This window comes from Pinus tabuliformis, chromosome 8 (genome assembly GCF_031772625.1).
Source record: "Pinus tabuliformis cultivar Carrire ecotype Pingquan chromosome 8, CPIR1, whole genome shotgun sequence".
Classification (NCBI taxonomy): domain Eukaryota; kingdom Viridiplantae; phylum Streptophyta; class Pinopsida; order Pinales; family Pinaceae; genus Pinus; species Pinus tabuliformis.
In genome coordinates, this window is record NC_142294.1 from 926,239,804 (window position 1) to 926,311,892 (window position 72,089).

The following is a 72,089-nucleotide window of genomic DNA, read 5'->3' on the forward strand; positions in this document are numbered from 1 at the left end:
GTTTGTTGGTTGGTCCAAGGAGCGATCAAAGATATTTTTAGTTTTATATTGTTTTTAATTCAAATTTGGTATAAAATGCTTTGAAAATTTCTTATTGTTTTTAATTTAAATTTGGTATAAAATGTTTTGGAAAATCATGGTTGGATGTAAATATGGTTTTATTAATATAGAATCATTATTCTAAAAGGTTTTTTTGGGAAAACACTTTATTTATGATATTATATCAAATTTTAAATACAATTTAGGGGATATATTTTAAATAAATTTAAATTAAATTTGATTGATTAATAAAAATATTCTAGTTAGTGGAAATAATTTGGAATAGAGAAAATTGATTAGTAAATAAAATTAGCATAGCTATATAAATTAAATTACCGGTAAATATTGATATGCATCAACTTATAATAAACATCAAAACACTTAACCATATATAAATTTGCTAAAATTTAAAACCTCATAAGAATTAACTAAATTATAACTTTATTATTATTATTGATAGAAATAATTAATATATAAGTTAAAATATAGTTGCATCTTATCCAAAAGGTAGAGAACTCTTATGGGATGAATATGAGTGAGCCTAATAGTTAATGTTGAAAATAGCAACAAGAAATCTTAAAAATAGAAAAGCCAAAAAAAGAATATTCCAATTTTAATTTGTCCTTGAATTAAAATTGAGAATTAAAATTCGAATTTAGTCTCATTAGCTGCTTGAAAAATAATTAATTAACTCATCTTGAGTTAATTAGTTGGAGAAATTTAAGCTAGAAGCCTTTGTGAAGTCTTTCAATAGTTATCCCTTAATTAAGGAGATAAGGATGAGTTGTATTTGAGTTGTAATTAGTTAACTCAGTTAACTGAGTTATGTCCAGTTAAGTTCCAAACAGTTTGAGGAACTAATTGTGAGTTCAGTCAATTAATGCATGCATGCATCCAACTAGTGTACTCCAGATAACTGAAGATTCTCTCATCAGTAACTCATGCATGTCTATTCTAAGAAAGACCCACTTGAGATTAAAGACAGGGACATTGTACTATCAGTTGCATGAGTTTTCCTATAAAGGAAACTCATCCATGCAAAAGGAACAAGGTTCTTTGAGGATTGCGCAGTTCTGACAGTGTGTTGGAGCAGTGTGTGAGATCAGTGTTACACTGGGTAACAACTAGATCACCCAGGGAAAACTGCGCAAGGAAATAGGAGGCTTGGAGGGCAGAGGAGAAGGTTTGTGAGAAGTCTTGATTCTCTGTGAGCATCCAGGAGGATTGTACTGAGAGTTGGCTAGCTATGAGAGCTAAGGCCTTGTGTAATTCTAATGTATTTCCACTTTGTATGATAATACAAATAGTGGGGTTTTTAGCTGAGGCTTTCCCCTGAGTATTCTTCTATGTTTCATGTGCATTGATTCTTCTTCTGGTTATACGTGTTCAACTTGATCTTGCTCAAATCTTTTAAGCTTCTGCAAAGTTGATAGTAGAAGTAGGTTATAGTATTTTGCTTTGGTATATTTCATTATCAAGTTAACCTGCAGCAGATTCTCTACAAGATGTGTAGAGAGCATAATTTCTACAGTTAAGAGCATGGGTTCCCTTCTAAGAGGTCACAAGTTCAAAGCCAGAGGGGGACAGAGTATGTATGTCTCCCTATACTTACAAACAAGGGGATCTCATACACCTATTTGGGGGTAGAGTATGTATGCCTTCATAGACTTACAAACAAGGGGGTCTTGTACACCTATTTGGTGTCTAACTTAGTTGTGACCTTAGAATTGGATAATAATAATAATTTAGTTATATTAAGTGCATCATTTAAACACCACAACCTTGGTGTAGGGGAAATCAAATTGTTAATAATCTATTATTACATGATAATATAGTTTTATGAAAAAAGGGTTGACAACAATTAAATAATTAAACTATCAATTTTTTTTATATGATTAATAAAATATATTAATGGAAAAAAGTGAGAAAACATTATTATTGGAAAAAAACATTTTTATTAGAAAGAATACAACCAACGAGGAATGATTATAAGTTAATCAATATTTATTGTTAAAAATAAGTATGATAATATATAGAAAGAAAATATTAATTATAAAAAAATCCATATATATATATATATATATATACACGTGGATAATTAATTTATGAGGATGACGATTAGATTGTTGTTAGAAAGAATACAACGATTGATAGAAAACAAACAATGAATGACTATAGGTTAATAAATATTTATTATTAAAAATAAGTATAATAATGAATGGAAAAAATATTAATTACGGAAAAATCATATATTTAATTTTTTTAGATAATTAATTTATGAGGACACTTGCATTTTTTTTAAACGATTTTTAATTCTAAAAAAATGATTTTAAACTACATAAAATTAGTCACTCGCCAATAAAAATTTAAAAATTCAAAATTCAAAAATTCAAAAATTATTTTTCAATTTCTAAAAATAATAAATTTAATATTCAATTTTATCAAAACTTTAATAAAGTTTGCAAATAGTTTTTAAAAATTTACAAATTAATTAAGAGCCAAAGCATTTTGATCAAACCGATTACAATATACTTTGCTTTTAATATTAATTAAGTAAATTATACCTTTATTATTATTATTAATAGTAAAATGATTAATATATAAGTTAAACGTATATACATTTAAAAAAACATGTAACAAGATTCTTAACTATATAGATTCACTCCACTTTATCATGAAGATTTTGAATTTGAACTTTGTTACAATATAATGGGTTATACCATATCTTATCAATACCACATGCTCAAAATCTATAACTCATTTCATACGACATTTTTTTAATTAATGAATTTAATTAAAAGGACAAAAGAGACATAACTACTTCGGAAATAGATCTCGGCATCTAATTTGTATATTCTACTGAGAATATTCTAGAATGTTAATATCTCTACCATTCGGAGTTGTCTAACGAGGCGGAGGAATTGCCCGGACGACCAAAAGTGGTCAGAATCCAGCTAAAAAGATTTCAAATTTTTTTGTAGAGGCAGTGTTTGAATCATGTTTTTGATGGTGGAAATGGATTCAACACCATAAAAAACGTCTAGGACACCTAAAATTTTGAAGTTTAACAATTATAACTTGAATTTACAAAAATCCTTGGCGGATTTTCTCTAAATATGACCAAAATTTCCATAACTTTCTGGGCAAATCCTCCACTTCGTTAGACTACACACTACCATTCACCTAATAATTATTGATAATTAAATTAAAATTTTGAAAACCTTGTTTCAAAATAAACATTCTTATAAATATAATTATTTCAATTTTTTTCTCATGTAGTAAATAAAACTTTTCTTTTTAAATTTATAAAATTTCTAATTATATATAAAATTTAATTAAAAATATATAAAATTTAATTAATTTATTTTATTTATAAACCTTTAATAAATAATTATACCAATAAATGTCTCTATTTAAGAATATGTCTTCGAGATAATTGTGTTAATAACGTAATCAAATTGTTTTTCTCAAATTAATGAAAATGATTTTTATTTCATTATCATTGCGAACACTTTTTTATTTTATTTTATTTTTATAAAAAAATTTGAAACATCACGTTCATGTAGGTATTTTGACAGAAATATGCCTTTATAATCTTATCCTACAAGTTTTTCATTTGGTTAGGACATTTTCACAATAGATTTTCATTAAGACATTTTTACATTGGTATTTCATTAAGCCATTTTCGTATGACATTTTCATTGGGTTATCTTAATTTAAAATTTTGATTTAGACAAATGTAAAATTTCTTTCTAATTTATTTCTTCTGGATTATTATATTTTTGTTGATGGTGTTGGATATACCAACATTCAAGAGATCTCTCTAATACAAGATCCCAATTAGACCTCACATCGTTTGGTGTAGGAGTCAAATCCGATATGATGGCTCAGTTACTGAATACTTAGAGATTTGCCTCAGCTAGAGAGTGTTGCAGTGGTACCTTCAAAAAGCAAGGTGAGTGTGCAACGTAACTATGTTTAGGTTCTCTCACTGCAAAAATGAAGGGAAAAGTGAGCCTCTAAGTGAGAGGTAATAGTACCACCCAGGAAGAGACACACATGAACCACGAAGACCTGTCCAACATCCAACGGAATAGTCCACAACGGATGCAACAATTGTTAAAACCAAAGAATAGGGAAAGATTCGTCTACCATCCAGTGGAATAGTCCACAACGATGAGACAACAGTGACAACCATTACAACACAATCCCAACAAGATAAGCACTAAAACAACCAAAATAGTTCAACTTTCTTAGTACATGTGAAACAAACATGAAATATAAATGTTCACAAAAAGTCTTACAAACATCCATAAGTCAAGCATGGAAAGGTGTTGGCCTGAGAAGGCTTCTGTATTAAGAAAAAGTTCAAATACACATATTTACATCATACATCACTAACCCTAGTAGTGGGACATTGGAGCCAGTCCTTGTTTCTCAAAGAACTGACTGAAACTCTCTATACTTTGCGAGAGGAGCCAAGGTGAAAAGTCCTTTGCTCATACAATGAGAGGCTATATATAACCAAGGGGTGATGCTTGACCCTTGTGATTCTTTGACTACCCTCATGACTGTTCAACTTCTTATGAAGTTTCAACTAGCATGACTCTTCATATTCATGTGTGTCCATTGGAATTCCACTTTACATTACAATATACATGGCTCATAATAGTCATGTGGCCTTTTCCAACTCATGACATGACTTGACATGACACTGCTGACATGGACTAGCTTGCTGAGGTGGCAATGTCAAGCCGTTGTTGCTGCTAAGTAATAGATGTGTTCTTGGATGTGATTTCTCTTCTCCTCTACATAGCTTGATGGTGCGGGGTCTTCAATTATCTTCAGTCTTGAGAGGTGGTTGCATGCATGTGTTCCCTTTGATTGTCCTTGATAAGCTTCCTTGTTTGTGTTAGGTGCAAGTGAGTCTTATAGCATGTTTTCTCCTTCTTCTCATTCCTCATCATCTCACCATTATCTAATAGTGTACCTATTCCTACAATTCACTCATGATGGGACGACGTCAAATGAAAAAATTTCCTAGTCTAAGATGATGCATTCTTATCCATGGACTGGGCCCAGGACACGTGACAGGATGGGAAAGAGGGCCCAATAACTACACATTACATAGTTCCAGGTGACAGGGAGGGAGGATGGTCACTGAGACTGTGCAGAGCATAGCTTAGACTTGGCTGAGGAACTCTTAAGCATAGTCCTCTCTACTGGGAAAAATTGTGCAAAAGCCACTGGGAGACAAGATTGTGCAGTTGAGACAGTCTGTGGTTGATGCAAGATGGGATCTTGGGAGGCAGGTCTGCATAATTTTCAGAGGCTAGATAGGACTGGGTAGCAGAGGGGCCTAGGAGGACAGGTCTGCACAGTTCTTGAGATCAATGAGTCCTGGTTTAGGGAGGACATTGGGGAGACACTTTTGTACATTTCTAGGAGGCAAGGTAGGCTTGGTCCTCTCCGTATTATGAGGTTCCAGTAGGTAGGGAAGAAGCTTGATGATTGATCTTGTGAAATGTACAATTTAGGTCAGGTTGGGAGAAGTTACTGTGCAATTCTGGCGATGAAGGCAGGCTGCTCAAATATGGAATTGTGCAGTGCAACTTCCCTGGGGATAATGATTATGCACTGCATAGTTCCAGGAAGCAAGGTTGCATCACTGAAGGCTGAGACTGCACAGTTCAGTTGGGGTTCGGTGAAAGTGAGTTGCCTAGTCGGAAGGATTTTCGGAGAAATGGGTAAGTGCGGGAGGAAAGTGAGCTTGTGAGGAACTTGAACTTGTGATCACACACTCAACATACTTCGATGACATGACAACATAGACCACTAGAACAACAAGACAAAGAATTACCCTTTGTGAGGTTGTCCTAGATGAAAAGCGACAAGTGCGACACTTAGGATGGACGTAGGATGACCATGAAGAAACTTTTGCAATTATGCTCAAAATGTTGTGTATACGTGCTACAAATGTTTATGTAGCTAGGAAAACTCGAATACAAATAGACCAACCTTTGAAATCACTAGAAAAGGACCGCAAGCATGGCAAAACAATTAAACATGCCAAAAGACAACAGTTGATCAAATAAGCAAAAGGGGTGAAAAGACTCTTAGAAAGCTCATGAAATGAGCTCAAGTGTTTTCAACCATAAAGGAAAATACCAAAGAAGGCTCTAAAATTTAAGCACAAGGTAGAATTTTGGAGAGTGTTGCAGCCACTACAACACTTGGTGACACACTGGTTGAATACCAACTTCTCTGTCTTGGTTCATTTTTTAAGCGTAGGGCATTAGTCCTTCAGGGAGTAATGATTCACCATGAAGATTACTTTGGCTTCTCGACTTACCCCATGGGTAGACATGGTTCCCCTTGTACCTTCCCAGTTGAACACAACATAAGATTCAACCATATCACAGTGTTTCGAATTGGGAAGGGTAGTTTAACTCGCGAGCTTAAGATTTTCAGAGTATAGTTTTTCATCTTTGGTGTTGCTTTGCTACCAGCAGTCTTGGATAGTACCTCGGTGAGGCACACAGCAACACAAGCATTTATTCATTGCCAGCGAGCCTCGACAAATAAAATAGTGGAGTTGCCTGCTTCACCTCTCTACACAAGAAGCCTTTCTCTTCTTTTGCCTTTATTTATTTATTTAAAGAGAATTGTGCATAGACACTTATGTATTTTAGGGTGCAAGAGGGATCTCGATTTATTGAGAGCAGGATAGGTTGTTCCTTCATAGAAGCATATGAAGACCTATGATTTAGGTTTTCTCATTTAGATTTTTCCCTTCTCCATTTCTACTAGTTGGATAAGATTGAAAACACCAAAGAAGAAATTGAGTATAGGCATCAGGTTGCCAAACTGGACATAGGTTCATGGTTGGGCCAAAATGCTCCTTACAGACATATTGTATTTTCCGACAAAACTTCATCGACCAAAAGTTACAACCAATACAAGGAAGGTAGACATAGGACTGGACAGGGGCTGCAATGTCACAAGACTCTTTTAACTTCAGCCACACACACACTTGGAATCCACGACTCAGTAAGGCACAACACTTATTTACATAAGAAAAAAACAAAAACCTAAAGAAAACATAACAAAAAACAACAAAAGACTATGTACATAGTGCGGGGTGAAACCCCAGGTCTTCATTGGAAGTAATATTTTAAGTCTTGGCCATGGATAGGGAGAGAGTCAATCTTCCTGTCAAGTGATTGAAGACGATACATGTGTTGGTCAAGCTTTTCATGGACTGCGTATGGACCAATCCATAGGGATTGAAACATAGTGTGCTTGCCTTTGTCGTCAAGGGCTTTGTCCCACTTCAAGACTAAGTCACCCACCACTAAAGCTAATCTTCCTTGCAAACTTTATGTCAAACCATCTCTTGATACCATTCTAATGGAGATTTTTTTTCTTTCTTTTTCTTTCAGCGTTTCTTCCTGTAACTTGTGCAAAGTGTCCATCCTACGCTAAACTAAGAGACAAGGCTTGCCCTGGGATTCTTGGGACAATTGGAGAGCAAGCAAGTATATGTTCGGTGGGAGGATGATTTCCTTTCTGTACACTAGGAAGTAAGGGGAAGTATTCAAAGAAGGCTTAGGTATGATGCGGTCAGCCCATAAAGAATTCTCCAAAGAGGAGTGCCAATTTCGCTATTAAGAGAATATGGTCTTTTTGATGATGTGAATGAGGTTCTTATTTGTGGATTTGGCAAGACCATTCCCCTGTGGATAATAGTTAGTAGAATGTTTCAAGACAATACCATTTTCCAATACAAAGCGGGAAAATTTTAAGAACCCCTCTAAATTTATATGTATAATAAATGAGTGAATTCCCATGATACATAGGAAAAATGGAAGGCCATTTTACCAATAATATAATATGTATATATATATTTTTTTGGCGAATCTCTCACCAGATTATATTATCTTGTAAAATCATGGCGATTCTTTCATTGAATTATAAAATCTTGATCTTGGCGAATCTTTCACTGAATAATAAAACTTTGTAAAGTCTTGGTGAATCTTTTACTATGTTATAAAACATTGTGAAGTCTTGGAGAATTTTTCAATAAAGTATAGAAACATATATTACAAGAGCCACATGGTGGAAATGTCGTTGTTGTTGTTGTTTTTTTTTTTTTTTTTGCACATTGCCACCACATGGCACTTGTTTATAAAATTTTGAATTTATAAAAATTTTATTGACCATAATTTTGTTTGTTTGTTTGTTTTTTTTTTGATATCTAGTTGAATCGACAACAACGGTGGTATAATACTCGCGTTACATGGGGTCAAATCCCACCGACTGCCACTATAACAGCTAGGAGGAATCGCCCAACCCGCAAGGAACGACCCCTCATGGTAAGACGAGACTTGAACCCGTGACCTGCACAGTGGCACGAACAGCTTAGCAGACCATTCGCTGACCACGAGACCAAACCCCTGCGAGCTTATTGACCATAATTTTGAAATAATAATTGTTATTATAATTTTTTTAAGTTTTAAAAATTCACACTATTTATTCAAAACTAAAAATAGGAGGAAAGCTTTGATTCTATTGATTACGAATGTGAAAAAAAAATAAAAATAAAAATTTCGTGTTTCATGTAATATAATTTAGCATACAACCACATAATAACGTTACATTTTCCTACTGTAATATTAGTAGAGACACCTTTACTCAAATTAGAAAATATTTCTCCTCAGAGGAGAAGACAAGTACTGTCCCTACTGCTGGCATGCCACTTTGTCTATGCACCTCTAAAATAAACAAGCTCGGTTTTATAGTTTATCCTATATTCAAATCAGAAAAAATTATCTTCAAAAAGAAGAAAAGTTCCATCCATCTTGTTATCAAGACATTTTGTATTTGAAACTCTAAGATAAACAAACTCTGTTTCGAGGTTTAATCCTTAGCAGAAAGAAATTGATCTAAATGCATAAAATATTAATAAAAGATGAAACAACATAAATAACTTTTCATGAAGTGAACTGGAACTGTTTCAAATTTCTTGGACATTCCTGGAGTTCTAAGTTAAAGCATCAATTATTTTTTCTTTATAGCTTTTGGTGTAATGAGTTCAACCTTAGTGTTAATATGCCTTGTACTTATAAAGTGAAAATTTTATTCATTAATGTAAATAGGGTAGTGTATGAATTAATATATTAACTATCACACAAGTTTAAGAAAATGTTTCCTATGATCATGGAAGCAACTCAAACTACTTAAAGGAGGACACTAGCCATCAAATGAAAAAAATGTGATCACCTGTAAACATGAATCCTAATCTCACTCCATATGCTACACTAAACATGAATCCTAATCTCGCTCCATATGCTACACTAAACATGAATCCTAATCTTGCTCCATATGCTACACTCACTATAAATAATGCGATGAGAGAAATTCTCCATGGAGAATGATGCAATTCAAGAAAGGAATGCAAATAGATCAATCAATCACCCATTTGGCCAATTTGGAATTTGAAAGGTTGACAACAGGAATTTGAACACCCCATGAAAACTCAACTCATTAGCATTCAAAGGGTCCCATGAGGAGTTCACAATGCATAGTCATTGCCATAAATTTCCCATCAATGGTCAAAATGGGGAGCTTTGTTATTGTTCTTTTGAAGTTGATATGAAAGTGAAGAAATATTACTAGACACTAAACCATATATCAAAAACAAATCCATGATATATTGTCCTTTGGAACATTGAAAATGAAACAAAACATACAAACTTCGTGGCTGAAATTTGTTGTCCTTTGGAACATTGAAGGTGAACCCTTGGTATGTGTAATTTTTGTACTTTGTCAGTACTCTCAAGATGCCAAAAATTGATAGATTGAGAATGTGGTTCACATACATGAGCACACACAATATCTATACATATTCTAACGAGTGAAACTCTAGAAGGATTTCCTCTGATTTCCTCAAACAACAACAACACATTTCCCATAGGTTCCAACCACGATCAAGGAACATGGTACCTAAAACCATGAAATATTTTGACGTTCAACTAATAAAAAATTCCTCCCACCAAATTTAACCATTATTAAGAGCTCATAAAATCCACCCTTAATGTGACAAATTTGGAAGAGCGCAGTTCATTATTTATAAAATACACCATCGATTAAAAAATTCTTGCAACAAATTACAGATCACTCACCAGCGCTGAGAAGATTGGCCACAATTTGTCGCAGATTTGTGAGGTTGGTAAGTTCCTTCATAAGAACATCCATCTGAGCAGACATCTTCCGCAATATATGAAGGCTAGTGCCTTCCAATGCTATGCCCATTTACCCAAGCTTGGCCTTTTCCCATGGTTCTTAAATCCAACCCTAATGGATCTTTACCATCTAGTGCATCAAACATGGCCTGTACAATAGTTAAATTTAGACTTTGTACAAATAAGCTTCGGTAAAATATTTATATTACTAAATTTTTTCCATCCAAGTATAACCAAAAATATGTTGCTGATACCAAATCTAGTTCCCACACTTGATGACCATTACCTTATACCATGTTAGAGGTTGTTTCTGAGGAACCACTACCCCTTTCATCCACTCAACAATGTTATTTCCATTGTTGTTGAGATTCATTGATTTACCTTTCAATCTAATCTGCATGCATAAAGTATAAAGAATAAAATAGCCTATATTAGACACGATGAAAGCAAAGATGAGATTATTCTTTGGAGAATTTATGATAGATATTTAGATTCAATACATTAGCTATCTATTATTTAACAATTCTAAGGTTTAGTAAGTCATCCCCAATGCCATTGAAATATTTTTTGTTTGTTTAGATATCAAGAATGTAGGGCCTGAATGCTGCAAAATCTCAATGAGAGAACAATAAAACACCTTTCCCTTGTTCATAGTTTTTAAAAGCAGTAACATTCAATCAAATATTGTTGTAACATTTGTCGTTTACCTACTATTTCCAAATTATTATGAACCTAAACATTACAACAAAATTTCACCTTTCACGACTGATCTTTGTTGTCTATATAATTCTCCTAAAATGTCATTTCAAAATGTGTAAACATAGAAAATAAACTGGGATTGGTAAGAGAAATAGATACATAAGTTTGGCAATGAAATATCATAGTACTAGAAACAAAAAACTGAGGAAGGGAATGATATGATGTTGTAAAAAATCATATCCTCATTAAAATAAAAATTTTCTCAAAATTTTAGGTAATTTTTCATTTTGTCTTGAACCATCATATTTTTATCCATGTATTTCTAAAATAACGATATGCTTGTATTTGAGTTCACAAAAATACCATCTAAAATATAAGAAAATAACAAAAAAAAGGAAATCTTAAAGTTAAAATGACCCTAACCTAATATTACCACCTTTGTGAGGAAAAATCTCATGTTCCATCATTGTGTTAGTGTCTGTTAGTCATGTCAGTCATCGGTGATCAAATGTGCTCTTACAAAGCTTTTTTTACTAGGGTCTTAGGTCAATTTTTTATGTTTCAAATAACTTTTCAATAAAAATTTGGTCATTGGTTAGGGAGGTTCAGTCTTTACTACTCTTTTCAGTCTCATGGTCTTCATCACTCATCATGGTCATTGTCTTCTTCAAGGTATCATATCTTCATTCAAGTGTTTTGGGTCATGAAATGGTTAAATTCCTCATTTTAGGCCATGGTCTAGGGTTTTCACTCCATGTGTCATCATAATAACATATGTAAAAAAAAAACAAGTCCATCATGTGAGTCAGTGGGTAAAGGGAGTTATAAGTTTAGGGAAAGAAAAATAAAGGTAAAGGTAAATGTTTTATTTTAAACAAGACAATGTTGTAGTACACTACCTTGTCTCATCATTTCTCAAAGGGACATATGATGTCATGTCACTACCAAAGAAAAAATCAACTTTCAAGCTACAAAGGACCATCCAAAGTATCAAAAGGGTTTCATTTCAGCATTCACAGGTTTAAGCATCTCCTTGGCAAGTAAGTAAACATCTGGCACCTCTTATGCATCCTTCAGTTTGAAGAACTCAGTGAAAATCCTTCTCCTAGGGTTTTGTTGTACTTTTGGTATCCAAATGATTTTTCTTCATTGCAATGAGAAAAATCCTAGTTTTTATGTTCCATAACCCCCAAAAATACCTTATATACCCCTCCGAACAATTTCCCATACCCATTCCCTTCATTTCCCCTCATTTTCCCTAAACCTTAGCTCAATGTTGCGTTTTTGCAAATTTTTAGGCTAGGACCGTGTTTTCGATTTTTTCACACCTTTCTTGCACTATTTTAAAGAAATTACACTCCCTAACATCTATCCCTATCGCCAAAAATTTTCCCAAGAATTTAGACACCCTTAAACCCCCTCATCTCCCTCCATTTGTAAAACAATTCCTTTTCTCTTTAAGGCCATTTGTTGCACATAGGGACATTTTTGCTTCAAAATATGTTTCTGACCAAATGGAGAATCATTTTACAAAAGTGAGAGAGTTTTTTGTCAATGATAGGCCAAGAAACAAAAAAATCCTTCCATTTATGCACAAGTGTTATGATTTGATATAAATTCCCAAACTACACTTGCTACGGGAGAGTTGCTGCACTTCTGGACAGCTTGACTTCAAGACAAAATTTCAGGGATTTGGAGCAGGTGTTGAAAGTTCTTAAGGACTCTATTGTGTATCAGACATCATAATATTTCCAAAAATACCACTTTCAGCCCAAAAATACTCAAGAAAGGTAGTCAAAATTTCTCTTCAAGCTGGCGCTGCACTTTTGTCAAAGACACCCTGCAGTTTTGGAGTGACCTTGGGAAACTCAATTCTTCTCCTTGCTAGAGTGTCCAAATTACATTTTGGAGGCATCCATATTGTAATAAAATTCAAAATATGTCAAAATATCTATAAATTTTGCAATTTGGATCAGTTTAAGGCCTCCAAAAATGGGTTGGAAGACAACACATTGTGCACAAGAGGCCTTTGCTACACACCTAGAGACACCTTGGGCGAATGGCCATATATTAGCAAAAAATGGGTCATTTTGAGTGAAACAATACTCTAAATACATCTAAACTCTCCCATATTTCAATAACAGGCTTCAGATATTAATTTGGAGTTCATAAAGGCACTCAAAAATGGCCTCCAACAGCTCACTGTGCACCTAGAAATTTCTGAGATTTTTGTAAAATTTTCACTATGTAAGTTTTTGTAATTCCTAGTTTGACTTTGGTAAAAGTCAAAAGGGTGAATTAAATGAATGTGAGGGGTAAAATTAAATTTAAATGGGTAAAATTAGGGGTGAATAGGTGACTTATCCTCCATTTAATACTTTGGGTAAATATCTTGTGATAGTTGGATAAAAGAGAAAATGGTTTAGTAACCTCCCTAGTGTGTTGCAGTGATCAAATAGGTGCATGTATTTGACTTTATTTGCTGGAAATTCAAGTTCCTAGGGAGGATTTCGACCTCAGAGCCTATATGAGGCCCTTTTTAATCATTTTCAAGGGTTGGATTCAATGGAAATGAGCCTTGAAATCTAGTGTAATTGAGAATTTGGTAGGAACTAATAGACATAGTTTGCAGCTATTGTAGTGGGATACCCGTGGTATGTGTTTTAGCAATGTTTTTCCTTATGTGATCATAAGTTTGAAGGTATTGTATCTTTAATTTCCATTTCCATGTTTCATGTGCTTGTTTCCTAAGATAATAAACATAATTCATTCATGTAATTCTCTGTTTTGGAGAAGCTTTCACATTATTGTTCATTTTTCTTCTGATATAAACGAATTCATGAGACTTATGCTCATTTTGAAACCATACCTATATCCCATATACACAATGAAAACCCTAAAGTGCTAAAGTGTGTGCCTACCTTTCCCCATTACATCTCTGTAGATCTGATTCTCAAAGCCTAGACCTAGCTCCCTAGACCTAAGCCACCATCCAGCAAACAATCAAAATCAAATCAAACACTGATCTAAACATATCTAGCCTAAAATCCTTTACATTCCAGTCATTTCTTGATTGTGATTTCATAGATAGAGCCCTCTATGGTTTCATAGGGCTAGCTACCAAACTGAAAGCTTGGTCTGTGGTTACCTCCATCGATCTCCTCATCAGCCGGGGACATTGTGGAGGATAACACCTAGAAACCACTTAGGGTTATTGGACCCAACACTACTACATTTTCTGTCTCAAAATGGGGCCCAATGTTATTTACCACAAATAAAGAAACTCTTTGAGTAACTTTAGAGGAAAAGTGTAACAGTAATAAGTATACACCATCCATTTGTTGGTTCCTCTATTAAACAACCAACATGCAAAACCTAACTATGAAACAATTCAACTTTAAGATACAACTTATAGACACAAGTATCTGTCAGTTGTTTGAAATCTACCCAACAAAAAAATAAAAGGCATGGAATATAAGAAAAAAATTAAAAGGTTTTGAAGCCAACATGTAGACTAACAGTTATACTCAAGAGAGAAATTTTGTTTGTTCCAACATTTAACTTGACACCAGATGAAAACCTCACTTTCGTGTCCTCCATCCTTCCATACTTACTCCCGAAAAGCATCCAAGAAAAAATTAAATCCAATTTTCAGAACCCTGGAAGAAGTATAACTCTAAGTTCTCTAGACACTTGATTTATTCTAGGAAAAAGCATCACTATCATAAACTACAATTTCTAGTTATTTGATGGTATGCAACTTGACACAACAACATGTTGAAAAGTGTATAATTATAGCTAAATTTTAATCCTAAATAAGAAAATACCTGCAAGATCACCATTTATGAAGACATGCAAGACATCGCCGGTTGACTGTATAATAAGGACTGGGAGATCACCATTCTTTATAAAGTGTTCATCTTCATCAACTTCCACACTGCTCAAGACAAGATTTAATTAGTTTCTAGGAATGCATGAAGACATGAGTGCATGCCTATGAATTAAAACTTTACATTTAAATCAAATCCTAATGAACTGACCATCATCAGATACCCTTCTTGGCAATTTTATATAGGAAACATGTTGAAAACAACAACATCGATACATTTGAAATGAGGATAAATAACATTTAGACAAGCTATAAAATAGTACAATTACATGGGAAGGCAACAACAAATTTATGAATCTAATGATTCATGTTAGTAGTAGTACTCCTCTCCTCCCAATTATGAGGTCTAAATATTTTTTAATTTTGAGTTTCACACAAATTCAATGCATGGGTCGATGCAAGTATGATAAATGAGCAGGGGATAATTCAATATAGGAAATGAGAAATATGCAAAATGTTAGATACATATACCAATCTTAACAAAGAAAGAAGAAACCCATTAATAATAAAAAGCAGCAATCTTAACATACAATTTGAAGGTTCAAATTAAAAAAGATACAAAATTGAAATCCAAGCATGCTCTTTCACAAGGAAAATCCACTAAAATTTTCAACTATGACCACACTAATTGGCATTAGTCATGGGAAAAATTCAATAAGAAAACATGATAAGGAAACCATGGTGTCTCACCTTGTTACGTACCACAATCAATTCGTATTATCTCTTGTAACTCTTATTTTCTCTAGCAAACCCACTAGAGTGATGCAATTCTCTTCAAAAGAGGTAATATTTTCATCAATAGATTCCCAAGAAAACCCTCCAATAGGTTCCATTTTCATTTGTGATGTTTGTACATCAACCTATTACAATGAGAGAATCATCACTTAAGTAGATTCTATAGTAACAAGTGCATGTAGATTTGGTAAAAGAGAGGCCAAACACACCTCATTATTGAAGGTAGAAAAGCAGTGCATTGAACTAGAAATCTTAATGCTAGACACCAATAGAAAATGATGAATTAGAAAAAAAACAATTTCTAGAGAATTTATTCCCCACGATACCCAGTCTATTAATACTTTAATATAATATCGAGCATGTGACATGCTACAATATACATACATGCAAGCTAGGCATCAGTGAAACCATAACAATAACAAAATGCATATTTTCAGTTTTATTATCAACCGCCATCTGAGATATCAGATACATGTTCTTTTGTCTACTGTCATTTGGAATAGTGGGTAACTTGATTAATTGTTCGATGCATATAAGAAATGACTGTAAACTAAATTTAGATTCTATACTTACATTTTACTAGTTTATGATCAAATTAGAATAAATAACTTGCAACAAAAGTGATCAACATCTAGATAAGTTTTTGCATCAACTTTAACAAGTTGCATGAGCCTCAATACTTTGATATAGAGAAAAAAAGGGCTAGAATCACAACTCTAATAACTCAAGGTTATCACCTTTGCAGTATTGAAAACCACAATTTTGCAATCCTGTAGAATGCTAACATACCACAAAGCTATCTAATAGTGTTGACCATTAAATATGACTCGTCCAACATTATTTGAATCATAATTTACAAGAAATGTAGTGACACAATTTCCAGTTCCTCTATAATATACATAAGCCTAAATAGGCAATGGGTAAGTTAGTTTTGTCCTGCGAAGCATCCTTTAAGAAAGTAGGAGAAACTTTTCTATTTTATGTCTACCAAAGTGTATAGAAGAAAATATTTATTATAGAACTGCAATAATGAGTGTGCTTCATCAATTATGTTTTAAAGGGGATCACTTTTATATCTATAAATATTCAAAATTTCATGGGCATTTGACATTTGTTTTTTTTTTTTTTTCCCCTGGAAAAATCCGTAATTTTTCATTAATATAAAAAAATTACATATTGTAGATGTTGTTGCATATGCTATATCTGAGTCACCATGGACTATCACAAAACTATGAGCTGTCCAGATACACCACGCAGGGCAATCTGTCATAATATCAGCTGTGAAAAAAACTGTTATATGCCTGTATAAGCCTGTACATAAGCCATGCAGGGCTCTTTTAGTATGTTATTCTATTTATATATGTCGATATATATACAAAAATTTTCAAATTTTTTGTGTTTCTTACAATTTTTTAACAAAGAAAAACATATATTTTCAAGGACCGAGATCCCCCTGATAGTGCTGGTCTATATATGGCCGATGATAATATTGGTATTCATTTGTCCCCCTCTGCTCTTGAATCACCAATTCTCCTCTGGATAATATCGCGACCCCCTTGGATAGTTGGTCAGCACTGCAGTTATGCTCCCTGTAAATGTGATTGCAAGAGATATGGTTAAATTCTGCCTTGAAAATATTTATTTCGTTTAATATATTGTTAAGTGTGTGAGAGTGACATGCAGAAATGCCATTGAACCAGTTTATGATAATCTTTGAGTCCCCAAAAATATTTAGATTGATGCACCGGTGTCCCAAGGAGAAATGTAATAAATGACGGAGGGTAATGAGCTCCGCAAAATTATTGGTTCCAACTCCTAATCCCATCTTGACTTTATAGTAATGATGTTCACCGATATACAGTATGAAGCCACCACCATAACCCTGTTGATTAGCTGCACCATCAAAGAAGGCCCAAGGAGTACTTTTGTCAATATTAGGCAGGGGATGAGATCGGCGTTCTCTAGGTGGAAGTGGGTCTAGCAATTCGTTATAGGCAGAGATAATACCAGCCTCTATGCGAGGCCAACATGCTGGCCTGTTATCAAAGATGAAGCAGTTTCGGGCCAGCCAGATATACCAACTGACAAGCAAGGGGAGGCTCAGTAATTTGGATCCCTTGTGTCTATTGGTCCAGTCATCCCATGCACTACCTAGATCAATTCCAGCCCATTGCCCAATAAATCGGATAGAGGAGGACAAAGCTCGCCAAAGAGAGTGCAGTGTAGTGCACTGCAAAAAAAGGTGTTCCGATGCGCATTTGCACAAAATACACCAGGTTGGCCCATAAAATGATCTGTGAGCTAAATGATCCCCCGTGGGAACTTTATCCCTAGGTATGCACCAGAAGAATAATCTCATGCGTGGCGATGCAGTGAGTTTCCATATGTTTCTCCATCAGCTAGTGATCTGATATGGTCTTTTGTGTTGAATCAAGGTAATGTATCTTGACTTAGGGGAATAAAAGCCATTCTCCACCAGGCACCATACTAATTCATCAGGTCCCTCTTTAATCCTGATGTGAGATTCAGATAGCGTAGATATATAATCATGCCATTCCTGGTGCCATCTAGGGGGAAGATTGAGTTGATGAGCAGATTTCCATTCTTGTGAAAATACCCCTGAATTTCGCTGACCTGCAATGTGTGAGAATACCATGATCTCATGGGAGTGTAGATACATGATGAGGTCTCTAGAGAGTAAGTGTCTTCCCCCACCTCCAGTCCAAGGATCCAGACCAATCCGAGCCAGAGAACCATCATTAATCCTCCACACCAGATTATCTCTTATATGGGGCAAGGAGTGTAGCAATGCCTTCCACATGGATGAGATGCCTGCCGTCGGCCAACTAGGCAGTCGAACCCAATCCAACATATTCTGTGGCTAGATGTATTTATGATATGAGATATGAGTCCATAAATTCTGACCAGTCAGCAAGGTCCAACTCATTTTTGCAGCAAGGGCCTGCGCAAATAGAGGGAGATCTTTTAATCCCCATCCTCCCCATTTCTTAGGCATTGCAATCTTTTGCCAACTAATCCAGGCAAAGATTTTTTTGTCTTGATTCCCATTCCAGAGATATCTGTTGCACAGTTGTTGCAAATGAGATAGGATGTTCCTGGGGATCCAAGAAAGAGCCGTTCAAAAAACTAGAGTAGCTTCCAGGACCGATTTAATAAGGACCAGCCTGCCTGCCCTGGATAAATATCTGAGACTCCAAATGGATAGTCTTTTCTCTAGTTTTGACACAAGCCAAACCCAATCTACAATCCTCTGACAGGTGGGTTTTAGCCAGAAACCCAGATATTTGAGACCTCTGTCCAAAGGGTGGATGCTGTAGGGAAATACCTGATGAGCAAAATGGGATTCCTGGACTGAAGTGCGAGAAAAAGTGATGGTAGATTTGGATTGATTAGCAAGCATCCCAGAGGTGGACGAGAAGAGGAGAAGAATCTTGGAGAAGGTGCGGGAGTCCCGAATGCTGCCATCCAGCAGGATAAGCACGTCATCCACAAATAGTAGGTGGGTGAGAAAGCAATCATCCGAAATCTTGAGGCCACAAAGGTCTCCTTCCCTCTTGGCCGATGCAATTAAGCGACTGAGGCCTTCCATGACAATAAGAAAGAGGAGGGGAGATAGAGGGTAGCCTTGCCTAAGTCCCCTTTCAGAGTGGAAGAAATGAGAAGCCGAGCCATTTATGAGAATACTGAAAGTGGGAGAGGTAATGCAGGCCATGATCCAAGTAATGTAATTATGAGGAAAACCCAAATGGATGAGAAGCATCTTAATATAAAGCCAGCTGACCCGATCAAAAGCTTTGGACAGGTCGATCTTGAGAATGATGCTTTTTAAGTGTCTGGTCTAGATAGAGTGGATGGCTTCCTGAGCTGAACCAATAGCTTCATGAATCTGTCTGGCTTCAAGGAAGGCAAATTGTTGTGGAGCAATATGCTGGGAGAGGATAGGCCTGAGCCTGTTGGAAATAATCTTGGATATAATCTTGTAGAAGCAGTTGCACAAAGATATGGGTCTATAATCATCAAATGAGGATGGAGAATCGGACTTTGGTATGAGAGTTATGAAGGTCGATTTGATAGTATGGTATAGAGATCCTGTAGTTCTGCTCTCCTCCACCACTTTCAAAAGGTCCTGCCCCAAGATCTCATAGAATGCAATATAGAATTCTATGGTCCAGCCATCCGCCCCTGGACTCTTGTCCTTTTTGAACCATTTTAACGTGCCTTCAAGTTCCCCAGAGGTGACCAGTGCAAAGAGCTCTTCTGCATCATCCTCATTGACAAATCTTGGAAAATGACTGGCCACATTGATAATATCAACAAGATTTTTCTCAGGAGGGCTTTTATAGAGGTTCCTGAAGTGAGTAGTGCCCAGGTGCGAGAGCTTGTTGAAAGAGTCAGCTAAGCCTCCCTTAGGTAAAGGTAGATTCCAGATGGTATTTGAAACCTTTCGACCCTTTGCATAGTTTTGGAAGAACCTTGTGTTGTCGTCACCAACTTTCAGCCAAATGGCTCTACTCCTTAGCCTCAGGGATTCTTCCCGCTCCTTTAGAATGTGAGCCTTCTGGTTTTCCAACTCAATCAAATGTGTCTTATCTTCTGCAGAGATGAATCCCAGACTTCGATCGTCAAGTAAAGAGCTTAGCTCAGATTCAATTTGTGATAACTATGAATTCTCTCGAATAAGCTTCTCCCTAGCCTAATCGATGGAGAGATGTTTGAGCTTGGAAAGGTTATTGCAAAAACCCCTTGCCAGAGATTCAGCTCTATGGATGGGGTTGGTAGTCCAGATTTCAGAAACCAATTTAATGTAGGCTGGGTCCTACAACCAGACGTGGTTGAGTTTAAAGGAGGCTTTTGGCTTTTGATGTGGCCCATGGATTTCTAGATATATAGGAGAATGATCCGATATGCCCCTTGTGCCCACCCATTTCTTGTAATGGTGCAATTACTGTATGAGTAGGCTCTTCATTAAAAATCTGTCCAGTCTACGAGCCAGTGCTGCTTCACCCACCCTTCTATTCCTCCAAGTGGGGAGAGGTTTATGCATGGGAACATCTACAAAATTGGTCAGTTCCAAAATGTTTGTCATGTGTCCTGTGATAGCATCTACCTGAGCCGAAGAACCCCATGATTCATTGAACCCCAAGGAGAAATTTAGATCCCCTTCGATGATAATGTGTTCAGATGCCATGATCGAGAGATGTAAAAAATCTTGCCAGAAATGTTCCCTTTGATGACAGGGTCCGTATACATTCACAACTCGTAGATTTATGCCGAGCTCAATAGAGAATATATCCATACCCTAGAATCCCGCACCCCCCCATGATGCATCAACCCTGATGGATCGAGGGTTATATCCTATAGCTAGTCCCCCCGATCTCCCTACAACATCTATAGCCACGAATGTCCAACTTGGGACCAGAGATTGCAAGGAGCGGGTAATATGATTAGCCATACCAAGTGTTTCTTGAAGTAGGATGATGTCAATCGGTTCAACCTCAAAAAGTCTCTGCAAGGCTAGTTTCTTAGAGGCACTAGCCAAGCCTCTGCAATTAAAATATAGGCACTTCATGGGGGAACTCCTCTCAGGGTATTCACAGCTCTAAGGACCCCATCAAGAGTGGATTGACGACCAGAGGCTACCTCTGCCCCAGCTCGCTTAATAGCTTTGGAGAGATCAGACTTCCTCCCTTTGGATGACAATGAAGCAGAACCTGGCAGGGCGAGACCTAAACCAGATTGACGGACCAGGATATCCTTGGTGTGGGATCTAGGGCGGAGGAAATAGTGGTGTGAAGGTGAGACCCCAGAGGATGACAGTGACATGGAAGAAGAGGATGGAGAATGCAGGGAAGGGGCAGTGGTGGCTATAAGGGGTGGGGAAGACATGATATAGTGAGCCATGGAAGTCCGAACCGATGATGCAACAAAAGATGAGATATTATCCAAAGATACAGGAGAAGGGATCAGAGAAATACCCGAAGCTTTCGCACCTTCAATAGTAGCACGAGCCCTAGTCAGTGGCGGAGAAATTGGTCTTTGCCCAGCCTCCCTTGTCTTGAGAGGAGGGGAGAATATTGGTGGGGTAGGACCCGTGGGAGAGGGGCGAGAACCAGTGGGCGAGTTGACCCTGGATGGAGTAGGTGTTATCTTTGGGGAGTCCTCAGATTTCCTGTTGAGTGGGCAATCTTCAAATAGATGTCCCACCTTGTGACACCGTCTACAGTGAAATGAAACCCCTTTGTAATCTAAGATCTGGACTCTGATATACTTCCCCCACTATAGTGTAATCTTCTCCTCCAGGCCCTCACGCGTATCCAAGTGGACTAGAATGCGAGCAAGGGTGCGATTTTTCGATTCAACAAAGGTACGGTCGTTGTCCAAATAAACTCCCAGAGCATTTCCAATCCTGATAAAGACTTCCTCACACCAATACTGTAATGGGAGCCTTGGCAGGAGAACCCAAAGAGGTCCAACCCCAATTTGTTCTCGTTCAGGGTCGAATAATGGGCTCCACCACTTGAGGAGGACCAGTGCCATCTCAATGTGCCAGTACCTGGCCAGTACCAAATCAGTGTAGTTTTCCTTTGCAAAGTGTAAAGAGAACCATCCCCTGGGCAGGACGTGTACTTTAGGTAGTTCCTTCAACATCCCACCCCAAATCTCCTTGACCCATTGGGTTAGCCTGTTGGCCGAGTATGCTCAACCACGCACATGCCCTATAAGCACCGTACATGCCATGATAGCAGCTTCCCCTATTGCCGAGGTCTCGTCGAATCTGATGGTGATATCCTTTATTGTCGCCTTAACACACTTGGTCTTCCTTTTGCCAGAGCGAGGAGCCGACGGGTGGTCTACCAAAGGGTTTGGGATGCCTTCCAGGGGGATATGTTTAGCAGGTTTTACCTTCACCACAGGGGTCTCAAAGCAACCAGACGACAGGGGAACCGAGGAAGGAGGGTTTTCCGGAACAGAAACTGGGATGTCCACCGGGGGCACAGTGAAAAAAGATGATAGGGGCGGATGGGGGTCAAAAGAGGGTGAAGGGGGGGTGTTCACACATAGAATGTGCAGGGTATTAGGAGAAGAGGGGGGACTTCAAACCCTGGTGAATCAGAGAGCGTCCCGGTGAGAGGAAGCACAAAGCAGTGTCTAGGTAAAGAAACGACAGGCGAAGATGTGAGCGGAGCCGGATCAATTAACGGAGATGAGACATTAACCGTCGTTGTGAAGCTGGGGTTCCCAAAAATAACCTAGTCTGAAAAGGGCTCATCGGAGTAATCCACCTCTTCAACCTCCATATTGTCCCCCATTTTCCCAGCCAGAAGTCGGCAGCCGAAAGTGACGGGTGTGAGAACGGAACGACGAGAAACATTAAGCGGCGACGGTACGGGGATTACAGCTTGCAGTAAATTCAGTAAAACCCTAGGGTTTTACCCTAAACCCTAGCATTTGACATTTGTTACCTTCAAAGGTTTGTACTATAGCCAAACCTGGTGAAATTCATTTTGTTATTTGAGGTACCCTTCAAACTTATTAGTCGAGGCCTTAATTAAACCATTGCCCTATTTCTGCCTAGGCACTTACGTAATTTGTGGGACTTTATTTAGAATGTTAACTTATCCAGTTAATAACGTAGTTTATTTCCATAAATCAGCCATGGTTTTGACTCCTTTCCTTGCTGGGGGCTTAAAGTGGAGCACTTAGATATTGCATGTTTTCATGGATGCTTAGTATCTCACTGCAAGAGGTTTGAGATGTAGTGAAATCTGTGCAACTCATTTTGTTACTAGACACACATGATCCATGGCTTAGTTAGCAAGGCTTAATTTGACAAATTAGGCCATTATGTAAAACTTCACTTTATTCTATAATTGATGTTTTTTTTCTATGAACAACCCTTTATAAATTGATATGGTATGATATTTTCCCCTACAATTGTGATTATGACACTAAGAAAGGTATGCAAATCCTTTTATTCATTAAAAATGGTAATGATTATTACCTTACTATGATTGTAGACGTGATGCTTACATGAAGCCATTGAAACAACTTACTGTCCATTAGGATCTTAATATTATTACAATTGCACTAAAATGATTTCAAGTTCTATTTGCCACCATAACTTAATCCATGTTTTCACATTGTACTAATGTTATCATGGTTCATAAAGTTCATGAATTTCTTATGGAATTTACTCTTTAGTTATTACAATAATATTTTATGAAGAATCAAGATGCAGACTTGGAGGTTTGGCAAATTGAACAAGAGGGTAACGTTCCGTGAAACACTGGCTTTGTCACCTTGAGTGGAAAGAGAATTGGTTTACCTATATAAAGGCCTTATGTTGTTGTTGTGCATGTCGATATGCTAAATGCCTCATTTTTTAGGCATTATGTTTGTTATGTAAAGGACCTGCATGGATCATGGTATATAATAGATGACTTCAATGTAAGTACAACTTTTATGATCAGGCACATATCCTAGGAAGTCTATAGTTTTGATCCATTGTGTACCTTAACGAAACAAAGTTATCTTTCCTTGTTGTAGTTTGAGACTTGATTCAATACTTATGGAACTATTTTGTTTACAGATTAATAGACTTTATCTAGAGGACGTATTGTCTAAAAGAGATTATATGCTTCTATACAATAGGTGAGTCTATGCATATTGTTTTATAATATATGCAAGAAGTGATGTGCCTCTTTCTTATGAAATTGAATTCCTGCATGGTAATGTTACAAATATTTTATTTCCAAAAAAAAAAAAAAAATGACATTTTACTTCTATATTGGTCTAATATTTTCCTTACATTCCACAAAAAAATTGCCATATGATTTGGTGGTTTTGGAATCTTATTTTTTAACTTATTTTTGAATTATTGATGATTGTTTTTCAGATTTGATTTTATTGCGTAACACATTATTGGCACAAAATATCCTACCCTTTTTTTTATTACCTTGTAGCAATTTATGAAAGTTTTGTGATTGTAAGGTTCTGATTATTTGTTCCAATTTAAGATCACAACCTTTTTCCTTTGTGACAAAGTATCTATTCCACCCCGCTCAGTTGTTGCTGATAGCCCTACCTCAACAGTTAAAAAAGTGGGAAAATGTGATTTTAATCATAATACATCTCTTGTTCATAATCAATCTCATTTTACATCTTGTAGGACAGATGGATATCTATCCAATACATTTGAAGTGGTGGAACCCCTTAGGAGCAACCTTGGTAATGGACAAGAATCTACCATTTAAAAGATTGAAGTTTTGGGCAACCCTACAAGTAGTGATGAGCTAGGAAATATGTAGGAGTCAAATTTAACTATAGGATATTTGAGTAGTTGTGACGTGGATATGGTGCACGTAGATGTGACATTTGAAGTATCAGGATTTCTAACTATTAATTCAAGTTGTTCAAAAGAGTAATCGACGAAATATGAAGAGTAATCGATGAAAGATGGAGAAAGGAGCCTGAATACAGTTCATTTTTCCCTTTCTCAACCGAAACCACTAAACACATGCCTGAATAGGAGTTCTTCCTACCCTTATCTTGTCGCAAATGAAACAGAGTGTGCTTATGAACAATATAAATGAAAGAGCCATCTCCTTTGATCCATTGGCAAGCTTGGTTTTCTTCCCTCACAATAGGTTAGATAATGGAGATTGTAGTTGCTCAACCTCAAAGCATTCATATTTAGATACCCTGAGGACCAGTGATTTGACTGAAAGTGATACAAGAAGGATTTCTACCATTCAGAATTGTGATTTAGATGTAGTTGGCCCAGAAAAGATGTATTGTGGCTATGAAGTAACACAACTCTCAGCTGAAAATTCTAATGACAATTTTCATGGTTTTCTTAATGATTATGCTATAAATGGAATTATGTATAATTCTTCACAACATTTTCCACCTACTATGAATATATCACCATTTTCTTGTGAAAATGGTGAATCTTATCTGAATTCATTTGTTCATGCATGCCTTCCTACAGTTACAAATGAAAATCAACATGAAACTATTCTGAACAATAGGGATTCATGTGGTCAGGATAGAAATATTGACAATATTTCCGACACTGACATGATGGAGAAATACAATCATGTGGGGGATGAACCTCATAAACATGTACATTTTTCTTGCAGACAAGCATTATGAATGATTCTCATCCTGGCATGCAATGCATTGTTGCTCAGTCATCAGTGGTAGAACCAAGAATACTCAACATGGATAAAGACTTTGTTGATTCCAAATTTAATTTGACATTAGAAATAGATAATGATGTAATGTTTTGTAAAATCAAATAGAGATGCAAAGGGATTTCCTATTGAGGATGGCATGGTGGAGGGACATGCAGATTCTACATCAGAATTATGGTCATTTACATACCAACACTTAAATGAACACAATGATACATGTCAAAATCGACAGAATGGATGTCGGGAAAATGCACAGGGTGCAATGTTAGAATTTTTTGCTTCTACTAATGAACTTTTTGTTAGTCCACTAGATTCTGCCAAAATTGTCACTATATACAGTAATGGTAAACTGATTAGTACACAAGAAAAGAAACCTGTAAAACCAACGACTATATTTACTCCAGGTTTTTTGAATAGACCTTCAAGTTTGTCTCCTATGACTGGTTCTATTTCATCTCAAAATGGTAAAAATCATTCATTTACATCAAGTGGAGAATGTTCCTTGCGCAAAGACTCTTATTTGCATGGTGATGGTGCCAAGTTGGTGAATTCAACTTCTGAAGTTTGATATGGAATCTAGAACTCATTTAGATGTTTCTTCACATGAAAATTCTTGTACCCCAGAAGATGGGTCAAAGGTGGTGACTCCTATCTTTACTGAGCTTGCCATGGGTCCTAGAGCCGAGACAATAGCTTATGTTTCATGTGAAGCAGCCAAGAGACAAACAAGAAGCACCATAAAAGCAAAGCCATTATTTTCTCCTGGTTTTCTGGATAGGAGAACCAGGTCACAACATGTAACCCAGTCTAAGGCTCCACAAAAGAATAGTGTAGTGCAAATGGATTTACAACAATGCATAAAAATGTAGTGGGGGATGGGATATCTGGTGTTGATCAGTTTGATGCATAGGTTTGCAAGGCAATATTAGGTCAATTCCCTTGCCAAATAAATAGAAAACTTGATAGATTTCCTTGGGATGAAATTCAACTCCTAAAAAATCTTCTCTCAATTTTGCAATACTGTGAGGCAAATTCAAGTGAAAATTGCAGAAAATATATCACATCCAAGATATAACGTACAATATTCATCTATGGGTGTATCATAGTCATAAGAGGTTGCAATGAAAGGCCCTCTTGTTGTATGACAAAAATTTGTTCCTCAATGGTACTACAATAGAAACAAATCATAATCATACATAATTTAGTCTACAAGAGGGTAAGCATTTTGTAAAAGTTCACCTTATTCTATAATTGAGGTATTTTTCGATGAACAACCCTTTATAAATTGATATAGTATGCTATTTTCCCCTACAACTATGATTATGACACTAATAAAGGTATGAAAATCCTTTTATTCATTGAAAAATGGTAATTATTGTAGGTTTTAACCCCGTACAGAAATTACCTGCATACGAATTCTAAATCACAGAAAAATAAACAATGCGAGAGAATAACACATAAAACACATATACACAGAGATTTTCCCCTGGATCTCAAAACCGGGACTACCAGCTTGATTTTTCATTATATTCCTTTCAATGTTACAATACATATTTATACATGCCGAAGCATCCAATACCATGGACCAAAAACCATCGCGTCCAAAACCATGGACCAAAAACCATAGGTAGGTTCGCCCAACCTAATATAGGGTCCAAAAATGTTTTCCCCGGGGTGCTGCCCCAGACCTCGTAGAGGGGGGCTACCCGCCCCCCTCAAACCCCCCGGATAGGGGGGGCTGCCGCCCCCCCTGTGACCCCCCCGCTGCGCAATCGGTGCAACGAAGGGGGGGCAGATAACCCCTTGGTTCACTAGGTAGGTTAGTCATGGAAAGAATATAACACAACCCAACAATCTCCCACTTGTTTTTTTCTTTCCACAGGGGGCCACAGGAGAGCTTAGTCATTTTTCCATCCCCAAAATGTCCATTGTTTCTCTACACCAAGATAACTTCTCAGAGCTCACAGATTTTGTCAATGCATCTACGGTATTCTTCAAAGTGTCCACCTTTACCAGCAACACCTTTTTGTCTTCTATCATATCCCTCAAAAATTGATCCTAAACATTAATGTGCTTTGTCTTTGAATGATAAGCAGGGTTCTTTGCCAAGAAAATTGCACTTTGGCTGTCACAGTCTATTCTTATAGCTCCCTGTAGTAGCCCCATACTTGAACATAATCTCTGCAACCAAACTGCTTCATTGCTTGCATGAGTGGCTGCCATGTATTTTGCCTCTGTAGTTGATAGTGCCACTACAGATTGTTTCTTACTCATCCAACTGACTGCACCTCCAAATAGGTTAAGCACATACTCACTTGTAGATCTTCTCTGATCCAAATCTCCAGCCCAGTTTGCATCAACAAAGCCATGAATATCCAACACTCTGTCCAATCTTGGTCTTCCTTGGTAGCACAAACCATAATCACTAGTGCCACGCAAATACCTGAAAACCCGCTTCACTACTGTCCAGTGCTCCTTCCCTGGTTTTGACATAAACCTGCTCAATACTCCCACTGCATGTGCAATTTCTGGTGTAGTATAGACCATTGCATACATCAGGCTATCGAATGCACTTGCATATGGAACACGGGACATGTCCTCTTCCTCTTCTTGTGTCTTGGGACACAGTTCAGTAGATAACCTCACACCTACAGGAATAGGAACCTTCACCGGTTTACTATCCTGCATATTAAACCTCTGCAGTATTGTCTCGACATACTTCCTCTGGTTTAACTAGAGCTTCCTCTTTGCTCGATCTCTTTTAATTTCCATGCCCAAAATATAGTTTGCAACACCAAGATCTTTCATGTTGAATTTGGAGGACAATTGGGTCTTCAAATCCTAGATAATTTCTTTGTCATTTCCAACCAGCAACATATCATCCACATACGAGACCAGATAAATAACACGGTCACCAATTAATTTAAAATACACACAGTGATATGCTTTGCTTCTGGTGAAGCCAAGTCCCCATATAAATGTATCAAATTTCTGATACCACATCCTTGGTGACTGTTTTAACCCATACAGAGACTTCTTTAACTTGCATACCAGTTCTTTCTTACTCTTCACCGCAAAGCCTTCACGTTGCTTCATGTAGATTTCCTCTTCCAAATCCCCGTGAAGAAATGTTGTCTTCACATCCATCTGTTCTACCTCAAAATCAAAAGCAATAGCAACAGATAAAAGTAACCTAATAGAAGTCACCTTAGCAACAAGAGAAAAAATATCACCAAAATGAATTCCCGGCACCTGGGAATAATCTTTTGCTACCAACCGAGCTTTGTATTTCTCCACCTTCCCTTCTGCATTTGTCTTCTTTTTGAACACCCATTTGCTGCCAATGGGTTTCCTTCCAGCTGGAAAATCCACCAGATCCCAAGCCTCATTTTTGTGCAAAGATGCCTTTTCATCAACCATGGCCTCTTTCTAGAGTTTTCCATCCTCTGAATCTACTGCTTCCTTCACAGTTCTGGGGTCATCATCAGTAACAGAAAAAGCAAAATTTGAATAGAAAGCAGAAGGACTATACCTTTCTGGTTACCTTCTTTCTCGAACTGATCTTCTCACAGCTGGAGTTTGTGGCTCTTCATCTTCTGATTCCTCCTCTGCTGCAGAGTCTGATTCTTCCTCCTTTAGCTCAAACTCTATCTTCTCAAGTTCCTTTGGTTGGACTTCATGTTTAATAACATCTTTTACCTCTCTGAACACCACATCTCGGCTGTACACAACCTTCCGTGTGACCGGGTTCCAAAGCTTATAACCCTTTAAACAATCCTTATACCCAATAAAGATGCACTTCTTAGATTTACTATCCAACTTGGCTCGTTTCTCCTTTGGAACATGTACATATGCATCACATCCAAATACCCTCAGATGTGAAAGAGAGGGTTTCTTACCAATCCATACTTCTTGTGGAGTCTTATCCTGCAACGCTAATGAAGGTGACCTGTTTACCAAGTAACATGCAGTATCCACCGCCTCTGCCCAGAATTCCTATCCTAACCCGGCACCACTGAGCATGCTTCTTGCCCTTTCCATCAACGTCTTGTTCATTCTTTCTGCGACTCCATTTTGCTGAGGTTTATATGGAGTAGTCTTCTGCTGTGCTATACCACACTTCTTACAAAATTCTTCAAATTCCTTGCTGCAAAACTCTCCACCATTATCTGTCCTCAGCACCTTTATCTTCTTCTATGTCTGATTTTCCACCAGAGCCTTAAATTCTTTAAACCTGTCAAAGACTTCAGATTTCTTCTTAAGGAAATATATCCATGTATTCTTTGAGAAGTCATATATAAATGGTACATAGTACACAGACTTACCTAGTGATGGAACTTTCACAAGTCCAAACACATCACTGTGCACAAGCTCTAATATCTGTTTTTCCCTCTTAGCACCAGAGGGGAAACTCACCCGATTCAGCTTCCCATATACACAATTTTCACAGAAATCAAAATCCAGAGAGCTATTACTCATACCTTCTAACATACCTTTACCATGAAGTATTCGAAGACCCTTCTCTCCAATATGTCCAAGCCTTTGATGCCACAACATGGTCTTCTCTCCAGAGACCACTAGATTTTCAGCTCCACTTTCAAGAACCACAAAACTGTTGCACCCATCAACAACAATGCTACCTTGCAGCTTGTATAGAGTTCCAGTCCGAACTCCCCGCATCAATACCAGTGCTCCCTGAACCATCTTGTAGGTATCCTTCTCGAACACTGTTTTTACACCTGCATCATCCAACTTGCTTACAAAAATCAGATTTTTGGCCAATGTAGGAATATGCAGGATAGCCGGAAGTGTTCTAACCCTTCCACCTTGCAACTTCAACTTTACTTTTCTGCTACCAATGATTCTAGCCTTCCTATCATCTCCTAAGAAGACATCGCCACCATCGTATTTCTCATACTCGCAGAACCACTCTCTATGGGGAGTGAAGTGAAAGGATGCACCTGAGTCAATCAACCATGCCTTATGATCTACATGTGTACTTGAAGAAGCCAAGTACAGATCCCCACCTTCATTTGAGGTGGTTTTCGCCCCTGCAGAAGGAGCATCATTAGATCCCTTTCCTTTATCAGAAGCTTTAGATTTACAGTCCCTTTTGAACTGCCCTTCCTTTCCACATTTCCAGCACACCACCTTTACAAGTTTTCCTGGAGATTTAGATCTCCCTCTAGATTTAGATCTCCCACTCAATGACTTATTTTTGTTTCTATTCTGGGACCGTCCTCGTACAGACAAGGCATCACCATTCTGGCTCTCCATATTTTTCCTTCTCATCTCCTTCATCAGCAAGGCTGAGACTATTTCATCAAACTACAAAGCCGTTGCATTTCTACCTATTGCAATAACCAGACTATCCCACGAATCTGGTAGAGAACACAACAAACTGATGCACTTATCTTCATTTGAAATTTTAATATCAACAGACGCTAATTGACTTACCACAGTATTAAATGCATTCAGATGCTCTGTCACCGAGTCTCCATCTTTCATCCTTAGGTTATACAACTTTTTCTGCAGAAACAATTTATTCACCAGAGACTTAGATTGGTACAAAGTCCCTAACTTGTCCCACAAAGCCTTCACCATAGCTTCCCCTGATACATTCAGCAATACTGAATTTGAGACACACAATCGTATTGTGCTCTTTGCCTTCCGATCCAACTTCTTCCATTCTTCATCGGTCACTCCCGTTGGCTTAGTACCTAGATCTACTGTGATCCACTAATCTTTATCCACCAATAGATCCTCTATCTTGAGTTTCCACAACTCAAAACTCTGACCATTGAACTTCTCAATCTCTATCTTTTCGCTGCTCACCATCTTCTTTCACCACTAGAATCGATCTCACAGATCTCCCACTGAATAGGGTCTACCATAGGCCCGAGCGAAACCCCTCAGCAACAAAGGTGTCCCCTTGAAGCCAAACAACTCTGATACCAAATGTAGGTTTTAACCCCGTACAGAAATTACATGCATACGAATTCTAAATCACAGAAAAATAAACAATGCGAGAGCATAACACATAAAACACATATACACAGAGATTTTCCCCTGGATCCCAAAACCGGGACTACCAGCTTGATTTTTCATTATATTCCTTTAAATGTTACAACACATATTTATACATGCCAATGCATCCAATACCACGGACCGAAAACCATCGCGTCCAAAACCATGGACCGAAAACCATAGGTAGGTTCGCCCAACCTAATATAGGGTCCAAATTTTTTTTTCCCGGGGTGCTACCTCGGACCCCGTAGAGGGGGGCTACCCGCCCCCCTCAAAACCCCCCGACAGGGGGGGCTGCCGCCTCCCCCCGTGACCCCCCTCCTGTGCAATCGACGCAACGAAGGGGGGGCTCCGACCCCCCTCTAACCCCCGGTTCACTACGTAGGTTAGTCGTGGAAAGAATATAACACAACCCAACAATTATTATTACCTTAATATAATCGCAGATATGATGCTTATGTGAAGGCATTGAAACAACTTACTATTCATCAAGCTCCTAACATTCTTACAATTGTATTAAAACGATTTTTGGTTCTATTTGCCACCATAACTTAATCCATTTTTGCATATTGTCTTAATGCTATCCTAGTTCATATAGTTCAAGGATTTTTTGTGGAGTTTACTCTTTAGTTCTTACAAGAATATTTTATGCAGACTTGGAGTTTGGCAAGTTGAATAAGAGGGTAAAATTCCCTGAAACACTGTATTTGTCACCTTACATGAGTGGAAAGGGAAATGGTTTTCATATATACAAGCTTTATGTTTTTGTTGTGAACGTCGATATGCTAAATGCCTCCTTTTTTGGGAATTATGTTTGTTATGTAAAGGACTTGCATGGATCATGGTATATAATATATGACTTCAAATTAAGTACAACTTTTATGATTAGCCGCGGATCCTAGGAATTTTATAGGTTTGATCCATTATGCACCTTAACACCAAAAAGTTATCTTTCCTTGTTGTAGTTTGAGACTTGAGTCAATACTTATGGAACTATTTTGTTTACATGTTAAGACAGTTGACCTAGGGGATGTATTGTCTGAGAGAGATTATATGGTTCTATATAGTAGGTGAGTCTATGCATGTTTTTTTATAATATATTTAAGAAGGGATGTGTCTCTTCCTTCTAAAATTGAATTCCTGCATGGTAACGTTACAAATATTTTATTTTCAGAAAAAATGACATTTTACTTCTATATTGATCTAATATTTTCCTTGCATTCCACAAAAAAATTGGCATATGATTTGGTGGTTATAGAATCTGATTTTTCAACTTGATGATTGGTTTTTAAATTTGTTTTTTTTGCATTGCACATTATTGTCATAGATGATCCTACTTTTTTTTCTTTATTACCTTGCAGCAATTTATGAAATTAGTATGATTTTAAGCTTCTAATTATCTATTCATATTTAATATTACAAATTCCCCCCCCCGGCCTTGTGACAGAGTATATGTTCGACCCCCCTCAGCTGTTGCTAATAGCCCTACCTCAGCAGTTAAAAAAGTGGGAAAATATGATTTTAATCATAGTACATCTCTTGTTCACAATCAATCTAATTTTCCATCATCTAGGACAAATGAATATCTATTAAATCCATCTGAAGTGGTGGAACCCCTCAGGAGAAACCTTGGTAATGGACAAGAAGCTACCATTGAAAAGATTGAAGTTTTGGGCAATCTTACAAGCAGTGATGAGATAGGAAATATGCACGAGCCAAATTTAGCAACAATATCATTCAGTAGTTGTGACATGGATATGGTTCCTGTAGATGTGGCATCCGAAGTATCAGGATTGTTGACTATTAATTAAAGTTGTTCAAAAGAGTCATAAACAAAATATGGAGAAAGGAGCATGCACACAGTTCATTTCACCCTTTTCCGAACCCAATCCACTGAACACATGCTTGAATATGAGTTCTTCCTGCCCTTTTTTTGTGGCAATGAAGCAGATCCCCCCTATGAACAATATAAATGTAAGAGCCATCTCATTTGATCCATTGGCAAGCTTGGTTTTCTTCCCTCACAATAGGTTTGATAATGGAGATTGTAGTTGCTCAGCCTCAAAGCATTCATATTTAGATAACTTGAGACCAGTGATTTGACTGAAAGTGATAGAAGCATGATTTCTACCATTCAAAACTGTGATTTAGATGTAGTTGGTCCATCAAAGATGGATTGTGGCTATGAAGTAACACAACTCGCAGTTGAAAATTCCAGTGACAATTTTCATGGTTTTCTTAACAATTATGCCATAAATGGAATTATGGATATTTCTTCACAACATATTCCACCTACTATGAATATATCACCTTTTTATTGTGACAATGGTGAAGATTCTCTAAATTCATATGTTCATGCCTTCCTACCTACAATTGCATATAAAAATCAAGATGGAACTATTCTGAACAATGGGGATTCATGTGGTTAGGCTAGAAAGATTGACAATATTTCTGACGTTGATATGATGGAGAAATACAATGATTTGGGGGATGAACCTCATAATCATGTATGTTCTTCTTCCAGGAAAGTGATCATGAATTATTCTCAACCTCACATGCCATGCATTGCTTCTCTGTCATTAACGACAGAACCAAGAATACTCAACAAGGATAAATAATTTGTTGATTCTTGATTTAATTTGACATTAGCAATAGATAATGATGTAATGTCGTGTAAAATGAACTAGAGATGTAAATTGATTTCCTATTGAGGATGACATGGTCGAGGGACATGAAAATTCTATGTTATGGTCATTTTCACACCATCACTGAAAGGAACACAGTGATACATGTCAAAATCAGCAGAATGGATGCCTGGAAAATACACAAGGTGCAATGCTAGAAGTTTCTTCTTCTACTAATGAACTTTCTGTTAGTCCACTAGATTCTGCCAAAATTGTCACTACCTACAGTAATGGTAAAACGATTAGTACACAAGCAAATAATTATGTAAAACCAAAGGCTATATTTACTCCTGGTTTTTTGAATAGACCTTCAAGTTTGTCTCTTATGACTGGTTCTATTTCATCTCAAAATGGTAAAAATCATTCATTTACATCAAGTGGAGAAAGTTCATCATGCAAAGAATCTTATTTGCATGCTGATGGTGACAAGTTGGCGACTTCAACTTCTGAAGTTTGATATGGACTCTAGAACTCATTTAGATGTTTCTTCACATGAAAATTCTTGTATCCCAGTAGATGGGTCAAAGGTGGTGACTCCTTTCTTTACTAAGCTTGTCATGGGTTAAAGAGCTGAGACAATAGCTTTTGTTTCATGTGAAGCATCCAAGAAAGAAATATGAAGCACCATAAAAGAAAATCCCTTATTTTCTCCTAGTTTTCTGGATAGGATAACTGGGTCACAACATGTAACCCAGTCTAAGGCTCCATAAAAGAATATTGTAGTGAAAATGGCTTTACAGCAGTGCATAAAACTATACTGGGGGATAGGATCTCTGGTGTTGGTCATTTTGATGCATATGGTTGCAAGCCAATATTAGGTCAATTACCTTGCCAAATAAATAGATAACTTGATAGATTGCTTGGGGATGAAATTTAACTCCTAAAAAAACTTCTCTCAATTTTGAAATATTGTGAGACAAATTCAAGTGAAATTTGCAGAAAATATATCACATCCAAGATATAATGTACCATATTCATCTATGGGTGCATCATATTCATAAGAGGTTGAAATGAAAGGCCCTCCTGTTGTACATACAAAAAAATTTCCTCCATGGTACTACAATAGAAACAAATTAGAATCATACATAATCTAGTCTATAAGAGGGTAAGAGTTTTGTAAAACTTCACCTTATTATATCATTGAGGTTTTTTTCTATGAACAACCCTTTATAAATTGGTATAGAATGATATTTTCCCCTACAGTTGTGATTATGAAACTGATAAAGGTATGCAAATCATTTATTCATTGAAAAATGGTAATGCTTAGTACCTTACTTGATTGCAGATGTGATGCTTACATGAAGGCATTGAAAAAAATTACTGTCCATCAGGCTCCCAATATTTTAATAATTGCACTGAAATGATTTCAAGTTCTATTTGACACCATAACTTAATCCATGTTTGCACATTGTCTTAATGTTATACTGGTTCAGATAGTTCATGGCTTTTTTATGGAGTTTACTCTTTAGTTCTTACAAGAATATTTTATGTAGACTAGGAGGTTTGGAAAATTGAAAAAGAGGGTAACATTCCCTAAAACACTGGATTTGTCACCTTACGTGAGTGGAAAGGGAAATGGTTTGCATATATACAAGCTTTATGTTGTTGTTGTGCACGTCGATATGCTAAATGCCTCCTTTTTGGGGCATTATATTTGCTATGTAAAGGACCTGCATGGATCATGGTATAGAATAGATGACTTCAAAGTAAGTACACTTTTTATGATTAGCCATATATCCTAGGAAATTTATAGTTTTGATCCATTGTTTACCTTAATGCAGCAAAGTTATCTTTTCTTGTTGTAGTTTGAGACTTGAGCCAGTACTTATGGAACTTTTTTTTTATAGGTTAAGAGAGTTGATCTAGAGGACGTATTGTCTGAAAGAGCTTATATGGTTCTATACAATAGGTGTGTCTATGCATGTTGTTTTATAATATATGAAAGAAGGGATGTGTCTCTTCCTTTAGAAATGTAATTCTTGCATGGTAATGTTAAAAATAGTTTCTTTTCAGAAAAAAAAATAAAAAAAATGGCATTTTACTTCTATATTGATCTAATATTTTCCTTTCATTCGACCAAAAAATTGGCATATGATTTGGTGGTTCTGGAATCTGATTTTTTAACTTATTGCTGAATTCTTGATGACTATTTTTTAGATTTGATTTTGTTTCATATCACATTATTGGCACAAATGATCCTACTTTTTTTTCTTTATTACTTTGTAGCAATTTATGAAAGTTGTATGATTTTAAGGTTCTAATTATCTGTCCTGATTTAAGATTACAACTTTTTTTCCCCTTGTGATAGAGTATTTGTTTGACCTCCCTCATCTGTTGTTGATAGCTCTACCTCGATAGTTAACAAAGTGGAAAAAAGTGATTTTAATCATAGTACATTCTTGTTCACAATCAATATCAATTTACATATTGTAGGAAAATGGATATCTATCCAATCCCTTTGAAGTGGTGGAACCCATCAGGAGCAACCTTGGTAATGGACAAGAAGCTACCATTGAAAAGATTGAAGTTTTTGGCAACATTACAAGTAGTGATGAGCTAGGAAATATGCATGAGTAAAATTTAGCTACATGATTTTTGAGTAGTTGTGACATGGATAAGGTGCCTATAGATGTGATATTCGAAGTATCGATATTTCTAATTAGTAATTAAAATTGTTCAGAAGAGTCATTGATGAAAGCTGGAGAAAGGAGTTTGAATAGAGTTCATTCTGCCCCTTCTCAACCCAAGCCACTGAACACATGATTGAATAGTTTTCCCCACCCTTATCTTGTGGCAATGAAGCAAAGCATGCCTATTAAAAATATAAATGAAAGAGCCATCTCATTCTCCATTGGTACGTTTGGTTTTCTTCCCTCACAATAGGTTAGATAATGGAGATTGCAGTTGCTCAACCTCAAAGAATTCATATTTAGATACCCTAAGGACCAATGATTTGATAGAAAGTGATACAAGAAGGATTTATACCATTCAGAATTGTGATTTAGATGTAGTTGGACCAAAAAGATGGATTGTGGCTATGAAGTAACACAACTCACTGCTTAAAATTCCAGTGAAAACTTTCATGGTTTTCTTAACTATTATGTGATAAATGGAATTGTGGATAGTTCTTCACAATGTATTCCACCTACTATGAATATATCACCATTTTCTTGTGATAATGGTGAAGCTTCTTTGAATTCATTTGCCCATGACTGCCTACCTATAGTTACATACAAAAATCAACATGAAATTGTTCTGAACTATAGGGATTCATGTGGTCAAGGTGGAAATATTGACAATATTTCTAAAGCTGATATGATGGAGAAAGAAAATGATGTGGGGGATGAACCTCATAAACATGTACGTTCTTATTCCAAGTAGGCGATTAGGAATGATTCTAATCCTCGCATGCCATGCATTGTTGCTCAGTCATTAGCGACAAAACCAAGAATACTCAACAAGGATAAAGACTTTGTTGATTCCCAATATAATTTGACATTAGTAACAGATAATGATGTAATTTCGTGTAAAATCAACTCGATATGTAGAGGGATTTCATATTTAGAATGGCATGGTGGAGGGCATGTAGATTTTACATCATAATTATGGTCATTTTCACAACAACACTTAAAGGAACACAATGATATATGTCAAAATGAGCAGAATGGATGTCTGGAAAATCTACAGGGTGCAACATTAGAAGGTTCTACTTCTACTATTGAACTTTCTGTTAGTCCACTAGATTATACTAAAACTGTCACTACCTATAGTAATGGTAAACAGATCAGTTTACAAGCAAATAAAGTTGTAAAACCAAAGACTATATTTACTAAAGGTTTTTTAATAGACCTTCAAGTTTGTCTCCTATGACTCATTTTATTTCATCTCAAAATGGTAAAATCATTCATTTACATCAAGTGGAGAATGTTCCTCATGCCAATACTCTTATTTGCATGGTGATGGTGCCAAAATTAGTTGGATCAAATGTGACTATTATTCAACCGTTAAAAATATCTTAGTAGTAGTCCGCCAGGACATCATTACTGGAATTTTCTTTACCATAACAGTTTGTCGAAAGTGGACCACTAGATACTACATCTCAAGAATTCCTAGGTTTGTCATGAGAGCCCTTAAATTACAAGGAAATGGCTCAATGTGATTACCATTCCACTGCTATACTAAGAAATAAATATCAATAATGGTTTACCAAACACGTCATTGTTGAAATCCACCTTACCATAACAATCAATGGAAAGTAGGTCGCCAGATTCTACCTTAACATTTCAGGAATGCCCAACTGGGTCATGAGAGGTCTTACATTGCAAAGCAATGGCTTAATGTGATTACCATTTCACTATCATGCCGAAAATATATCAGTAATAGCCTTGTGGCACATTATTACTGAAATCTGCCTTACCATAATAGTCCATGGAAAGCGGATCAGAAGATACTTGTTATTCGAGGTCTTACATTGCAAGGAGACGGCTCAATGTGATTATCATTTCACTGTTATCATGAGGAAATATCTTAGTAATAGCCTCCTAGCACATTATTACTATGATCCACCTTCCTGTTATAGTCCATGGAAAGTGGGTCACTAGATACTACATTAGCATATTAAGAATGCCTAACTATATCAAAAGAGCTCTTACATTACTAGATGATGGCTCGTGCATATTCCGAAACATATAAGTCTGTATGATGTCCAATCTCCATCCTTCGCCTTCTTGATGAGATCTGACCACATTTGCAATACCCGATAAAGTGACATAGTTATGTACTTAGACTACAACTGAAAAAAACTATTTATATGCCAATTAAGCACAAGCCCAAGAGTTCAATCAGAAGAATAGGGCATGCCAAGGGAACCCAAAACGGATTTCCACAACAATGGATTTTCATGAAGGGAAAAGTAGCATTTTTTAGATATATTTATGTTAACATCTGGGGTGAATTCAACCACGACATCGATCTCCAGGAATGGTAGAGGGTGAAATAGCCCCTAACCAGCCATTCTTAGAAATTGGGGCTATTGGAAGAAAATCCCAGTTGAAATGAGGTGAATTTGGGCTGGAAAGAAATTTGTACAGGCGAAAACACATTTTATTGGGTTGTTTTTCATAATATAGGTGACGAAAATATAATATTTTTTATATTTTAAATAATTTTTTGGCTAACTATAGAAAATGGGTGCAATATAAAAAATTCACCCCTCCAAAATATAAAACCCCTTAAGTTTCACCTTTGGGCTAAGATTCGCCCCTAAAATTTTCTATGATGGAAAGTAATAAGATTTAACAAAGAAAAGTACGTTGCATTGTCAAAAACAAGTGATCATGTAGGAACACTGAACCTGTAAATGATATTTCACTGTAGAAAGCTGATGAATTTTTTATCATTCACTTGTTTTAGTGGAACTGCCTTTGTCCACCGCGTGAATTAATCTGTAGCAGTCAAAATATAGCAGTGTTCCTTCGATGAATGTGGGAAAATTTCCCCAATGATATCCGAGCCACACTATTGAAATGGTTCTTCAACTGCAACAGGCTAGCAAGGTTGCTAACCTCTGATTTCTGCACACATTTGACAAACCAGACACTTGCGAGCGTAGGCATGAGCATCCTAATAATGTAGGCCAATTGAACCCGATCTGCATGACCTTGTGTGCTGTGGTGTTACATGAAAAGTATCCCCTGGCTGGTCTGTCATGGAGATCATGTAAAACCTTGTCTAAATCCTGTGCCTCCAGGCACTTGGGCAAGATCCCATTATGTTTCTTTCTGTATAGCACCCCATGCAACAGTTGGTAAGATAGTGCTTTGAGTTTGAGTGCCATCTTTTCATGCAAAGAGAAATGAGAGGGCACAGTTCCATGTTCAAGGTGCCAGCGCACATCTGTGTACCAAGAATTTCCATCTGAAGTGGGAGAGGCTCACTCAACATTGTAAATTTCTATTTCTTTCTCCCAGCCTATGAGCTCTTCTTCTTCCTCTTGCGCATTGACCGTTTCCACTTCTAACTTACAAAGACCATGACCCTTGATGGTGTGAATTGGTTTGATATCAAGATCGTATTCTTGTAATCTGGTCATCCAGTTTGCCCTTCTCTCACCCAAATCTTGTTGAACTAGCAGTGATCTGACTGTTGAGTGTGGAACAAAGATAAGACAATGGTTTTTCAACAAGAAGGGTCTGAATTTATTCATCACCTTCTATGCTTCATAAGCTTGTTTATCCATGGTGGGATAGTTGAGCTCTGGTCCTTGCAGGCTCGTGCTCATGAAGGAGATGGGTCGCTTGTTGCTCAACTCGTCTTTTTGAGTGAGCACAATAGCGAGCGAAGTGTCGAAAGTGAAAATGTAGAGCAAGAAGTCTTGGTTGAGGTTTGAGCTATACAATGTTGGTGCTTCTGCTATTGCTTGCTTGATACAGGTGAGCACATCCTTTTCCCTTTTGCCCCAAATTTAGACTAAATCCTTCTTGATCATCTCCTATATGGGTTTAACAATCTAAGCATATTCAGAGATGAAATTTCTGAGGAAGTTGATCTTCCCTAGGAAAGATTGCATGGCTTTCTTTTTCATGGGGTGACAAATCTACGTGATGGTCTGAACCCTATCTAGATCTACCTTGATCCCACTTTCAGAAATAATGTGTCCAAGCAGGTTACCCTTGGACACTGCAAAGATTCTCTTCTTGGGATTCAAGGATATCCCATTATTCTGGCATCACTCAAAACTTTTCTTGAGGTGGCGCGGGTGATCTGACCACTGTCTTGAGAACACTATTACATCATCGAGGTAGACCACTATGCTCTGTCTGATAAGCCCACAGAAAGCGATGTCCATTGCACACTCAAATGTTGCACCTGCATTAACCAACCCAAATGGCATTCGACAGAACGTGAACGTACCCCACTTTGTACGAAATGTAGTCTTAAGTATGTCAGGCTATGCTACTAGAACTTGGTTGTAACCTAATAAACTGTCTAACAAAGAAAACATCTCTACCCCATATACTATCTGCAATATGTTATCTATGGATGACACTGGGTAATTTCCTTTGTCCGAGGTGCGATTGAGGTTGTGAAAATCTACACACAGGTGAATCTCCCCAGACTTGTTCCTTATAGGGACTAGATTAGATACCATAGTCGAATGTCACACTTCATAATGATCCGAGCATCCAACAACTTCGTCAATTGTTTCTGTATGAGGGGCTCAAGTTTTGGGTGAACTTTCCTCAATTTCCTTTGAAAAGGTTTGGCCCCTTGTTTGATTGGTATGACGTGCTGGATTATTCATGTGTCATATGTCTTAAGATCATCATACGTCCACATGAAGACATCACAATACTTCTTAAAGAGGTGGATAAAGCTTGCCACTATTGTGGTGTACAACAACTATCGAGATTCACATACTTCGGATCTTTTTATGTTCCTATATTGATCTGCTCATGAGACAATGTAGAGCTATGGGTCTTAGCATTCATAGGTCCTTGAAAATGGTTCTACAGGTCATACAACTTTTCCAGTGATACCACACCCTTGGGGACGAGGTTTCCTTTGCTTGTATTAGTTGTATCCTACAGAGATTGTTCATGCTCATCCTCATCTGTCATTGCATCTTTGAATACATCACCGTTAGCCATGAAATGCAGTATCTGATGTACCATGATTTCAGATTCACCTACAACCTTGAGGATAGAAACATTGAGGTTAATGACATTTTGTAAGCCCAAGACAAGTGCTTCATACTCTATGGTGTTGTTTGTGCACTCGAATTCCAAGCGACTAGAGATCAAATGTTTTCTCTTCCATGGGTCTATTAAAACACAACTAGCTCCAAAGCCCTTCTATGTTTTAGATCCGTCAAAGTACATGGTCCATATATCATCTGTATAGGGACTGATTACCACACTAGTACTACTTACTGTACAAGTTTCATTTCTGCCAGTTTACATTGGAAGGAGGTCCAACTGTGTGTCTGGTGGGATAGGGGATGTCTCTGCAAGATAGCACCCCAACTGTGTCTATAGAAAACAATTGCCGAAATCAAGTTCTATGAAAGCTAATGGCTCATTCTGCCCATTCAAGGGAGTTACGTTGTGCTTAATGTATCTCTCTGACAATACTCAGATATGGTTATTCCTTCCCTTATATGGAAGCCATAAGTGTGACCAGTCAGTGGAAAAGTATCCTTGCATCTTGCTTGACTAGTCTCTGGTTAGCAATACCCCACAGGCTTCTGAGATGTCCACAATTATAATATTGATGCATTTATGAAATCGTTCATCAAATGATAGCCAGATGATTACATCCCTGAGTTCACCAATTGTTGGAACACAAGTTCCGTCTACTTGGATGATTTGTGCATCTTTCTTACTCCATTGAGTGTTGATCTTCTTGGCCACAAAGAGTGGCATGACGTTAACTGATGCACCAGAAACAACCAAATAGTTGTGAACATTGAAGTTAAATATTTCAAACGACAATAAGAATGTTGGGAAGAGTGAGTTTTCCTCCTCCATGTGAAGTATGTTAAGCACGGATGCAAGAGCGTCAAGAAACTTACTAGATCCCTTGTTTGAAGAGGTGGCTTCACCAGTAGAGGTTTTCCCAAGTGCTCATAGAAGAATAACCCGTTGGTTCATGATTTTTGTAAGTTCAAATAGAGAAATATATGCATGGATCTTCTTCATGTCTTCTACAATGTTGTACTCTATTGTGGGAAGACTCATCAATTTTTCTGGGTGTCAAACCAAATTCATGGTTTCCGGTGGGATGGTTATGTCTTTACTACTCATGGAAACACTTTTGTTGAAGTTGTCTTCCTAGAATTTATCTGAGTGTTCTGTGTTGAGTAGACCGGAGGCCCCATTTTCCTTAATCAATTTTATCTGAATTTATGTTTCGGTACCTCAATCATAGTGGTGGCCCCTTGACTTCTCAAGTTGTATCAGATCTTTTTCTTTTGGGCCAGATCGTCACTTGGAGGCTCCCTATCAGTGGTGGTATTTTGGGCTGCAAGAGCATATTGATACATGTTTACTACATGCCCAGTGCTTGGAGCTTCATCAACTATAATAGCTTCTTCTTCTTCATCAGGCTCCATTTGTTCATCATCCATGACCTTGTCATACAACTATGTAACAAGGCTACTCATTCCATGGTTTCATCCTGGGCATGTTTTTTTTGAATGATGTACGTGGTGGAATGTGCAATATGAATCTGTAGAAATTTTCTCAATGTTAAAAATAACGTTGGAGCTCTATGCAATTTTGGTCGGCTAGCTGTTGCTATTGCTGGAAGCTACATTCTTATTTTTTGGGTACCTGGGGACCCTACTGCTCACTGTAGTCTCACTTGTCCTTTGTTTAAGTTCAACCATTTTGGTGGTTAGGGACTTGATGAGACGAGTAAGATTCTCAATATCACTTGTTTCCTTTTCCTTGGCCTTGCTCACAGAGGTTTGAGACCTCTTACCCTTGTATTTGGAGTCCTTAGTGGGTTCATCGTTTGCAATGACTCCAATAGTGCTCAGGTCCTTCTCTATGAAAATAGCCTCTTCATAATTTTCTATTAAAGTTAGTTTCGAAGCTCGCTTGACGAACTGCGTAATACTAGTCGGAAAGGCAGAAGTGTAGTAGTCGATGGTGATGGAGTCGTGAGGTTTAGTGTCGCATGAGAAATTGTTCAAAATACGTTGAACCTCTGATTAAAATCTTTAACCTTTTCTTTCTGCTCCATCCCGAGACTACCCAACTCCTTCAGTAACATGGCAGGGGTCTTGTCTTTAGCAAATTTCTCAAGAAATATCCTTTTGAATACCCTCCAATTCTGGATGGAGTTTGGAGGAAGGCTATGGTACCATACAACTGCTCTACCATCCAAGTTACATGGAATAATCTACACGCAACATCATCATAATGTACCTCGAGTGTCTTCTGCCTTCATTGTCTTGTCAGGGTCATATTTTGTTAAAAGATTCTCCGCGTGTCTTGGCATCTTGTGCAGGACACCTGGAAGTGCCAATGGGCCCTGATTCATCCAATCCAAATTTTGGTCTGCCATGTTGTCTTCTTCATTTTCTTCCTCTTCCTCTTCTGAATATGTTGGTTCCTCCTCTCCTCCTCCTCCTCCTCCTCCTTTGTTTACTTCCCCTCCACCTCCTCTGTCGGAACCTGAACCTGAGATTAAGGGGTTTCCTTCTTCTTCTCCTTGAAAGAGTGGAGGTTCTTATTTTTATCCACAACTTCTGCTAGCTCTTCAAGAGTGGCAAAGATCACTTCTTTCACATATGTAACTACTACTCTTGTGGGGGTAGTCTTGTTCTTCTTTTGAGAATATGGAAGAGCGTACACTCGCGGAATTAGTCCAACAACTTTTGTAAATTGACGGGTGATGGGATGGAGAGCCCGGATTTTATGGTACAAGATTTCATGTCCAGGCCTAGGAGGTGAGGAATTACCAAATTCAAAATTGAAGGTAGGGGAGAGGGAGTGAATGTTATTGCCTTTACCCGAAAATGGATGAGTGGGGTCGATCGAACAATCAGCCGTAAACTATTGGTGGCCTTCCTTCTAGAACCATAAATGTTGATGGTGTGGGATCTGCCAACATTCAGGGGATCTCCTCGATATGAGGTCCCAATTAGACCTCACACCATTTGGTGTAAGAGTCCCATCCGGTATGATGGCCCGGTTGCCAAATACTTAGAGATTTGCCTCAACTCTAGATTTTAGCACAAGAGAGTGTTGCAATGGTACCTTCAAAAAGCAAGGTGAGTGTGCTTGGTGAGTGTGCAATGTAACTATGTCTAGTTTCTCTTACTGCAAAAAGGGAGAGAAAAGTGAGCCTCTAAGTGAGTAGTAATATTACCACCCAAGAAGAGACACACGTGAACCAGGAAGACCTGTCCAACATCCAATGGAATAGTCCACAATGGATGCAACAGTCATTAAAACCAAAGAACAGGGAAAGATTTGTTTACCATCCAGTGGAATAGTCCACAACAGATGTGACGGTCATTATAACAAATGAGAGGGAAAGGTATGTCTAGTATCCTGCAAAATAGTCCACAAGGATGAGACAACAATGACAACCATTACAACACAATATCAACAAGATAAGCACTAAAACAATCGAAATAGTTCAACTATCTTAGTACATGTGAAACAAACATGAAATATAAATTCTCATAGAATAGTATTACAAACATCCATAAGTCATGCATGGAAAAGTGCTGGCCTGAGAAGGATTTTGTATTAAGAAAAAGTTCCAAGACACATATTTACATCATACATCAGTAGCCCCAGTAGTGGGAGATTGGAGCCACTCGTTGCTCCTTAAATAATTGACTGAAACTCTCTATGCTTTGTGTGAGGATCGAAGGTGAAAATTCCTTTGCTCATATAATGAGGGGGTATATATAACTAAGGGGTGATGCTTGACCCTTGTGACTCTTTGACTACTTTCATGACTCTTCAACTTCCTATGAATTTTCAACTGAAATGACTCTCCATATTCATGTGTGTCCATTCGAATCCACTTTACATTACAAAATACATGGCTCATAATAGTGACGTCACCTTTACCAACTCACGACATGACTTGACATGACACTGCTGACATGGACTAGCTTGTTGAGGTGGCAATGTTAGGCCGCTGTTGGTGCTGAGTGATAGATGTGTTCTTGGATGTGCTTTCTCTTCTCCTCTACATAGCTTAATGGTGTGGGGTCTTCAATGATCTTCGGTCTTTAGAGGTGGTTGCATGCATGTGTTCCCTTTGCTTTTCTTTGATAAGATTCCTTGTCTGTCTAGGTGTAAGTGAGTCTTCTAGCATGTTTTTTCCTTCTTCTCCTTCTTCATCATCTTTCCATGACCTAATAGTGTATCTGCTCCTGTAATTCACTCATGATGGGATGTCATCAAATGAAAAAACTCCCTAGTCTAAGATGATGCATTATTATCCATGGAATGGGCCAGGGATAGGTGATAGGTTGGGAAAGATGGCCCCATGACTTTGCATTTCACAGTTCCAGGTGACAAGGAGGGAGGCTAGTCATCGAGACTACGTAGAGCGCAACTCAGGTTTGGCTGAGGAACTCTTGAGCACAGTCCTCACTATCGAGAAAAATTGCGCAGAATCCATTAGGAGATAGGATTGCGTAGTTAAGACAGTCAGTGGTTGATTCAAGATGTGACCTTGGTAGGTAGGTCTGCACAATTTTCAGATGCAAGGTAGGACTGGGCAGCAGAGGGGTCTAAGAGGACAAGTCTGCATAGTTCTTGAGATCAGTGAGTCCCAACTGAGGGAGGACACTAGGGAGAGAGTTTTACGTTGTTCTGGGAAGTAAGGCAAACTTGGTCCTCTACGCATTGCGGGGTTCCAACATGCAGAGAAGAAGACTAATTAATTGATCTTGCGAAATGCTCAGTTCAGGTAAGGCTAGGAGAAGTTAATGCATAATTCTGGGGATGAAGGTGGGCTACTTAGTTATGGAATTGTGCAATGAAACTACCCTGGGGGAAAGTGAAGATGTTATGCGCAGTTCCAGGCAACATGGTTGCATCACTGAGGGTTGAGACTATGCAATGTGTAGTTCAGTCGGGGTTTGGTGAAAGTGAGTTGGTCAGTCGGAAGGATTTTCAGAGAAATGGCTAAGTGCAGGAGGAAAGTGAGCTTGTGTGGAACTTGAACTTGTGATCACACACTTAGCATGCTTCGATGACATGACAATAGACCACTAGAACAACAAGACAAAACATTATGTTGAACTAAAAATTGTCACCTTGACATTCTGGTATCTGTGTGAGTTCATTACCACTCATACTTTCCCCCTTTGCAAGTCTAAAACATCAGTTCCTCATATCAAGACTTGAAAATAAGAGAAAAGCCCTCAAAAGTCTTTAAAACTTTGGTTCTGCATTTTATCTTTGTCTTACCTGCGGTCTCGCACCTAATGGTCATGTCTCCTGCGCACTTGACCACACTGTCTCTGTGTTAAAGGTGCGGACCCCTGTAAAAGTTAAAAAGGTGCAAGTATACTCTAAAAAACTCACTTTCAATCATTTCTAGAAGCTTCTGGAAGGAATCTTGAGGTGGCAAGTTCGCTCTTTTAAGGTTCATGTATCCCATACCTTAAGGAGCTAACCCCTTGATGTGAGGAGCTTATCCCTTTGAAGGAGGATTCTATCCCTTCATAGGTGGACCTGTAACCTCCTCCTCTGCACTATAAAAAGAAGCATTGGGCTGGTTACTGGGGAAGTTAGAAGCTGAATATTTTTGAGGTGAAATGCTGCTGGAACTTAGTCTTCTTTAGTTGAGTTTTTATGAGGAGATATTATATACCTCTAAGATCTCATTTGGAAGAGTGCAAGGCTTGTCAAAGTAAAGGAAATTCCTGTTTCGGACCCTAGGAAGAGCTTGTTCAACATTAAGGCTGAAAAGATTGTAAGGTTCTTCTACTATTCAAAGTTAATACAGATATATTTGTTTTTCTTAGTAAGTTGTTAATTGATGGTTTATTTTATGGATTCCTTGATCATCATAATAGACATGATTTAGGATATTTGCTATGTAGGTTCTATTTAATGTTTGCTTGTTTGTGATTGCAAGTCCTCAAAGGTAACTCTTTCGAACAACCAGGGGATGATTGCTACGAACAAGCATTGGATCTAAGGTAGGATCTTAACACCTTTGCAGTATTTATTTATAAATCGCATATGTCTAGAGAAAGATAGGTTTGTTTGTCCGTTTGTTGCTAGACTATCTTCTGATACTAGGGAGATCGGTCTTGTCTGCAAGATCGATTTATCCGGCCAACAAATTGGCGACTCCGCTGGGGAAGGGTATTTGATTTTTGGTTTTCCTTTGTTTTGACTTGAGAAAATTGTTTTGTTTTCTGGTTTTTGATTGATGTATATTGGCTTGGGTAGTTTTTAAAATCTGGAAGTATTTTTGTTTTTTTTGAAGTTTTCGGGGGACCGCACTTTCTCTTTATAGATAGTGTGGGCATCTCCACACTTTTCCTTTAGTAAACAGAGCAGAACCGCACCTGTTACTTCTAAAGCCCGCGGGCCCGTAATTTTTTTTTGAAAAACATAAAATATCTTCTTCCAGTTAAGTTTATGTTTGATTTAGGATTTTTAGTGTCTACCCAAATCTGTGTTTTTCCTGTCAAAAATCTCTTGTGAGTGAGTTCCGATAGTATTTTTGTTTTGGATGATTTTCTAGAAGTTTTGCATGCTTAGAGTGGTTTTCACTTTATCTCTGTAGTGACTCAAAGATCATAAGCTTGAGAAACCTTAGATCACCATGGTGTCTTTTCGTCTTCTTGATGAGTCTGACTTGGTTGTGAAATCTATCCTTTGTGAGAAATAGATTTAGTTTTCTCCTTGCAAATCTTTCAACAAACTTTGTTATAAGTTCTGAATTTCATTTTTACAAAAGAAAACATATCTCGATGTTTTTTGATTGATTTGTTATTCTGAAAAAATGAATCCTTAGTTTATTGAACAACTGAGTAAAACGTCCTAAAAAAGAATTGAAGCTTTTATTCAATTAGATTTTTAAAGTTTTTAGATCTCAAAATTAGTTTTTGTAGTTTTGAGTGTTTTTCTAGAACTTGTAGATCTCTTTTGAAAGGAACATTGCTTTTTGTATTTTCGAGCTTTGAAAAGGGAAAGGGATTTATTGTGAGCATTAATTATTAGTCTCGTTATGAGTTTTTATTGAAAAAGACAAAAATATTTTCTTTCCATTTCCATGTTAAAAGAAAGAATTGTTTCTTAAAGAATTGCATTCTAAACTCTTTCTTTTAGCTAAAATTTCATTGAAAGAAAAACAAATTGCATATCATTTTAGGTGCATTTTTTTTAGTGTGTTTGGAGTCGAGTCTTCACACCATCAAAGTTTCATTTCCATACCTATCGACTTAAATAAAAACCCATAAAAGCAACGCTTAATTAAAATTGATCTAGTAATCTTTTCTATTTCTAGGGCTCTTATCACCAATATAGCTTAGGATAGTATCTTGGAGTAGGGAGTAATTAACTCTCCAAGATAGTTAAAACAAACAAGTATATACATCTTGTGGTAGGAAATAAATCCAATTGTAATTGATACATTCTGGGAAGCTTCTCTTAAAGGATTCAATCACGAGATCATGTCCGAACCTTTGAGACAATCAATTATGTTTCATTGAGAAAGATAGAATATTTGCGCGTATTATAAATGGTAAACCTCGGATTAACCATTGTCGAGGAGCCTGGGGTCACTTGTTAGTAAACCTCGGATTGACCATGTCGAGGAGCCTTCAAGGGGATTGAGCTTTGTTACTCTTCCCTTGCACGTAGATCGGATCATAGACTATTCCCCCAGTTGTATTTGTTGCTGTTGGTAACCTTAGTGTCCATAAACTTAAGATTATTTCCTAAGGTGATGGTGAAGGAAGGATCTCACTGTACCTGGAGCAGATGTCGACTAGACTCACTTGGACTCTTTGGGGGGTTCTCTTCACTCGAGATGGTTTTGTGAAGAAAATTGTGCCAGTCTGTTTCATTAATCAGGTTGTCGAGGTAACTATTCCAACCGCCCTTTCTGTATTAAACTTCTACTAAGTTGGATTTCATCACCAACTAGTGTTTTTAGTACAGGAAGTTACTGTTTGTGTGTGGTTTGAACTCTTAGATTTTTTAGGCATGTGATTCAACTGTTTGTTTCTTTAGAGACTTTAGGTGTTTTTTATTGAAATTTTCTTTGTTTGTGTGTGATTAATTAATATTTAATCGTGGCCGAATTGCCGAGACAATCTCGTAGACTTCAGGGGAAACCTCCTGAGTATACACCAAGCCAGTTTGAAGGGCTACAGGCTCTCGTATCACCTAGTGACAGTAGAGTTGGATCACTAGAAGCTGGAGAGTCATCTTTAATTGTTCATCCTGATTATCAAATACAAACAATAGAGTATACTCAAGAGCCAATTTCATTTTCCGAAGTTACTGGTAGTATTTCTCCTTCTAGTGAATTAGTTGAAGAACCTAAAATTTCTGAGCCAGACACTGAACCTACTATTACTCCAACTTCAGGATTTTCTTCTCCAACTTCTAGTGGTCCTGGTTCACCTAGGGTAAGAAATATCATTACTCGAAATCTTCCTTCTGGCCTTATTTCTATTGAAGAACTTGTTAGTCTAGACAAAGAAGTAACTCTTCCCAAAAACCAACAGATTTTAAATCTTAGGGAGCGCGAATCAATATTCTACAGTCCTTTTAGGAGTGACGCTTTGTATTTATCATTGATAATTTTTTTAGAAAACTAGGGCTTAGTTTTTCACCACCTCGAATTCCTTTTCATCCTACACCAAGAGGTTATTATCCTTCATCGATCATGTCAAGACAGTCATCTATGTTTTCCCAATCATTGGAAACATTTTTATCTGGAAATTCTTTTGTTCCTTCGGGGTACCAGTCACTCTCTGGTACTTTTCAGGAGCAACTCCTCGACTGATTGAACGAGTGTTATCATCTGGTATAATGGAATTGAAACGTTGAATGCAGAACAAATCCTTATGATGTCTAGTAGTACTCAAAATCCTTAACCTCAAGGTAGTCAGTTACCGCCTGGGGGGCAACCCCAAGGTAGTCAATTACCGCCCGAGGGGCAACCCCAAGGTAGTTAGTTATCGTCTCGGGGGCAACCTTAAGGTAGTCAGTTACTGCCTGGAGGTATACCTCAAGGTTTTCAACCTTTAGGACAATACATACCCCAAGGTCAATCCCAAACTCAGTACATACCTCAAGGTCAACCCTAGTTTCAGTACATACCTCAAGGTCAACCCTAGTTTCAGTACATACCTCAAGGTCAACCCCAGTTTCAGTACGTGCCTCAGGGTTATCAACCTCAAGGTCAGTACCCAACTCAATGTTTCCAATCGCCTTCTGGTCAATCATTTTTTCAAGGAGCTAGAAATGTACCGCTTAATTATCAACCCTACGTTCAACCAGGTTATGGTCCTCCATATGCACAACCTTTTATGGGTCCATACTCCGAAATGAACTTGGTGTGGGATCCATCTCAAACTAAATAGACTTTGCAACCTAATGTGCAATTACTTAATCAACCTGGACAGCCTTTGGTTTCTGGTCCAACCCAACAACTTGTCCAACCTACTGTTCAAATCCCTGCACCTGTTTTAGTTTAGCAACCTGGGCCTAGCTCACCTCGTACTCCACCTGAAACTGCTGCAACTACTGCAACTTTTCTTCAACCTATAACACTTGTTTCTAGAGTATCTACAACTCTGGTTTCTACTACCCCTGCATCAGTGCAAATTCCTCAAGTCTCTATGCCATAGTCAGGACCTACAGTTCAAACTTCGGTCTAGATGCCTGCAGGACAAGCTGGTACAAGCATGATTGCTACAATTGCTACAAGTCAACCACAATTTACATATAAACCGTACCAGGTATAGTATCAATTTAGGCCTACTGTACAAAACCTAGTTTATCAATATCAACTGTATCCTGGCTATACTTATCAATAGCCTCAACAATCCCAGTTTGGTCTGGTTAATCCTGGTTTTCCAGGAGGTTATAACATTTCTAATGCAAATCTGATTCCAGGCTATCTTGGATATCCTCCTCCTGGAACTGGTCTCATTACTCAAGGTTTTCGCAACCCTGACCGTCAGTTACCATTTATTGCGACTTTGGATTTACCTAATTTTTCGCACCTTACGAACGATCCAATTTACTATCTTCCATATTGGCCACCAATGCCTAATAAGTTGCCTAGTGATATCCCGAAATTCGAGGGTAAGTCAAGATAGGATCCGTCAAATCATGTTACGACTTATCACCTCTGGTGTGCATCTAATTCAACCATTGATGATTCAATTCGATTGCGTCTTTTTCAACGAACTCTTATTGGTCTTACCGCCAAATGGTACATTGAGTTACCACTAGGCTCTTTTTATAATTTCAATTAGTTAGCCACTGCTTTCTTAACTCATTTTCAGCTGCTCGTCAGATATGAAAATGGCATGGAATTATTAACTTCACTGAAACAATCCACGTCCACATATATTTCTGATCATATTCATGAATGGTGATGTAGAAGGCGTTTAGTGAAAGTTTTCATTCCAGATCAAATTTTAGTGGAATGGTTCATTAAATCATTGTTACCCAAAATCACTGAAGATGTAGCTAAGGGAGGAGTTGTCACTGAAGAGAAAGTCATTGCTCAGGCTTAGTACCTTGACCTCATCTATACGCACTCAGGTACTTTACATGAAAAAATCCTTGATTTTCCAAAACATGGTCAAATAACTGCAGCTCCTTTAGGGTCTCATTCCACTGATGGTATGATTGGTTCAATTAATACTAAAAGTAAGAAGAAATCTTCAAAGAATTCTTCTCCTATAATAACTTTACCTTATTCCCCAACAGGATATTCTTCCACTGAAATTTCTGCTGACATCCATGTCATAGAATCATCTATGACCAAATCAAAATCCGGTAGTAAAAAGAAAGGGAAGAAGAAAAATAAACAAAATTCAAAAGATAAAACAGATAAAAATGAATCTACTGACAAAAAACGGAAACCCCACTATCCTTGTTTCATTTGTGACGAGGATCATTTTACCAAAGAATGCCCACATTGAGTAGAGGTTTCGAAATTCGTTAAAGGTTCTCAAATGCCTGCTGTCTTGAAGGATCCTTTTCCTACTCAAGATAGTAAGATGATTGGTTCTTCCTCGAATGCCTCAGAAGAACCCATTATGATGATGTCTCATGTCAAGATTGCGACGCGATTGTAAGATTATGGTAGTAAAAATCCTGTTGGTGGTAAAGAAGTAGAATCTTCTAATTCAAATACATCAACTACACCTCCTCTTGGTTCTGATCCACTACAAATCGAGAAACCCAACCCTGACTTAGTAATCAAACTGCTTGCTAAAGTTGTACTTTGTAAATCAGCTTTCAATCCACATGCAAGAGCTGCTCAGAATTACAACATTGTTGAAGACTTAGCTATTTCCCCTTCAGCAATGTCAGCTTTGGAAGTGTTGCAATCGTGTCTAGCACAATGTAAATTACTATTGTCTGCTATAGGAGCTGTCGAAATTCAGGATTTGAACCTAATAATATTCGATTTAGAGAATAGTACACCCCGCCTACCTCATCAAATGGCTTTCCAGATTCCAGTTTTAGTCAAAAAATACCTTGCTTTTGGACTGTGATTGATGAAGGGGCTTCTACGTGTATTATGTCGATCAAGTATTGGAAATTGCTTGGTTCTCCCACACTCAATCAGTCTCCGACAATTCTAAAGGCTTTTGATTGCCGAGGGTTCCATCCTTTTGGTATTTTGCAGGATTTACCTATAGGGGTCGAAGGTAAAACCGTAAATGTAGATGTGGAAGTGGTTGATGCCCCTCTAGATTACAACCTTCTCCCGGGTCGCAGTTGGTCTTATGCTATGACTGCTATTGTTTCATTGGTTTCTCGGCTTATCAAGTTTCCTCATAACGAAGAGATCATTACGATAGACCAGCTGAATTATTTCTCATCCGACCTAGCCTCTACAGATAGTATTCAGCACACCGGTAAAATGATTATCCCTTACAAGGATGTTGACGTAGGTTTGATTAAAGATTCCGGTTTACTGGGAACTTTTTCCTTCCCTCCTCATAACGTGTCACCTTCTATTGCAAATATTTATATGATTTCATCGAATACTGTTACTTTTAATGATCCTTGGATTGTACCTTCCGATTCTAAGGTCAATTCATTTGATGGCGCGATGCCTTTGAGTCCCTTTGAAATTGCATATCAGGTTGTATAATCGTTTTCTGATTCCTGTTCAACCGAAACTGATCTTCACCCTATAATTGTTGTCGATCCTTTCGCAAAGTGGGGTGTTGACTTTATTACATGTAACCCTCACTTGGCCAGAGGGCATGCGTATATTATCCTAAAGGTAGATTATTTTACTAAGTGGGCCGAGGTGATGCCTACATTTTCGGCTAACGGCGAGACTACTGCAACTTTCGTATTCAATCATATAATTGCTAGATTCGGTGTTCCTCAAGCTATTATTACTGATCATGGAAGTAACTTTCGAAATATCATGATGACCGAACTGATATATCAACTTGGCCTACGCCATGATAGTTCTACTCCGTATTACCTGCAGGCTAATGATCTGGTTGAAGCTATCAATAAAGTTTTAGTCACTATGATCAAACGAATCATTGGTATTCATAAGTCGAATTGGCATACCATGCTATTTTCAGCACTTTGGGCATATCAGACCTCAGTAAAAACATCAACTGGTTTCACTCCTTTTCAACTGGTTTACGGTTTGGAAGCAATGTTACCTATTGAATGCGAAATTCTGTCATTACAATTAGCCATAGAATTACTCCCAACTACTTCTGAAGAAGAGAAACGTTTTTTGTACTTAGCTCAGCTAGATGAGAATCGATGCATTGCTGTAATAGCAAATGAGACTCATGCGAAACGAGTGAAAGCTCAGTACGACAGAAGTGTTACACCTCGTAATTTTTCAAAAGGAGACCTAATTTTACTATATGATCAAGTGAACGATAAGCTAGGGGCTGGAAAATTTGTACCTATGTGGCATGGTCCTTATATTGTTAAGTGAAAGCTGGCAAAAGGGGCTTATGAATTGATAGATTTTGATGGTGTCTCTTTGGCTAAACCCAAAAGTGGACTTTATCTGAAGAGATATTATGCTTAAATTCTGTGTGGAGTTTTTTTTTTAGATTAGTTTCTTTACAGCTGGTGTGTTTTAGATTAGAAAAGTGTGCCTAGTTTAGAGAGTGCTCTTATCATTATTCCTGCTTATCTTGATTTTACTCTTGATATTGCAGATGTCGACGTCTCTTCAAACATACATTGGTTTTGCTGATGGTGCTTGACGTAGTACACGAAACATTTCTTCCACATCTTGGGTTATCTATTCACCCTCTGATGAGTTAGTGTCTATGCATGGGGTAAGCCTCAGTCAAACAACAAATAACGAATAACATTGCAGAGTATAGTGTAGTGATTGAGTTATTATCTGAATCCATCTCATTTGGGATTTGGAGTTTGATTGTTAGGTTGGATTCTAAACTCGTTGTATTATAGCTTAACAGGGTTTATGCCATTAGAAATCCAGTCTTATTAAGGTTATTTTTGAGAGTTCATCTCTTGGAACGTGAATTTGATTACATTGAATATCAGCATATTCCAAGACATTTAAATACATTAGCAGATGCAGTTTCTTCTAGTATGATAAATAGACATTTGCAATAATCAAAACAATAAATTTAATAACATTCGATAACATGTTACACAAGATAACCGGTAATAATGATATATCATAGCATAGAAGTGTGTTTCAAAATATATATTGTCTTCGATCATAGGTTGAAAAACACCTTATGATCGGCAAAAATGATAATACAAAAAGACAAAAATGTCGTGAGTCTACAAAATCGATCATCCTATCCCTGGTGATGATCATGATAAGAAACTACTGCTCGGGCCACCCTACATAGGAACCTCCTAAAAGGTCCTGGGACCCCAATCACATATCTCTGTAACCTAAGTGGAATATCATCTATATCAGTCTCTGGAATATCTAGTGTCAAGCGCTCTAGATGATGCTCCAAGTCGGTCAGGATCTCTGCTGATTGGTCCTGTGGGGCTGTGCTACTATAGCTGGTTGTCTCCTCTCGTAAGGCTGGAGAGCATCTGGTCGACGTGGACCCACATCTGCATTTAAACTTTTGATTGTTAGTTTTGGATGATTTAAAAAAATAAGAAGAAGAAGAAGAAGAAAAACCCTTAGAAAGTGTTGAAAATGGTTTTTGCCTGAATCATCCCAGTGTTCTCCTGGTGGAAGAATCACGTCTGGGTCTCCATGGTAATCCATCTCGACGTATGGAAAGTCCTGAATCACAAAAAATTGGTTGTTCAACCAAAGAAAATATTCAGGCGGAAATCGAACAACCTCTGTGCCCTCTCGAGGGTGACGGGTCATCAAAGCAACCCAATGAACCATTCTAGGCTCTCGAGGAATACCAGCATCAGCAAGAATATGCTGCGGGGCTAACATGAGGATCCTCTCTAGAGCGAAGCTGACTACGTAAATCCATATCCGAAAATTTTCAGCTGTCCATTCTTTGCTCTGGTTAGTTGGCCTTTCACATTTGCCAACACAACCTCACACCAGTTGAATATGGTGCCTCGAAAATAGTCTACAGCCATATGTATCTGGAATCTAGTAGCCACATGCAATACTACACTCCCGCATAGTCTGATAACAGTGAATGCAATAACTTTAAGCTCATGACGGCTGATAGTTTTAATATCAATCCGTTTATCCTTGGGGTCTGCTTGATCATCGCAAAACTCCAATCGGAGACTAGCGACAGACTGGCCACCTAGCCTTGTCCCGAAAAGAGATAATTTTTAGCCCCTCTTGGACAAACCAGCCAAAAAGTATATGTCCTCCAGCTCGATTTCAAGCCGGTGGCCACCAATCAGAAAGCACTGGTCCTGTGTGTTCAATTTGTCTACCAGCCATTGCAAGAGGTCTACTTGGGCCCTCATGCCCTGTATGCCCCAGAACTTAAGCAATCTGCATGCTCTCAATGCCTGCTGTGGAGCACTGGAAAGGTATGTTTTTGATGAACAATTTAGTGACTTTTTAGTAGCAATTGTAACCCTTTTTGCATAATGAGCTTAAAGAAATAAAGAGTTTTAATAGAACGTGTAAGAATTAGTATGGAAAGCTTAATTGCTGATAATTGTTATTTTTCCATGCAGAAAAGGGTGGAAACGAAGGACTGCCATTCGAAAGGAAAAGACAAAGAAGCAATAACTGCTGTCCCTTTGGGAGGGAACCGGATGCGAACAAGATTGAACAAATCAAAGCAAGACGACCCTGGAAAGGAAGAAGGATTATCAATTCGACGGAACAAGGGAAGAAAAGTAAAGGGTTAACGGATTGGCGAATCCCTCAGGATCTTTGATCCTGAGGGATCGCTGTTTTGCTTATTTTTGCTACCTAGATACCTCCGTCGTTACTCATATAAAAAGGGACAGCAGTGTTAAGCAAAGGGACTTTTTGTTTATATATGTAAGGGTGAATCTCAGATTCAACTTTGATCATCGACTCTTACTAAGACTTGTTTTGCTGTACAATTGTTGATGTATTAATACAAAAGACCTGGTATTTATTTCATCTCTGCGTCTGAAGTAATCTAAGGCGGTGTACCATTGGAAGCTAAGGGCCCGGCTCCGAAGGACACTTGCTTTTGTATCATTATAATTTGGTTTCCGTGTGGTTTGTTTATCTTTACAGTTTGGTAATCTGACACGTTTTTCATATGCTATTCCATGCTCTGTTACAATTAATTCATTAATGGTTTCTTTCAAGAAGTGATTCTGAATTGTATGAGTGAATCTTTTCAAAGTTGATTGCATGCCAACTATTTCCATTGCAGAGCCTTCATATTGAATATTGTTGTAGTAGATTCAGTTGAAATCTCAATTGTTGGAATCCTAAAGAGATATTATTCTATTTGGAAGCATAGTCATATTCTCTTCAAGTCAGGTTGCTATAGTACGCATGTTGTGTATATATGTTTGATGATTGCTGTTCCATAACTCATTTGCGAATACTGTTCCATAAAGTATAATTCATTAAAGTTGTTTTTGAGAGAGGGTTGCTATTTGATTGCAGAATGTGAGTTTAATTCAATAGAGCAAGCTTAGTCTGACTCGCGAGATTTAGTTTATTGGATTGCTGTTCCATTTATTGCTATTCCATTTCAGATTTGCTGTTCCATTTCCTATTTGCTGTTCCATTTTACTTTCTGCCGTTCCATTTACTTGCATTTACTATTTTGGTGTGATAGAAGGTCTAAGGCTGTAGAGAGCTTCAGCAAGTCACTGCCTAGCTCCCAGACCTATGGTCCATGCTCTAATTTCCTTTCCATCAGTTTCTAGAGGGATGGGTTATCGCTTCCGTACCCTCGACTGATAAGCTGCTTTGTGTGATCTTATTCTTTTAAGCAATTTAGTCGTAAGTTTAGCATCCGTTTACCCTTGTATTTCCTAGACACTATACTACGAAGCATTACTCTGACGAATAGCCTCGGATTGAGCTACTCTTTGCAATAACAAAGCGTTCCCGGATTGACTTATTAATGTGGCATAACTAGAGGTGAAAGAGACCCTTGTTACAACTCTACATTTTGGCGCCGTTGCCGGGGAAAGAGTACAGCCATTTGTCTTTTACAGAGTAGTGTACGAATCTGCTAGGGGAGAGTTGGATTTTAAAAACGGAAGGTAAGAACCTGCGTACGGAGCATGTAAAAGCCCTGCTCCACCGTCCGCTTTCCTGGCAGAATTGTGGGTTGAATAGAATTTGGTAGTTTATAGAGTGCATGACTAAGCAGAAAAAGCCAGAAAAAATTATCAAACCTCCGTTTAAACCCGAAAAAGCCAAAGGGCCAGTGACCCTTGGCCGAACAACCTTCATAGACGAAATCTATAAGAAAACTGAATCTCAGCCATCAGTAGGGTTTAGGAAAACCAATTCTAAACAACCTACTAGCTCCCTTCAGGCTGCAGGATCACCATCTGTAGCCTTCGCTGAGGTGCATAGTCAGACTGATGAACAGGACTTTCAAGAAATTGAAAATTCTATTCCAGAACGACTGCAGGAAGGGAATCTAAGCAATCTTTGTGAAGGAGAAGGGGAAACAGGAGAAGTTGAGGAGCCAGGATCTCCTCTTAGGATAATCCATCCATTAAAAAGCCCAGATAAAGGAAGTGCTGTAAAAACCATTGTTGAAGGGATTCAATCCCCTCAAGCAACAGGGATTCTCGTTGTTCCAGACAAAGGAAGTGCTACTAAAACAATCCCTGTTAAAGCCGTTCCTTCTCCGCCTAAGAACACCCTCTTAGAGATCCCGGAAGGTTACTGGCACATATTCGATCCCATGGCACAGAATCAGCCAAATACTCAAACTTCTACATTACAATATCCTATAGTGGATTCCGCAGCAAATGCTCCTATGAAAGCAATTCCCCTTCAACACATTCCTACATTTCATGGACTTACATCAGAGGATCCTGATGCATTCTTATTTGAATTTGATGTATTATGCAGGGGATATGATTACACCACTGACCCCCAGAAATTAAAGTTGTTCCCCTCCACTTTGAAAGGAGCAGCTTTAAGATGGTTTATGGGTTTAGGTGGTGGGGTTATAAATAACTGGGAGCAAATGAAAGAATCCTTCCTAAAGAAATATCAAGATTATTGTAGGTCTAGAGAACTGAAAGATGAAATATTTCAAATGACAGCTAGACCAAACGAAACACTAGAAGAATATGTAGAACGTTTTCAGTATAATTTGCAAAGATCTCCATATGCATCACTACCTCTGCCTGATAATGTGCTAAAAACAACATTGATTAGAGGCATGAAGGAACAATGGATTGAAACATTAAATATCATGGGAAAAGGGGATATCTATCAAGAAAATTTTGCTGACATCATTGATTTATGTATCAGGAGCTCGAGAGGCAGCACGAGGATAAAACCAACAGAATATGATCGGTTTGTCAGAGATAACAAAATATCAACAGAAGGAGTAACACGTGTAGAACTTGGGAATTTATTAGAAAATTTTAAAACTGATATCCTGGGGACATTAACTACACAACTTGATATTGTGCAGGCTAAACAGAAGCAGATAGAGGCAGAACAGAATTTGACGATCTTCTGCCCCTAATGTAGAAGAAAACATAGCCACAAGGAATGTCCGCTGGATGCAGTTCAAACATGTGCCATCTGTACAAAAGATCATCTTACTGAAAGTTGCCCCTCACTTCCTGGATTGAAAGCAGTATATAAGGAAGCAGAAGAAGAGCCAGAATAAGCATACTTCGTTAACCAGTGTCGCCAATGGCAACCAAGGCAATCAGGTATGTTTTCAGACCCAACTTCTTCTTTTCAGCCTCCACAGTATAATGCTCAGCAATATAGTATGTGGCAAAACCAATCTCAACCCCCATTCCCGAACTGGACATCGCAACCATTTCCTTCTCCAAATCCATGGATAAATCAGCCAAGCCAATTTGGTTGGCCAAATTTTCCTTACGCCCCACCATATTGGCAGAGTGGCTCATACCCTCCACAATGGACCCCCCCTACTTCACAAAGTTCACCCTGGCAGACAAATTGGCCAAGATCGACATATCAGCCAACAGGAACTATTCCGCTCCCTCAACCGACTCTGCCAGCTTTGCAACAAAATCCCCAGTCTAATCTGAGACCGCAACTCCCAGCCCAACCCAATCCTAATCCTAATAATAGGCCGGTTCAATCCCTTCAAATTATAGAATCAGCATAAATCGGACCTGAACTAAGGGAGTGCAATGATCTTCAGTTAAGATCTGGACGTATAATAGAAACAGAGGGAGATAAAACAGTTCACATTGAAGATCAGTTACCAATAGAACAACCGTTACAACAAGAGGGTGCAAATAAGGAACAGACTCATCATCAAGCAAATACACCCTCTCCTCCCTTCCCAAAACGATTAGTCGACCATGACCTGTACAACATCCAGACTTTGACATTCTGGGAGAGCTACAAAACCTGTACATACGAATTCCTTTCCTCCAAGCCATTCAAGACATCCCTATATATGCAAAAACTATAAAAGAATTGTGCATAAAAAAACCAAGGAGGAATGTAACCACTAACCCAAGAGTCCAAGTAGTCGGTACTTTATCTGACCTTTTAACAGGAGCACCCATTAAATATGACGATCCAGGAAATCCAATCGTAACTGTCCAAATCTATGGTCAGACCCTGACTAATGCTTTAGTTGATTTAGGAGCCGCAATCAATATTCTGACAACTTCTACTTGCCAAAAGCTCGGTATTACATCAGTAGAACCCACTTCTACTTTGTTAGAATTGGCTGACCGATCTGTAGTTCGACCGGAAGGAACTCTATACGATGTTATGGTCTCTATAGATTCTTGGGAATACCCAACTGATTTCCTGGTAATTAATCCAAAAACCCGACTGGATGGACACCCGCTAATTTTAGGTAGACCTTGGCTTGCTACCGCCGATGCCTACATTGGTTGCCGGCAGGGGAATATGACCATAACCAGAGGACCAGATATTAAAAATCTAGTTCTATACCCTCCAGCACAGCCAAGTCTTACAATGATAAAAACTAACCAGCACCCTGTATCATACCTTACTGACAATATCAGATCACCATTGACTATACAGAAGGCCCTAGACTTTAAAGACCAAACAGAAGATGATGCCATCAATAACTTTGTTAGTCAAACTGAATCTAGACCTCATGCACAGTGTTTTATGATAGAAGCTGCATTCGAGAACGAACTAGAAGAAGACCCCTTGAAAGATACACATGACCAAACGATACCTGTGACTTCTGTTGCCAATAGTAAAGCAGTGGAAATTGAACCGGGAAAAACACTAAACATCAATGCCAACCTTACACCGGACCAAGAAATAAAACTCATCCACCTGTTACGAAAGCATCAAGAAGCATTTGCGTGGGATTACCCCGATATGAAAGGGATGGACCCCCAATTGTGCACCCACCATATTTATATAGAAAAAGATGCAAGACCTATCCGTCAACCGCAAAGAAGACTCAACCCTCACCTAAAAGATGTTGTAAAAGCATAACTTCAGAAGCTTTTAGATGTTAATTTTATCTATCCTATTTCTGATAGTAAATGGGTCTCTCCACTTGTGGTTGTACCTAAGAAGAATGGGAAATGGAGGATTTGTGTGGATTATAGAGAGTTAAACAAAGCCACACAAAAAGACCATTTTCCCCTCCCATTCATAGACCAAGTATTGGACACGTTAGCAGGAAAGAAATTCTTTTCTTTCCTGGATGGCTTCAGCGGATACAATCAGATTCAGATTGCCCCTGAAGACCAGGATAAAACTACCTTTACTTGTCCTTGGGGAACGTTCGCCTATAGAGTTCTACCCTTTGGCCTATGTAATGCTCCTGCCACATTCCAAAGGGCCATTCTTAGCATCTTTGCAGATTTAATAAATGATGGGCTTGAAGTATACATGGATGATTTTACACCATACGGAGATGATTTTGATCCAGCTCTGGACACTTTAGAAAAAGTCCTACAGCGTTGCATTGATACCAGGCTTTGTTTAAGCCACGAAAAATGTTATATGATGATGACTGAAGGGCTCATTCTAGGACATTTCGTCTCAGCAGCTGGAATTCAGGTAGATCCGGCCAAAATTCAAATTCTGTTGCTTATCCCCACCCCCACTACTCAGACAGAGGTACGCAGCTTTCTTGGATTTTCTGGGTATTACAGACGATTTATAGAACATTATTCACACATCGCTGCACATTTATATGCATTAACTGGTAATGTTGATTTCATGTGGACAGAAAAATGCGACCATGCTTTCCAGGATTTAAAGAAGCTTGTATCAACAGCTCCAGTCCTTCGAGGACCAAACTGGAATTTACCATTCCAAATTTCATCTGATGCCTCAGACACAGCAATCGGTGCAGTCCTTGGACAGGAGGAGGATAAAAAACCATATGCTATTTATTATATCAGCAAAAATTTATCCCCTGCTGAATTAAATTACACTGTCATCGAAAAAGAATTCCTCGCTGTAATACATGCTGTCAACAAATTTAGACATTATATTACAGGCTATCCCGTTGTTTTATATACAGATCATTCTGCTATCAAATATTTAGCGAATAAGCCTGTAACAAATGCTAGAATAACGAGATGGTTGATCTTATTGCAGGAGTTCGATATCACAATCAAAGATAGACCCGGCAAGGAAAACCCTGTAGCTGATTTTCTCTCACGAATACCAAAATCAATTGAGGCAGCAGCAGTGGAAGACCAATTTCCGGATGAGCACCTGTTTGCTGTTGCTGTTCGAACACCTTGGTATGCCGATGTTGCCAACTACCTTGCAGTAGGTAAGCTACCAAAACACTTAACCCCTAATGAACGCAAGCAGATTGTTCAGAAGAGTACTCGGTTTTCGTGGATCGGGGGTTATTTGTTCCACACAGGGGCAGACATGCAAATCAGAAGGTGTATTCGAGAAGATGAAATCTTCGACATCTTAAAGGCTTGTCATAATGGACAATGTGGGGGACACTTTGCCGAGAAACGAACAGCACATAAAGTATTGCAGACGGGATACTACTGGCCTACAATTTTTAAGGATTCGAAGAAATTTGTTCAAGCCTGTGACAGCTGCCAGCGAGCAGGACGACCTGGTCAAGCCGACGAAATGCCTCTGAGGCCACAATTAGTCATTGAACCATTTGAACGATGGGCTCTTGACTTCGTTGGACCCATCAACCCATCATCAAATCAGAGAACATATATTTTGGTAGCCACAGAATATGTTACCAAATGGGTTGAGGCCGAAGCCTTGCCTAGAGCTACAGAAGATTCGGTAGTACAGTTCCTGTTCCATTTGTTTGTACGATATGGCCTTCCGAGAGAAATAATCACAGATGGAGGACCACAATTTGTCGGAAACAAATTAGCTGCAACACTTAACAATTATCACGTCCAGCACAAAATTACTACCCCATATCACCCGCAGGCGAATGGGCAAGTAGAAAGTAGCAATAAGGTAATAGAATCAATTTTAACAAAAACCATTGCTTCACATAGGCGTGATTGGGCCGCCCGACTACCTGAAGCACTCTGGGCCTATAGAACCACCTGGAGAAGCACCACTGGTTATTCACCCTATCAATTAGTGTTTGGGAAGCAACCTATTTTTCCCATAGAATTTGAAATCCAAACGCTACGAACTACACAGGAAGTTGGCCTAGATTTAAGTGAGGCACAAATCAGTCGATTACAACAGATTAATGAATTGGACGAAATAAGGCTCTCTGCATTACAAAACACAACACTTATTCAGCAACAGCGAGCTAAATGGCTTGATGCACTTATCAAGAATAAAGTCTTTCCTGAAGGAGACTGGGCTCTGTTATATGACTCTCGGTTTCAGGATTTCCCGGGGAAACTGCAGACTCGTTGGTTGGGGCCATACGAAATCCAGAAAGTACATGATAATGGGACCCTTACTCTCATCACAATCGATGGTTCTGGATATGCATTCAAGGTAAATGGCCACCGAGTTCGTCTCTATCGCAGGCCACTCACTCGGGAATCCTTCTGTGAGCAGCTACGTCAAGACACTGACATGGAGATTTTAGGAGAGGAAGTAAGATCTTCCTCACCAATAATTCAGTAAGGAACGTATTTTTTTGACCTGTACATAAGCTCTTGTATATACGTTTTCTTAATATTTCTTTGATCTTTCTTTCTTAAGATTGCTTTTTACAGTCAGTGTGTTTTTGCTGTTCCTTTTCCAAAAAGGAACAACAGCTGCTTGTTTTCGTGTTTTTGTTGTTCCTTTTCCAAAAGGAACAGCAGTTGCTTATTTTCGTGTTTTTGCTGTTCCTTTTCCAAAAGGAACAGCAGTCGCTTGCTTTAGAGTTTTTGCTGTTCCTTTTCCAAAAGGAACAGCAGTCGCTTGATTTAGTGTTTTTGCTGTTCCTTTTCCAAAAGGAACAACAGTTGCTTGTTTTCGTGTTTTTGCTGTTCCTTTTTCAAAAGGAACAGCAGGTGTGAGTTTTTGCTGTTCCTTTTCAAAAGGAACAGCATTTTTGGGGCTTTGCTGTTCCTTTTCAAAAGGAACAGCAGTTGAAAGTTATTGACTGTTCCTTTTTCAAAAGGAACAACAGTTGCTTGTTGTCGTGTCTTTGCTGTTCCTTTTTTAAGAGGAACAGCATTTCTGAGTCGTTGCTGTTCCTTTTCAAAAGGAACAGCAGTTGTGAGTTTTTGCTGTTCCTTTTCAAAAGGAACAGCAGTTGTGAGTTTTTGCTGTTCCTTTTCAAAAGGAACAGCAGTTGTGAGTTTTTGCTGTTCCTTTTCAAAAGGAACAACAGTTGTGAGTTTTTGTTGTTCCTTTTCAAAAGGAACAGCATTTGCAAGTTTTTGCTGTTCCTTTTCAAGAGGAACAACAGTTGAGAATTTTTGCAGACAAGCACTCATGATCTTAGGATGTTTCTTCTCAAAGAATGGCATCCCAACTATTTGTTTGTATGGATTCTTCTCTTTCAAAAGGAACACTATAGCCATATCTTTGTTCTCAGTGATGATTCATATTGAGGATGCTTTTCGCCATGATCTCCCCAGTCTTTAAGATACAGCTATACACTTATGCAATGAACATCAATTACAACATGCCGAAGTCAGCAGATCATAAAATCGCTATCTTTATAGAGCCTAGTATTGATAAGAGGACAAGAGGAGGGACATACTTATTTCTCATCTCCATTGTCATTGACTTATTCCCATTGTCCTGGTTGGTTATCTTTATCATGGCGATCTCCTTAAATTTTTTTTTTTTTTCTGATTATTACACAGGAATAAGAACAGAGGATTTATATCTTCCTGTTGGGATGATAAGACTTCTTCCACCATTCCCACTCTTAAGGAGTGCTGAACCACCCTTATGTGTAAATAAATAAGAAAAAGTGCTTTGCAAAGAAAAAATGATGATGAATATGGATTATTAATTGTCAAATGCAGGATAGGGGGTCTCATCAAGAGCCAGCCTACCATGATCATCAGGTTGGAAGCGAAGTGGCATTCCCAACATGGCCACCACACCAGGGATATGGTCCAAAAAGTATACTAAATAAACAGAACTTGGAACAGGGGGTCTCATCACGAGCCGGCCTGCCCACGATTCACACCTTCCTTGTGAATGGCATTATGGCTATCTGGTTACCAAGCCAGCATAATGGCCTGCGTTTTGACAAAATACTTTTTATACACATACAGGATCATGGTTCCGGGGGTGAAATAAACAACTCTGCCAAGGTTATGAACACCTGTCGGTAGTAGAGCTCTGTTAATGGTATCAAAGTCATAATGGTTACACCAATGGGAATGATATTAAATCTCTTTGTCTCTTCTATCCTATGAATAATTCATATTTTATTTCCCGATGAACATATCGTACGAACACTCATTACTACCAATCATGGCAAGGGAACTGACAATGACCTCTGGGGACTTCGTACGATTGACAGACGTCCCATCCCCCGGCCTCGCATCAGATTACGCAGGCTCTTATGTAAAACATGATCCACCTTTTTGCCTCGATTTCGGTATTTCGTTGTCCATCTAAAACATGGCGTAATTCTATATGTTGTTCCTTTATGACTGGTTACACGATGGCTGCTGCTCCTCTATTTGACGGCTGGGGCAGCCTATCACATCGCGGGGGGGAAGGTAATCTCATTACTCCACGAGTTACGTGTCAGCACACCATTCGGGGTAGATAGTGTACGAAAATACGGCATGGTTTAACGGTATGATAATTCTATTTTACGCAAAGTTGCCATCCACAATCCATTTTTGCTGCATACTCTGTTTTTTTCCGCGACGATCACCTTCTCTGCATCCCAAAACAGCACAGGCAGTTGCTGTTCCATTGAAAATCCTTAGTAGAACCATGGGAGGAAAGGCAGTCTGAAGCGAACCTCAGGAATTGACAGTCTCTGCTGCCGCCCGGGAGATCCTGGAAAAGGCTGGATGGCTGAATTACTTCAGTCGCCTACAAGAATCAAACGAGACAGTGGCGTTGGAATTTCTGCAAAACTTGTAGGAGGACTACTCCACAGTAAGAGGAAGGCGGATAGCAGTCACTGACGATGTAATTGCAGAAGTCTCAGGCCTACCAGCCACCGGACCTGTATGGACGCTGAGGATACTAGGAAGGATACAAAGGACCACAAGGAAAAGAAAGAGGACCACTGCAGCAAAATCCCGCAGAACAAGAAGACGAGGGACTTACAGTCGCATTGTTGGTCGAAACCCGATTGGAAGACCTGCTGCTGTTCCAAATGACACTGAGGAACAAACTGCTGTTCCAATTGTCACAGAAGAATAGACTGCTGTTCCAAATGACACTGAGGAACAAACTGCTGTTCCAATTGTCACAGAAGAATAGACTGCTGTTCCAATTGATAATGAAGAGCAGACTGCCGTTCCATTTGGGGCAGAGGGACAGGATGATGTTCCATTAACAGAGGAACCACAGCAACCCTTCATTCGTGTTAAGAAAGAAAAGGAGAATAAGGAGATCCAAACAGAGGCACCGCCCTCAGGGGTGATCCGGGTTCGGAACTCCAAACAGCATAACAAAAAGGTTCAGGTAAAACTCCCGGCCTCTACGGCCCTATGGAAAAAGGATCCAAAAACAAGAACCTTGCACAAAATGATGAAGCAAGCTCAGCAAGAAGCTGAACAGTTGAAGGAACAAACAGTCCCCCGGGAGAAATATGAAGAATTGCAACAGCAACTTCGGGATATTAGCCAATCCGAGAGCCAGGCCTTCGAAGGCTGGCAAAAGGAGCAAGAAAAGGTTGCAAAGGTAACTCATCGATTAGATATTGTTGTTAGGCAGATGGACACTGTGTGTTCTTTGTATAATGACGTTCTGGCCTGTAGGGCCCCTGCTAAAAACTATGCTTTATTTTTGCTTGAACGATATTTACGATTAAAGATAAAAGCTGTCAGGGCAGGTGCCCCTATACAAATCAATACTGTTAATGATTTCATAGATTGTTGCAAGCATTACGGAGTTAAGGTTCAAAGGTTATTATGTGAATTTTACTTGCATAACCTCGTGCTAGACCAGGAAACTGATTTGAATCCTGGCCCTTTTGTTGGGGACATCCAATTGCAAGCCTTCGTTTCCTTCGGGGTTAATCAGCTAAAATGGCTCAGGGCTTATAACACTTTTCAGAGACAGGAAAATAGCCTAGACTTGTGGGTAAGAGCCGAGCCTAGAGACCCAGTACTGTTATGGAGAGCACATAGGAACCTTATGAGATCCCCGGGTGTTATGGAGACATTAGGACCCATGCACGAGGACCTAATCCGACAAAATTTGGAATATTTTCTGACTATTAAAGACCTTGCCATTGATGCTGCAAAATTTCGATACCAGACTTCGAACCCAAACATTCAGCTCAGGGAACCATTCAGATATGAAAATTTTGAGCTAGCTGCCAGCCGATTGAACCTTTATGGCGAGCGTATTTTGCAAGCAGGGCCATCCTGGTTAGGGTATCGATTTCGTAGTCCAATTATTTGGCACCCTGCACCTAGATATCAGGCCTTGTATGAAATGCCTGAAGGTCAAACAAATCAGTTCTTTGATGATCTAGTTACTCATCATGGCTGTAGGCCTCCACACGAGGTTCCCTCTCCAGCCTATTCTCTTACCGCCTTGCATGTCAACTATAATGTTTTCATGAGGGCATGAAACAGGGTAAGCAGGGGGGTGTGTGGAGCACTGGAAAGGTATGTTTTTGATGAACAATTTAGTGACTTTTCAGTAGCAATTGTAACCCTTTTTGCATAATGAGCTTAAAGAAATAAAGAGTTTTAATAGAACGTGTAAGAATTAGTATGGAAAGCTTAATTGCTGATAATTGTTATTTTTCCATGCAGAAAAGGGTGGAAACGAAGGACTGCCATTCGAAAGGAAAAGACAAAGAAGCAATAACTGCTGTCCCTTTGGGAGGGAACCAGATGCGAACAAGATTGAACAAATCAAAGCAAGACGACCCTGGAAAGGAAGAAGGATTATCAATTCGGCGGAACATGGGAAGAAAAGTAAAGGGTTAACGGATTGGCGAATCCCTCAGGATCTTTGATCCTGAGGGATCGCTGTTTTGCTTATTTTTGCTACCTAGATACCTCCGTCGTTACTCATATAAAAAGGGACAACAGTGTTAAGCAAAGGGACTTTTTGTTTATATATGTAACGGTGAATCTCAGATTCAACTTTGATCATCGACTCTTACTAAGACTTGTTTTGCTGTACAATTGTTGATGTATTAATACAAAAGACCTGGTATTTATTTCATCTCTGCGTCTGAAGTAATCTAAGGCGGTGTACCGTTGGAAGCTAAGGGCCCGGCTCCGAAGGACACTTGCTTTTGTATCATTATAATTTGGTTTCCGTGTGGTTTGTTTATCTTTACAGTTTGGTAATCTGACGCGTTTTTCATATGCTATTCCATGCTCTGTTACAATTAATTCATTAATGGTTTCTTTCAAGAAGTGATTCTGAATTGTATGAGTGAATCTTTTCAAAGTTGATTGCATGCCAACTATTTCCGTTGCAGAGCCTTCATATTGAATATTGCTGTAGTAGATTCATTTGAAATCTCAATTGTTGGAATCCTAAAGTGATATTATTCTATTTGGAAGCATAGTCATATTCTCTTCAAGTCAGGTTGCTATAGTACGCATGTTGTGTATATATGTTTGATGATTGTTGTTCCATAATTCATTTGTGAATACTGTTCCATAAAGTATAATTCATTAAAGTTGTTTTCGAGAGAGGATTGCTATTTGATTGCAGAATGTGAGTTTAATTCAATAGAGCAAGCTTAGTCTGACTCGCGAGATTTAGTTTATTGGATTGCTGTTCCATTTATTGCTGTTCCATTTCAGATTTGTTGTTCCATTTCCTGTTTGCTGTTCCATTTTACTTTCTGCCGTTCCATTTACTTGCATTTACTGTTTTGGTGTGAGAGAAGGTCTAAGGCTGTAGAGAGCCTCAGCAAGTCGCTGCCTAGCTCCCAGACCTATGGTCCATGCTCTAATTTCCTTTCCATCAGTTTCTAGAGGGATGGGTTATCGCTTCCGTACCCTCGACTGATAAGCTGCTTTGTGTGATCTTATTCTTTTAAGCAATTTAGTCGTAAGTTTAGCATCCGTTTACCCTTGTATTTCCTAGACACTGTACTACGAAGCATTACTCTGACGAATAGCCTCGGATTGAGCTACTCTTTGCAATAACAAAGCGTTCCCGGATTGACTTATTAATGTGGCATAACTAGAGGTGAAAGAGACCCTTGTTACAGCTCTACACCTGCAATGTGGGCATATGATTTATTGTGGAAAAATCTACATCCTCGTGCTCGCGTTCTCGCCAAATAAGCATTTTGAATGTCCTACAATGCATAAAAAGACATATTAGAACAAGCTAGTTCGAAAAATTTTGGGCAAATTTGGAAGAAATTTAAGTTTGAAAATTCATTGCGCGGGGTCCGCACCCACTGCTTACAAACAGTGTGTAGGTCCGCATGACTTGTGAGCAATAGGTGCAGACCCACGACTTTTTCCTTTATAGAAAAAAGTCGGGGTCTGCAGGTGCCGCATGTTGCACCTGCGGACCCCCGCGAGCGAATTTTTAAACCTAATTTTCCTTTAAAAATCAAATTTAAAGCCTAAAAATGAAATGTAAACAGATGGAATGCAAGTTGAGGAGGGTGCGGATTACCTGGAGTTGACAGTTTTCGATTCTGACGGACGGATTTTCCAGAATCTTCATAGGAACTTTCTTACCCAAAAGCGCTCACTTCTCACTCTGAACTCAAATGGTAAAAATAAAGTTAGAAAAACCCTTCTTATAAGTTTTTTTGAATAAATGAATTTTTAATTTATTTATTTTTTACTTTAAAAAGGTAAATTTTTAAATCATTTTTATTTATCTTAAACAGGTATGTGTAATGTTTTCAGTTTTTGTGCAGAATATTGGATATTTCAGGGAAATTGATCATTTTTCAATAAAGAGCATACTTTTATCACTTTTTCGGACTCTTTCAAAAATTTACGAAAAAGCGAAACATTGGAGTCCTCTTTAAGCTCTTTTCAGACTCTCGAAAATTGAAAAGATTGTCGAGCACTTGATTGTTCGAACTCGTTAAAATAAAGGAATAATCATCCCTTCAGTATAAGTTTACCCCTTTTATGGACTGAAATGTACTATTTACGAAAAAGGTACACGCTGACTAATTATGGTCAATAGAGTCCTCTTTAAACCCTTTTCAAACTCGTTAAATATGAAAAGATTGTCGAGCGCTTGTCTTTTCCAGCTCATTAAAGTATTGGAAATGTCATCCCTCCTGTATTATTTTATCCTTTTTTGGACCCGAGGGATCATTTTACGAAAAAGTACCCCCATGGAGTTTTCTTAATTTTTTCTTCTGACTCCCTAAAATTGAAAAACACCGAGTTTTCCTATATTGGGTTCTTTAAAATTTAACAGTAAAGGACCTATTCAATTTTAAATAGGAACGAACCACTCCTTCTTAGGTTTCGAATTTTAAACTAAGTTGGACTCATCCGAAGGATGAGCTTATAAACAAGCAAATGTTATCCTCCTAAAGCTTGTCAAAAATAAAGAGGTACTTGACAGAAATCGTGGGGGAAAAGAGAGAAAAATGAACTTGTTTATTACACTTTGTTTTGTAAACAAGCCATCAACCACTCTTGAACACAACACTTTTTGTTCACCCGGGTTGGGAAAATCCTTTGCCTAACAGTTAATC

At 38.2% G+C, this 72,089-nt stretch overlaps 1 pseudogene; it reads right to left on the minus strand.

Annotated features, from left to right (window-relative positions):
• Window positions 1–9,713: 9,713 nt before the first annotated feature.
• Window positions 9,714–44,605, minus strand: LOC149238553 (beta-galactosidase 1-like; annotated as a pseudogene).
• Between the last annotated feature and the right edge of the window lie 27,484 nt (window positions 44,606–72,089).